The sequence below is a fragment of the Cricetulus griseus genome, assembly GCF_003668045.3.
Source record: "Cricetulus griseus strain 17A/GY chromosome 1 unlocalized genomic scaffold, alternate assembly CriGri-PICRH-1.0 chr1_0, whole genome shotgun sequence".
Classification (NCBI taxonomy): Eukaryota; Metazoa; Chordata; class Mammalia; order Rodentia; family Cricetidae; genus Cricetulus; species Cricetulus griseus.
Window position 1 is genome coordinate 262,138,709 of NW_023276806.1, and position 70,634 is coordinate 262,209,342.

The 70,634-nt window shown below is 47.7% G+C and overlaps 4 protein-coding genes across 5 annotated transcripts in view; all 4 read right to left on the minus strand.

Moving 5' to 3' along the window:
* Positions 1-5,069: 5,069 nt before the first annotated feature.
* Positions 5,070-18,002, minus strand: Ftcd (formimidoyltransferase cyclodeaminase). Its single transcript, XM_027394269.2, has 14 exons — positions 17,949-18,002; positions 16,980-17,163; positions 15,952-16,080; positions 14,225-14,313; positions 13,927-14,106; positions 12,170-12,307; positions 11,964-12,095; positions 10,276-10,337; positions 9,897-10,026; positions 9,500-9,661; positions 7,261-7,304; positions 6,904-7,042; positions 6,158-6,253; positions 5,070-5,156 (listed from the first exon to the last, which is right to left on the minus strand). The coding sequence occupies exons 1-14, from the start codon at positions 18,000-18,002 to the stop codon at positions 5,070-5,072; spliced, it is 1,626 nt and encodes a 541-aa protein (XP_027250070.1).
* A 4,184-nt stretch (positions 18,003-22,186) lies between these two features.
* Positions 22,187-33,897, minus strand: Spatc1l (spermatogenesis and centriole associated 1 like). The gene is made up of 4 exons (XM_027394271.2): positions 32,274-33,897; positions 29,443-29,790; positions 22,979-23,130; positions 22,187-22,717 (listed from the first exon to the last, which is right to left on the minus strand). Exons 1-4 carry the CDS (start codon positions 32,473-32,475, stop codon positions 22,391-22,393), a joined length of 1,029 nt encoding a protein of 342 aa, XP_027250072.1. The 5' UTR covers positions 32,476-33,897; the 3' UTR covers positions 22,187-22,390.
* A 3,421-nt stretch (positions 33,898-37,318) lies between these two features.
* Lss (lanosterol synthase) lies at positions 37,319-60,625 on the minus strand. Of its 2 annotated transcripts, XM_027394268.2 has the most exons (22): positions 60,467-60,625; positions 60,126-60,297; positions 58,457-58,595; positions 57,081-57,189; positions 56,387-56,508; positions 53,816-53,912; positions 52,779-52,914; positions 52,170-52,278; positions 51,826-51,944; positions 50,945-51,042; positions 50,268-50,295; positions 48,877-48,933; positions 48,211-48,282; positions 47,262-47,312; positions 46,578-46,727; positions 45,909-46,005; positions 45,191-45,296; positions 42,657-42,722; positions 41,941-42,021; positions 40,960-41,130; positions 39,812-39,890; positions 37,319-39,284 (listed from the first exon to the last, which is right to left on the minus strand). In XM_027394268.2, exons 1-22 carry the CDS (start codon positions 60,478-60,480, stop codon positions 39,153-39,155), a joined length of 2,205 nt encoding a protein of 734 aa, XP_027250069.1. In that variant the 5' UTR covers positions 60,481-60,625; the 3' UTR covers positions 37,319-39,152. The 2 variants fall into 2 exon arrangements, with proteins under 2 accessions (XP_027250069.1, XP_035306416.1); XM_035450525.1 differs by lacking the exons at positions 48,877-48,933; positions 50,268-50,295; positions 50,945-51,042; positions 51,826-51,944; positions 52,170-52,278.
* Positions 60,626-68,688: 8,063 nt separating this feature from the next.
* Mcm3ap (minichromosome maintenance complex component 3 associated protein) overlaps positions 68,689-70,634 on the minus strand; it is a 50,635-nt gene continuing 48,689 nt past the window's right edge. Inside the window, exon 29 of the mRNA XM_027394259.2 lies at positions 68,689-68,981. Coding sequence (XP_027250060.1) covers positions 68,823-68,981 — 159 coding nt within the window. The 3' untranslated portion in view covers positions 68,689-68,822. The remainder of the gene's footprint in view (positions 68,982-70,634) is intronic.

Below are 70,634 nucleotides of genomic sequence, written 5' to 3' on the forward strand. Positions count from 1 at the left end.
GACATCTAATGTCCTCTGATAAGTTGGCCTGCTCCAACCTAAGGGCAAGGATGTGACGTGTTTGAACTTGTTTGGCTATCGGTATCAAAAGCCACCATACCCTATGGCATTCCTGCATGAACAGTGAGCATCTCCCCCTGGGGGACAATCGGTGTTATCTCCCTTTTTCAGATTTTTGTGAGTTTGGTGGAGCCTTCCCATTTCTTTATCTTCACCAGGCACCTTATTTTTCATTTGCTGAACACTTAGGCTTTGTGGACACATAAAACGCTTACTTTTAAAAACTGTTTATAATCACATGGCTCTTACTAATGCTCTTGGCTGCATTTTAGTGTTTCCTAATAACTTACGCTTCGCAAGAAATGGATCTCACTTGTGGTACTGCCGAAACTTGGCAATGTCCTTGTCAGGCAGCTGCTTCACAGCCACTGAGGAATGGCCAATGTCTCCTGGCTGCCTGCTTTACTCCAGACTGCCCTTTTAAAAAGGATGCTAATCTTATTGGGCTGAGGCCCTCCATACTCCAGTAAAACCTCTTTGCAATGGGTGACATTTGCAAAGACCTTCTTTCCAAGTTGAGCCATACTCCAAAGTACAGAGCTTTAAGGATAAGCATCCCTGCTGTAACTGTCAGGGATCACATCATGATCTACTCTGTGACACTCCACCTCTGCCATCTGGTCACACAGCCTGTAGCAGAAAGGCCCTAACCCTAACTCTGTCTCCCTACAAAGAACCATACAAAGTGCTAGCAATAAACCCACCTGCAAATAAGTCCCCACAATCAGAGAGTTAACCCAAGACTATTACACATTTCATTAGTAAATCCACAAGTAAGGAATGGGGGAGAACATGGAGGGCCCCCTCCACTCTCCAGAGTGTAGACCACAGGACTATAACCAGAACCTCTCAGAGGAAATGGACACCCTTCACTGTGACACTAATTCCTGCAGCTTCAGACCCAGCCTGTCTCACAGAAGGGACTTGCACACATCAGTGATAGGGGAAAGGGTTCTATCTTGGGGTTTCTAATGCTGTGAAGAGACACCATGACCATAACAACTCTTATAAAGGAAAACATTTCATGGAGGTGGAAACTTACAGTTTCGGAGGGTCAGTCCATTATCATCATGGTGGAACATGGCAGCATGCAGGCAGACATGGTGCTGGACCTGAGACTCCTCCATCTTGATTGGCAGGCCAACCGAAAGTGAACTAAGATACTGGGCATAGCTCGAGCATATATAAGACCTCAAAACCCACCTCCACAGTGACACACTTCCTCCAATAAGGCCATACCCACTCTAACAAAGCAACACCTCCTAATAGTGCCACTCCCTTTGGTACCCACTCCTGTTTTCTTTCAAACCACCACAGGATCCATTCACCAGTGTCCCTTCAACGGCCATCCGACACCAGAAAATGCTACCAAAAACCCCTCACCAACATCCCCTACCCAATGTGCCCATACCACAACCCCCTTGTAAATATCCCTTTACCAGTATAACATCACGCCCTTCTCAGCATTCCCACTGCAGTATCCCCTCACCTACATCTCCTAACCAGTATTCTCCTGTTGACACTCCATGACAGGCATGCACTCATCAATATCCCATCTTTAACCTACCAAACATCAATATCCTTCTACCAACACCCAAACCCCTGTATCCTCAACAATATCTGTTTCCAACAGTTCCAAACCAAAGTCCCCTCACCATTGTGCTCTCATTAATGACCTCTCACCATTGTCCTGTCACCACCATATTCCCTCACCACAGCACACCAAACACACCTTCTGAAGTCCGGTGACACCACCACCTCTGTACAAAAGCTATCTGTTTTCCCCATAGTAGCATCCCCTGCCACGGTACCCTCCTCACATTTCCCCACAGCAACAGCATCCTTCTACCAACTTGCCTTCACTGCCTGCCCTTACACATTACCCCCCTTCAACACCATCGCCTCACGCCCTTCCCCTCTGTATCTTCCAGTCACGATTTTCCAATCACCACCTTCCCTCAGTACCATCTCCTCTCTGATATCCCCCAAGAAAACCCCTCACAAATATGACCAAATCACGATGTTTTTCTCACTGTTATGGTCCTTCCAGTGGCCCTTGCTTATGTGCCTTTAGACTTCTATGTGTCCAAAAACCTGCACATCAGTGGGCTAGGTAGTAGCCAGCCCCTAAGCCCCAACCCCCAAATGCACACAGGAGCATTTTCAGATGTTCCCAGAATCCTATACCATACTAGACTATACCATATAAGGCTTCTCTCCGCCATGGTGGGAACGGCCCATCTCCCACCCTGCTTTGGGCCCATCATAGCCATTGTTCTAGTTTCTAGTTCTTTCTCCTAAGCTGAAACATGAACAAAAAGCAATTTAGGAAGGAAAGAATACGTTTGGCTTACATTTCGATCTAACAATCCATCATTGAGGGAGGTTGGAGCAGGAGCTCTACCATACAGGAATGTTCTTTACTAGCTCACTCCCGCTGGCTCATGCCTAGCCAGCTTTCTTACACAACCAGGACCACCTGCATGGGGTGGCCCGGCCCACAGTGGTCAAGGTCTTCTTACATCAAGCAACAATCAAGGCAATTCCCCACAGATGTAGACCCAGGTTAATCAGATCTCGGCATTCCTCAGCTAAGACTTCTACAAGGTGACTCTTGTAGACAAACTAAGCAGGATACCTCTTCATGAAAATGATAACACCCAACCACTCCTCCTATGCACCCCTGTGATACACATACTGGAGGAAAGAGTTTTAATCCAACTGCTCTGCTGTCCTGTAGCCTCTCTGGGTTGCCACTACATTTCTGGGTTACAGTGCTGGGGATAAGGCTAGGGTTAGGGACCCAAGTCCAGGAGGCCTAACAGAATCTCCTCTCGGCCTGAGGAAGGGCTAAGGAAGCTGGACCCTGGGCTGGGGGACTGGATAGGACTGGGTACTAACCTTCCCTGTCCTCAGTGTCCTTGGATATCAGGGAAAGAATACAGAATCCTCACCTGTCTGCCCCCTCCCCAAGACAGTCCCAACCCTGGGTGGGACTCATGTTTGAGACTAGCATCTCAGACAGCCATGAAAGATCCCATGGGATAGAGCAACACGCCAAGGGCCTCTGTGCTCCCAGCCCACTTGCAAGCACAGCCATGGCATGCTTCTGCATTCTGACTGTGGAACGCTTTCTCCACAGAGCTCTGAGCCAATGACCCTCACCACTGAAATTCTAGGGAATCACGAGCCTCAGAAAGGAGTGATGCCCCCGCACCAGTGCTGCATCAGCTTTTTCAGCCCAGCTCTTCCAAAGCTAGGGTCATGCAGCCTCCAGCCTGCTGGTTCAACATAGGTGTGAGCTCAGGGACCCAAGACAGACCCCTGGGACCCAAGTTGCTGCTACGAAGGACAAACAGAATCGGTTTAAGCAAATGCTCTTCGGAACAGCAAGGGGCAAAGCCCCAGAGTCATCCTTGTTCTGTCTCTGGCAAAAGCACAGGCATTTGTTATACACAAGTTGGCCAGGGCCCCTCACCAGAACTGGGCAGCCCCTCACAAGCCCCTTGTCAAGTTCAGTCTAATTTGTAGGAACATCCTGCACTGCAGCCCATGTGAAATGTCCCTTCATGTTGATGTCATCCCCCCGGGCTGATGTCTCTTCCCGGAAACAAATGACTTAAATTTTCAGATAGCAAATCTGTCTTAAAAGACATTTTGATTTTCTGCCTCGCTTAAGAAGACTGTACCACAAGCTGGTTTCTTTTTATATACTGTGTTAATAAGTACAACCATATTTGGGAGATTGTTCATGGAGTGGCACATCTGAAAGTCACTGGGATAGTTTTTTGTTGTTGTTGTTTTGTGTGTATAATAGAGAAAGAGACAGGAAGCGGCCAACAGACCATCTGGGGTGGGGGATGGGGTGAGCCCCTGTGAAGGTGGCATGGAAGCTAGGAGTAGACTGCCTAGTGAAGGGAGAGAATGCCCTTACAGTGCTCAGGAGCCAGACATTCCCCGGGGGTGAGGGCTTGGATCGCCGCAGTCTCTGTCCTTGCTGCATGGCTGTACTGGCTGCTTTTGTGTCAACTTGACACAAACTAGATTCATCTGAAAGGAGGGCGTCTCAATTGAGAAAACACTTCCATAAGATCCAGCTGTAGGGCATTTTCTTAATTAGTGATTGATGGGGAAGGGCCCAGTCCATTGTGGGTGGTGCCATCCCTGGCCTGGTGGTCCTGGGTTCTATAAGAAAGCAGGCTGAAGCCAGGCGTTGGTGGAGGCCTTTAATCCCAGCACTCGGGAGGCAGAGGCAGGGGGATCTCTGTGAGTTCGAGGCCAGCCTGGTCTACAAGAGCTAGTTTCCAAAGCTACCACAGAGAAACCCTGTCTCAAGGGAAAAAAAAAGAAAAAGAAAAAGAAAGCAGGCTGAGCAGGCCAGTAAGCAGCACTCCTTCATGGTCTCTGTGTCAGCTCCTGCCTCCAGGTTCCTGTCCTTTTTGAGTTCCTGTCCTGACTTCCTTCAGTGATGAACAGTGATGTGGAAATATAAGTCAAATAAACCCTTTCCTCCCCAACTTGCTCTTTGGTCATGGTGTCTTGCACAGCAATGGCAATCCTAACTAAGACAACAGCAATGAATCCAGTGCTCAGAGCGTCCTAGAGCTCCAGGAACCCTGAGGCTGCAACTCCCTCTTCATTACTCATAAACTAAGGGGTCCCCTGGCCCTGCTTCCAGTCCCAGTCTCAGCCCTTGGCCTTGGCCCCCAAACCCAAGCACACCAGGCAGGTTTGTGTTCAGAATTTACTCGAAGCCATGGGTAACAGAGGGTGTCAGGCTGAATGCCCTCAGGAGACCACCCTCAGTCAAGCCCCACTCCCTACCCCAAACCAACCTCCTTTGCATCTTCTGATTCTACATAGACAGCTGTGTGTAGAGCCCCAACCTGACACTGCTGATGTCATGCCTGAGTCTTCCCTCCAAGCAAGGCCTGAGTCACTTAAGATAGCTAAGGAACACTGGAAGTTGGACCATCCATGATGTGTGTATGGGGGGGGGGGGTGTCTCTTCACTCCTTCCGGGCTTCTAGGCTAGCCAGCACCAGTGCCGCCTGGGTCTTGGCTTCCTGCAGAAGGCTGGAGATTCGATGGTGCATCTGACAGATATAAAGGGATATGTCACCCTCCCACCTCCATGCTTGCCGTGGCCTGCCTCTCCTGACAGAAAAAAATCCCAGGCTCCTACTGCCACCTCGCCACGGCATACCCACCTCACAGTGACTAGGGTTATCTTGAACAGACACTACTGGGTTTCTCAGTGTGGGGAGGAACTTTAGGGACAGCCATACCCGCTAACCCTCCACAGATTCCCATCCATTTCTTCTGCTTCTCCCCAGACTGCTGAAGGTATTGTTGTGTCCATTAAGACCCAGAGGGGCAGGGTTCACATGGTTCATACTGTCTGGAGCTGATCAGGGAGGGGCTAGACACCAAAGCTGCCCAATTTGCTAGCATTCTATGTAAGGACTGAGCCCCTAAAAAAAGCCCTTTCAAAATTGTCACAAATATCTAAGTGACAGATGCTTAAGAATGGCTGCCAGAGCTGGAACAGGGAACAGTGTGTCTGCTAATTGACCGAGGGTTCCTTCAAAGCAATAAAAAATGTCCTGGAACTTGATAGAGTGATGGCTATACAATATGGTAAATGTGCAAAAACTCTATGAATTCTATACTTTAATATAGCAATTTGTATGTTCTGTGAATTTTACCTCAACAATACAATAAAATTGCCATGCAGCTGTTATGAATGCTGCGGTTCAGTTCCTTTCTTAAAGCAATTGTTTTCCTACCCCCTGGGGTGGTGGTGCTTGGGGGTCCACAGCCTGGAGTGGCCAAGCCTTCAGTTCTACTGTGAGAGCAGAGGAGGTGGTGTGGGCACTGGGGTACTGTTTAGCAACTTGTCATCTTCTAGACAGGTCTGCACCCATGGGGAGGAGAATGTTAAAGATGCCCGAAGTCGCCTGATTACCCGGTACCCATTGCTCCTGGAGTGATAGCAACCGCCTATCCCTTCAGGGACTGGCAAGAATCATCCCAGCCCACAGTAGACATGGCAGACCCCTGGGTGGGGCCTGGCATCAAGTCTCCCCTTGCCCACCTTCTGTTTAAATGCATCATCAGTCATGTCCTTCAAGTTGATGAGCACATTGAAGTATGCGCCAAACACACCTGTCTCCAAGGCTTTGACTGCCACCTGAAGAGACACCAGTGAAAGGGGCTACTTCTGGACCCACAATGCCTCTGTGCCTCTTGAAAATCTCAACCCTCGAGTCAGGACTGAGCACACTGACCCATCCTATGGGTTGACAGGCAAGGGCTCCATGCAGGGACCTGCATTCTTTATACCGTTAAGCCTGACCCTACTCACAGACGTCAGGCTAACATGGTCATTTTGGTCTGAGACCTGCACTTGGAGAAGGAATCCACTACTAATTTGAAGATGTGGTTCCAAGAGGCTGTGAAGGTGGAAGGTATGCCCTACAGGCCATCAGCCCCTCTGAACCCACCCTCAGCAACTGTTTGCTTGCAAACCAGAGCCACTCCCAGTAGAGAGGATCACTTCTCTGGGGCCTCTGGACCATACACTGAAAAGCACTGCATACTTTAGGGTTCCTCGGTTAGTTGGAGGAACTATGACCAGACTCTGTTTTGTCCCATCCCCAACACAGGACACAGCTGAGTGATGTCTACTTCACAGACGCTCGGGTATTTCCCCATATGTAGGGTGGTTTATCTGTAACCGGAGGCTCTGAAGACACCTAAGTTGCTGTTAACTGAGGGACAACGTTGAACAAGAATGTGGATGTCACCCTGAGCTGTTGGGACTCCTTGGCACCCCCATACCTGCAGGTCAGACAAGCAGGCCACATTTCCACATAGGGCCAGCTCCTTCAGCACTGGCCATAGCTGGGACACAGTCTCTGCCAGTTTCAGGGGCACAGCAACTGCCTGTCTCAGCCCCTCCTGCAGAGCACATGCACGCCTAGAACCCAGGTGGTGATACGTGAGTTAGGGACGGGGGGGGGGGGGGCAAAGTGTATTCTGACCCCAACCAGCACAGTCCCTTCCCAAAGGCTGGACACACAGACACAGGAGTGACAAAAAGATCATCACTCACTGCCCATGGTGCGCCTGTGCCAACTCCCCAGACACTGAGACCCAAAGGGTCCAGCGGGGCCACCTGGCCAGTACCATGCTCACCTGTCCCTCTCCTCCGGTGTGTTCTTGGGCAGCTTTATTGCCTCCTATGGGAAAAAAATGACCAAAACACACATGGTGAGGGCCTGGCTGTGTCCCTTGGCCATGCTGGAATGGCCTCGAGGAGAACCATGTCCTGGGACCTGGCAGCATGGGTAGCACTTACCCAGAGCCTCTAGGGTGGGCCTTTCCTACTGAAATACATCATATGCTAGAGGCAAGAACACATTCTTTGGGGACAATGTTTCTGTTGGTGTCTGTGGTCTACAGACCTTGGCACCTGGGTCTGAGTATCATAGGGCCCCATGGCCACCTGGAGAAGACAGGTGAGTGTCATTCTCTGGGGACCCTGCTTCTAGAAAAAGACGTCAAGAGCCTTAAGGGCCCCTGAACTCTTCCCATTATCCCCTCCTCCCCAGTACCAGGTTCTCGTGGTGCCAACTCAGATTTAAAATAATGCAAACAACTTTACCATGTCCAGTCTAAACACACAAGAGTGACAGTGACACCGGAAGCTCTAAGGCCTTCCCTGCCATGGTGCCACTTCTCTTGTCCCTGGCCATCTGTAGACCTGGCCTTTTTTCTGAATGGCTACAGGTAAGGTTTCACGGGAAGGGGCTCTGTGTGTTTTAAATGCTGTATGTCTCGCCCCCCCCCCCGACAGTCCCCTTCAATCTTGCAGGGTGGGACAGGATGGAGGGAAGCTGGCTGGGGGTGCACCTACTGTTGTTTGGTGTATTCACCCAGATCTCTACCAGAAAGTCATTAACAGTGGCTCTTCTACCAGCCAGGAGTGACAGCAGAGGCTAAGCACACATGAGTGTCCCAGCTAGCTTGTCACTATGTCATAACAGTTACCTGTCCTCAGGCACAGGGAATGTGGCGCTCAATTTAGCTTCTTGTCGTCTCTGACTTCCCTGCTACATCCCACGTAATCAGCCCTGTTTCCTAATTTAGTGTAAGTTTTTAACCATGTTTTCATTTTTTTGTTTTTATTACTTTTGTTATAACAGTTTTATTGTTTCAGTGAGAAAAGTGCATATCTAGCATTTTGCATCTATAAATTTCCTAAGTACTTAGTGGGTCTTCCCTTGTTTGTCCATTTAGTTCCAAAAATACATCTTCTTGGCTGCACGTAAGGGGCATTAATCAACCCAACATTACACAAACTTCATTTCATATCGCTATTCTGTATCTTCTCATATGCTTTTGATGTTTATTGTCTGTTTTCTTTGCTGTCTTCAATTAATTTTCATTTATCTGGCTTTCTCATATAACTGGTTTTTAAAGCATATTTCTTACTTCTAATGTCCAATGTTAGGGTTGTCTCTGAATTTCTAATATTTATATCTAAACTAACATTTCCCTTTAAATGTCTCTGTCTCTCTTTGTCTTTATATATCTGCCTGTGGCTATGTGTCTGTCTGCCTGTCTGTGTCTCTGTCTCTGTGTCTTTCTCTGCCTGTCTGTGTTCATATGTCTCAGTCACTCTTCGTCTGTCACTCTGGTCTTATCTCTCTGTCTCTATCTCCACCTCTCTGTGTCTCTGTATCTCTCTGTCTCTGTGCGTCTAATCTCTCTTCGCCACTCTGTATGGGTATCTCTCACTTCTAATCATTTCTTTCATCTTTTCTGAGTCTGGTCCTGCATCCTTGCCGTGTCCTCTCATCAGCCCACCACCTGTAATTATGTTTCAAGATTGTTTTTCCACCTCCAAAGTCTCCCTGTGGCTCCTGTTATCTTATGGCTGAGGGGCTCTTTCTAGTCTAAGTCCCTAATCTCCACATTTGTTCTGTTAAGGTTTCTATGACCTCCCCGGAGCTCTGGCCTGTTGGAGTGGTCAGGACTGGGGCGGGCCCCTGTAGTTTGCCCCTCGGAAGGGTACAGTGCTGGCCTTCCTGGTGGGCCAGATGATTTACAGAGAATCTAGAATCTGGGGTCCAGCTCTCACAGATCTCTGGCCTGGAAGCCAAGATCCTGGCTGGCCAGTCTGAGAGAAGTGTCTGCTCTTATCTTCAAGGTCGCCTGCCACTATTCCTCCAGGACCCCCATTCTGCCCTCTTAAGCTCCCTTCCCTGGGCCAAGGTTCATGCTCTCCAGACCTGGACCCTCAAGGTTGCTGAAAGTAGGGGCTCCTAGGATAATGTCAGAGCAAGCCACCTTCTCAGTGTCCTGCCCCTGGCTCCAAATTTGCAGGCTACTTTGGCTAGCAAGCCTAGGCCTGGCAATTCCATGTGCTTACCAAATAGGCAGCAAAAGCCTGGGCATCAGCATCCACCAATGGGATCAGCTGGGCGGAGGCCGCGTGGAAGGGTGGGATCAGGCGCCGCATGGTGGAGTCCAGGTGATCAAACTGGCGCCGCCCGTAGGTCATCTGGCCCACCATGGAGGCCAGCGCCGCACCCTGGTAGGGGCAAGTTGTGGGGGCCACCAGGGCTCCTGGCCACCCCAGGCCAGAGCCCAGCGGGGAGCCCCAAGTGCAGGAAGATGAACTGTGGAATCTCATCCTGCAGGGCCCCCACTACAGAGTCCATCTCCCCCGAGTCCCACACTCCAGTATCCCCCACTATGAACCCCGCCCCCAGCCTGGGTCCTGCCATCTCTGGCTCTGCCCTCAGTGGGTCACCTCAGGTGCTCACCAGGGCTGCCACAGCCGCTGCTACAGAGCCGCCACCTGGGGCAGCAGAGCGGGCGCCCACCTCCCGTACAAAGCTGAGCAGTGACTTGTCCATCAGGCTCTGCTCGCATCCACTAGCTGGAACCAGGTACCTACCAGTGAGAACGGCTTAAAGAAAGACAGGCACACCCCCTTAACCCCAGCCCCCAGGAGAGCCTGGAGGAAGAGAAGCAGGACGGGGCGGGACCGACGCATGCAGAGAAGTTGAAGGAGCAGGCACCAGGCTTAAGCTTTGGAGACCAGAGATGTGAAGATGAAGGGGGGGGGGGTGTTAAAGCAAGGAAAGAGGGGGCAGGAAGCGGGCTGAGTGGAGCAGTGGGGTTAGGGGTGTGGGGCCTCACTCGATGACCCTCTCCTTAGGGTTGAAGGGAGCCAGGGAATCCAGGCCGAGCCGGTTCACCACCTGCAGGGGGAACATCTCACCTTAGCCCACTGCTCAGCTTAGCTTCACCTTGACAAAGTTTTGCCCACACTCCCTTGCCGGGAACCCTACCAGTTCGCTTCCTGACAGGTTGAGATCCACACAGAAACATTTCACACTCCCGTGGAAAACATGACCAAGAAAGGTTGCCCACCCTTCCTTCCCCTCACAACGGAGACTCCATGGGAGGGGCCCATTAAGCCTTTTCTTGGGATAGGATTCTAATTCAGAATCTAGCAGATTCTTACAATCAGGGGCAACCTCGATTCAACTATACATAAATGTGAGGAAAACTGAATTTCACCCAAATTCATGATACGCTGAAAACATTCGGTTTAAGATTAGCATTCTCTCAAAAAACCAAAAAAAAAAAAAAGATTAGAATTCATCTCAACCAAAAAAAACAAAACTATTCAACCAGTTATGAAGCTATGCAATGGTGACAACACATTTCACTTTCTAAAAGCAGAACCGGCCACACACACACTTGAAGGATACAAGCCAGGTGCACTCCAAAGGAGGTTCTGGAGATGGGTAAAGGATGCCACCTAAGTGTTAGGTCACATATTAATCAAGAAGTAAGGGATACTCTCCATGAAAGGATGGGAAAATAAAACATCTCCCCAGAGCAGATCCTGGGCCCAGTGAGCTGAGCAAAGGGGCCGTAGACAAGCAGAACTGCTTTGGAAGAGAGGCATGGGTAGATGGGACCAGGGGAGGTATAGCCTGGGACACATGGACCCAAATCCATAAACTACATGGGTGTAAGGAACCCGAAGGAGGGGGCTGGCAGCAGACACGACTCAGCCCAGGAGCTGAGAAGGCAGAGAACATAAAGTTTATGTGGTACAAGTCACAAAGGAAACCTTCATAATGATCTAAACGACAATGAAAACGGAAAATCTTCTAACTAGGAGTCAAGAGCTGGCGATGGAGCTCGGTCAGTAAAGTGCTTGCCATGCAAGCACAAAACCTTGAGTTAGGTCCCCAGGAACCATATCATTAATTAATTAATTAATAATCCTGTCATGGTGGCAAGCACATTACTTGCAATCCCAATACTGGGAAAGTGGAGACAGGAGACCTAGCCTACTTGGTGCATTCCAGGTCAGTGAGAGACCCTGTTTCCAAAAATAAATAAATAAATAAATAAATAAATAAATAAATAAACAAACAAACAGGTGGCAAGCACCTTAGAAATGTTACACCTAGCTGGGCGGTGGTGGCGCATGCCTTTAATCCCAGCACTCAGGAGACAGAGGCAGGTGAATCTCTGTGAGTTCGAGACCAGCCTGATCTACAGAGTGAGTTACAGGACAGCCAGGGCTATTACACAGAGTAAGCCTGTCTCAAAAAAACAAACAATAAAAGTGACACCTAAAGTTGCCTTCTGTCTTACACACACACACACACACACACACACACACACTCACACAGGTACGTGCACGCATGCATGTGTGCCAATAAAACAAAGGAGTTGAAGGAAGAGCAGGATTTTGGATTTTGGGTGGGCTCTTATGGAAATATCAGCTTGCTCCTGAAGCAGCTGAAGGCCTACAGCCTCCATGCCGCCCTTGACATCCCACTCCCAAAATGAGCACAGCCCACCAGCCGTATCCGGTGCTCCTCCTCCAGAACAAACAGATTCTCCTTGTCACAGTAGAAGGCTGCGGCATCCAGTAAGGCCTTCAGAGGCACCAGGCCCACCAGCTGCGAGCCCACCACTGGGAGATTCAGCTCCTGTGAGACAGAGGCGAGGTCAGCGTCTGGGGGTTTCCAAGTGTGAGGAGGGTGTGGCCACCTGCCCTGCCCACCTGAGCCTCTCTGCAGGCCTCCTCATAGACTGTGTGCAGAGCTGTGACCTCAAAGTCCAGGAGGTTTGTGGACACCTGAGCCAGGTTCTTCTCATCCAGGTACCAGCCGATGCCCTGAACCTTTTTCAGACGTCCTGGCTACAAAAGAGAAGCATTCCCCAGCCTGGGCTAAGAATATGAGCTCTGGATGGCCCCTGCCCAGCCTTCATAATGCCTGGCTCTGAGAGCCACTTTTGTGCTTTTGTTCCCTAGCCTGATGAGTCAGGCAAGGTGGACCTGATGGCTGGGCTGGTACTGTGGCTCTCCTTGCTCTATCTTCCTTGGTCTGGCTAGAGAGACAAGGCAAAACCTCACCTAACACATGAAAACTGAGGCCCAGTCTCTGACCATACCATGTCCTAGAGACCTACGGACACTGTTGTGGGAAGCCAGGGGAAGTCCCAACTCCCCGTATCATCCATGTCCCACACGCTTGTCACTTCCGTCACTCTGATTCTGTCTTTGACAACCTGAGTGAGGCAGGAACTCTGACCTCACCTTTGGAAGGCACATACAGGACTCAGGACTCACTGTGCTTCGTGTTGTGCTTACAGACAGTTGACTCTGCAGCAAGCTAGGCTCCTGGAGTCTTACTTACCTAGTAAGATGTGAGGGTGGGACAGATGGCAATTGACCTCCTGTCACCGTGTATGTCTATGTCACCTGTGTCTGATATGGACTCTGAAGAAGAGATGCTCAAGCTAGTGGGCAACTTCTTTGCAGACCTGGTAGAGAACTTCTCCAGAACACCTGAAGGTTTACTGAGGCATTGTGTGTGTGTGTCTCTATGTATGTGTATGTGTGTATCTATATGTGTGTCTGTGTCTGTGTCTGTATGTATCTATGTGTATGTGTGTGTGTGTATGTGTATCTGTGTGTGTGTGTATGTGTCTATGTGTGTCTGTGTGTCTGTATGTATCTATGTGTGTGTGTGTGTGTATCTGTGTGTGTGTGTATGTGTCTGTGTGTGTCTGTGTGTCTGTATGTATCTATGTGTGTGTGTGTGTGTATATCTGGGTGTGTATGTGTCTGTGTGTGTCTGTGTATGTGTCTGTGTGTCTATATGTATCTATGTGTGTGTGTGTGTGTGTGTGTGTGTGTATCTGTGTGTGTGTATGTGTCTGTGTGTGTCTGTGTATGTGTCTGTGTGTCTGTATGTATCTATGTGTGTGTGTGTGTGTGTATCTGTGTGTGTGTATGTGTCTGTGTGTGTCTGTGTATGTGTCTGTGTGTCTGTATGTATCTGTGTGTGTGTGTGTGTGTGTGTGTGTGTGTGTGTGTGTGTGTGTATGTGCGTGCATGGCTGGTGAGGGCAGGGTGGAAATATTTAGAGCATCTGTAAGGACATGGGGATGTGAAAACATCTAGGACTACTAGGCAGCTGTCTACACAGAAGCCTGACCTTGTCTGTTAAACCAAGGGCAACTGGGGTTGCTGGAGAGAGATGGCTCGGTGATTAAAAACAACTGGCTGCTTTTCCAGAGGATCTGGGTTTGATTCCCAACACCCACATGATGGCTCATAATCACTTCCGTCCCAAGGGACCCAGCACCCTCTTCTGGAACACATGCAAGCAAAGCACATAAAATTTCAAACACTGGCCTCTGACCCTGAGACCCCACATGGCTGTGACACTAACATGAACAATCCCCCCTCCCCCCCAGAGGGCTCCAAGGAAGATCCCTGGAGGATGGGACAGCAAGCCCGAAGCTACCCACCTGGTCTTTCCCTCGGCCCTGCTCACGCAGGTTGAGAGCAATGCGATGGGCCTGTTCCTTGGTGCTGAGCAGGTTGATGTTAAATGCAATGAGGAATTTCCGTGCACCTGTGACAGTGGCACCCCAACTGGGGACAAAGGAGCTAGGGCCGAAGTCAGGCACCCACTCTGCCTGCTTGAGCTGCAGGAACATTCACATGGGGTGAGGTGGAGGGGACCCAGACGTACCCTCTGCCCCCAGGGGAATAAAATGGCAGGGAGGCCACCCTCTCACACCCAGCCGCCTATCGGGGCAGCACCTTCTCAGGCAGGGCCTCATACTCCCCAGCCCGGATAGCCGGCAGGGTCTGGCGGCTGGGTGTCTGCGCAGCCTCACCGTAGAGGTACACTGCAAAGGAAGCCAACTGGTCAGCTGCTTCGCTGGGCAGAATCCAGGATCCTAGTCCCACAGGGGCCCAGGCAGGGTGGCTCTTTCCAATTTTAGCTTCCTTGGCTTATTCTCCCTGGGGATCCCCACCTTCTCCAAACTTTTGGAGTGGGTGGGTATTTCGGTGCAGATGGCATAACATATGCTTCCCACCCACCCAAAACCAGTGCCGTCGAGGAAGACATGCTTCTGGGAGTTAGGGTAGAATATGTGGGGAGCGCTAATAGAATACTCTCAGGTTTCTTTTTTTAAATGTATTTTTACTGTGTGGTGAATCTGTCCTCACAGGAGGAGAAAAACAGAACTTGCTGTACACATGGGCCTTAGCCTCGGATGTTAGCTTTTGTTTATGGCGACAACAGAGCCTGGCTGGGTTCCACCCTGTGCTGCCATATGGACTGTCTATCCTAGTGCCTCCCACAACACTACGTTGTGTATTCTATTCCTAGTTTGTCCCCTACCATTTTCTTGACCTAGTTAGTTTCCCCAAACGAAATCTTTTCCCCCATTTTTCATGTGTGCATGGTATGCATTTGTACATGCATGCTTATGCCTTTGTATGAGCTCATTGCATGTGTATTTATGTGTGTAGAGGCCCTGGGTTGGTATCAGGAATCATCCCTAGTCATTCTTCAACTTCATTCATTGAGGTGGGTCTCTCAATCCCACCCAGAACTCCTGGCATGATCAGCCTGATAACCAGCTTGTTCTGTCTCTGCCTTACACAGCTGGAATTACAGGTGAGTCACCACGCCCATCTGCATTTATGGAGGCCCCTGGAAATCTGAACACTGGTCCTCATGCTTGAGTGGCAGATGCTTCAACCAGTGAGCCATCTATCCAGCCCCAAATTCTCTCCATTTATACGGCTCAGCAAGTTAAACCGCTTTACCAGGTGGTCAAACAAAGTCCACTGCCCAACAAGCAGGATGGGACATGCAGTGGCATTCACTCTGCTGTGGTTGTCACTTCTGCTTGCATTTGTTTCATTATCTAAGAAGCTGAGGCAATCAACAAACAACCAAGGCTAAATTCCCTGTTCCTATGCAACAATCCAGCAGAATTCTGTTTCAACTCTGTGTTAGGAAATTGTGACCACTTGTTATGGCAAGATTTTTATCTAGAAGGTATAAATTGCTCTCAGCATTGTTTTACCAATAAGCATGATTAAAAACATTGACATTTAGAAACTAAAAATATGAAATAAATTTTACCTGTCCTTGAGGGGAAAAAAAAAGAAGAAGAAGCTGAAGCCGGTGGGGATTGCTCACAGTATTCTTCCTTTCTTTTCTATTATTTCTTCCTTCCTTCCTTTCTTGGTAGAGATATGTATTTGTTTTATTTTGGCTTATTTATTTATTTATGTATTGGAATAGTATCTATATAGCCCAAGCTTTCCTGAAACTCTCTATGTAGAGCAAGCTGGCCTTGAACTCATAGAGATCTGCCTGCCTCTGCCTCCTGAGCTCCGGGATTAAATGTGTGCCTCCATGCTAGGCATGATCTGAAAAGTTGTCAAGGGCATATCAAGGGAACCAGAGCATGTGCCAGAGATTGGAATCCAGAGATGCCCCAAAAGCGATCCTCCCAGACACTCACCTGGTACATTGAGCTCCTCTGCCAGCCGCTGGCCAAAGGCCTTAGCACAGAGCACACACTCAACCATGCTGACGTCCCTCACTGGGATGAAGGGACAAACATCCAGAGCACCCATGCGAGGGTGCTCTCCTGCAGAAAAGGGGGCAGGTCATCACCCTTACAGCCATCCACACTGACTGCAGCCATTCCTCTCAGGCTGGACTATTAGGGATGCCACAGAACATGGGGACTATCCTTGTTGCTATGGCTGGCAAGAGAAGTACTTAAAGCCCTGGAGAAGGGGTAGGACTTGCATGAGCTGACCCTTTATAATTTTCCCCACCCATCCCCCTACAAGGCCAAGGCCTTTGGTGACACCTTGCCAGGCTGAAATTATCTGGTCATGGTCTGGCCCTGCCACCCTTCTTGGCAGCAGAGAATCCACACCAGATCCAGATACTGTGCCTGACCCCTCCTAACCTTGACAACCCTGCTATTTACTCCCTACCATGACCTCTGGAGAACCTCTCCCCGAGAACAGACACAGGCCTTGGCCTTAGCCCAGCTCTGTGTGTCCACCAACCTTTGACCCTACCCACCCCCTCCATCGTGTTTGGTTTTTAGGCAATTGACAAGTTTGCTTCCTAGTGCAGTGTCCTCTTCTGCCTCCCCCAGGCCTCAGTCTAGTCAAGACCTTGGGATGAGCCCCTGCAGACCATCACTGAATCACTGAACTCCAAATGAGAGGTGCCCACTCTAGACAGCAAGTCGATCTCCATAGCCTGTATCCTAGGGCCATCTCCCTGCCTTTAGCCCAATCCATTACTGGGAATGGGTGCCAAGGCCACACTAGGGCACACCATGTAGCCCTGACCCTAGTCCTGGGGGAACCTTCAAGAAGAAGCCTGCCCACAGCAGGCTTACACTCCATGCCCATGCCCATGCCCATGCCCAGGGTCTGCCCCTCTCCCAGGACACGATGGCACATGCTCAGCCTGGAAGCTGAGACATGGGAGGCCTGGCCCCGTTCAAGTCCTGAGCTGCCTCACCCGTGTGCTTGCTCATGTCAATGAGCTGCCAGGCTGTGCGGGCAGCATTGAGGGCTCCCTCAACCACACACTCTGGCTGCCCCACGAAAGTGTACACAGTGCGGTTGGTGGAGGGTCCAGCATCAACGTCCAGTAGCACACAGCCTGGGGTCTGGGAGATGGCTCGAGAGATGGCATCAATCACCTGGAGACAGAGGCCCAACACCATGCCTCAGTCCCTCCTAGGAGAAGCTGTAGCCTCACACCCAAGTGTGATCTCAAGGGGGTTTTTGTGGGGGAGGGGAGTCTTCCAAAAAGCTAAACGTCAGCCCAAATACCCACGTGGCACAACAAGGAAGGCCCCCGTGGCAGTGGCCATTTCCATCCCAGGTTCAGGTTGGCCCAGAAAAATAAGTAATGGGCCTACTGCCAATACCCAGACACTCAGAGGGGGGTGGACAGAGTGACAGTCTTCCAGTGGACACAGCAGGGTAGGGGACCATCCGCTAATATGGAAAAGCAGCCTGGTGAGCACAGAACCTTCCAGGTCAGGAGCTGGGGCTCAGAGCTCAAACCCTACCCTGAGGAACCCTCTTTGCCTCAGTTTCCCCATCATGTAAGAGGGCTGATAACAGTGCTTGCATCACAAGGTTTCATGGGTGAGGAAAGAGTTAATACATGTGGGCGTGACCTTTCCTGTGACCTCAGATAGCTCTCTGTATCAGACTTCAAGGTCCTTTGTTTTCAGATAGGAACACTGAGGTCAAGGGATTCATGACCCCACCAGGAGCATTCCAAAATCCCCCAGGCCCACCGCCAGAGTCCCCCACATCCGTGGAATGTTCCAGAGCTGGCAGAGATGGCTCCTTTGAGGGTACCAGTAGGCTGTGGCTCTGCCCGTCTGGGAAGGCATCTCCTCCCACACCAAACTCACTACCTTCCTTGTGACCAGAGCACCCACATACTCTGCCAGCCCCAAAGAAGCCTCACCTCCTGGTCATTCCCCTCTGAGAAGTTGGGGACACATTCCACCAACTGGGACATGGTCAGCACCTGAGTCTAGTCGCTCCTCGCAAAAGGCAGTAGAGAGACTCGGAGTGGCAGATCTCTGGTGGCCCTGGGGCCTTTATACGTCCTCACACTAGTTTCTTATTAACCAGGGACAGTGTGAAGTGAGCTGGAGAGTGTGGGGTACTCCCCAGTTAAGTACATGCTCTCCAGGATGAGCTCTCCAAAAATCATATGCTCAGAGGGGCACATGCTGAGGATTCTTGGAGGCCTAGAGGGGCTACGTTCAGGCTAGGGCATCAAGGCCCAGCTTGGTCCAGGGCTGCCTGTTGTCCATCCAGAAGACAAAGTTTTGACCTCCTTTTGGGAGGAGGACCCATGGGACTTCTGGGTAGGTATCTTTTCATAGAGGGGCTGGTTCTCAGGGATGTGGGGAGGGAGGCCATGTGAGGCCTACAGAAGTCAGCTGAGCTCAGAGAGGCAGGAGAGTGTGTCGGGTGGGAGCAAGAATCTGTGCAACCATGGGAATCTGTGTGTGTGTGTGTGTGTGTGTGTGTGTGTGTGTGTGTGTGTGTGTGTGTTTAAGTGTGCAATCCATGGGGTATGTGTACATGTGGGTGAATTGTGAGGATATGAGTGTCTATAGGGTTACGTGTGAATATGTAGGGGTTGGTGTGACCACAGACCATTCTGATCTGGCAATCACTCAGTTGAAGGTCTCTGTTCCCAGGAGACTCTAGGTTGCATCAAATCAATAATTAAAACTAACCAGCACAATGTATATGGTGTTGTGTTAACATGTGTGCAGTGTTAGTGTGTAAGCATGCATGTGGGCACTGGGATGAGTGCTCGTGTGCAGACGTTAATGTTTGCATCTATGTGGGTGTTGTTATGTATATGAGTGAATATTGGTATGAGCATGTATAGATGGTGTGTGTGTGTGTGTGTGTGTGTGTGTGTCTGTGTGTGTAGATACTTGAGTGAGGATACATGTGCACATGTTGACATTGCATGTGCACGTGGCTGTTGTAGGTGTGAGTGCACACTGGCAATTGGTGCGAGTGTGGTGGGCGAAGCTGTTGCATGTGATTTGCTATGTGGTATTGTGTTCCCAGGGGTAGGCAGGTGAAGAGAGCCCAAGTTCTCCTTACCACTGATTCTGGATCCAAAACTTGTTAAAGTTTACAGCCGCATGAGAACGGCAAGATCCACGTTCCTTCTTTGCAATTCTTAATTCCAGGAAGAGGCTGGTGTATCCCTTCTGTGTGGGGTCCACAGATCTTATCACAGTGCTGGACACACATGCACATCCCAGAGACAGAGCCCTTCTCAGGGGCCTTCCTACCCACATACTCCACAAAGCCTTTGGTGGTCTCAGAGTGTCAAGATACAACACCGCACAGCATTGCTGGGCCTGGGTGAAGTGATGCATGTGACCGTGGAGACTCAGTCTCCCTTGTTGAAGGTACCACACGGCTGAAATAACCAGAAGTGAAATGCTGAGCACAGACACAAATGCAGAAACCCAGGAGTCCAAAAATAAATGACAGATTGCCCACATAGAAATATCCCAAATCATTCATACAGACATTGGCCCTGGGTGGGTAGAGCATGACTCCACCCCTTCAGTGTGGGCTCTGGCCACAGGAAACCAGTCCCAACCTATACCCATCTCAGGGGACTCAGCCAAATTATACCACTGTCAAAGTTTGCCTGAATCACGCACACACACACACACACAGACACACACACACACACACACACACACACACACACACACACATACACACACACACATCTTCACTACTGTCCTATCTTCTTTCATGCAGGAACATCCTCAAGCCTTCTAAACAACACACCAGATACTGCAATCTGGGAGGAGCTCTGTAGAGGTTCTGAGCCCTATTCTCTTGAAACCCTTGAAAGCCTGGGCCTACCACGTGCATGGAGGATAGTGAAGTGAACACACAACCCCCTGGGACCACTCAGAGCTGAGCTCAAGACCTTGGGGACACCATGATCCTCTGGGTTTGGGTTTGTTATGTCCCCAAAAGGCTCATTGTTGACAGCTTGGTCTTGACAATGTTACTGTTAAGAGAAGGCACTTTGGGGGTACGATTAGATCATGATCTTAGATGGATTAAGCCATTGATGAGTTCATAGCGAATGCAGTATTGGGAGCTGGTAGAAACTGTAGGAGGTGGGGGCCTGGCTGGAAGAGATAGATCCCTGGGAGTTTGCCCCTGAAGAGGGTGTAGCTTGTCCCACAACCATGTTCTGTCTTTGCTTCCTGGACACTGAAATGAACAGCTCTGTTCTATCATACACCCCCTGCCCTGATATTTGCTCCATCCTAGGCCCAGAGACAATGGAGCCAGCTACGCATGGCCTGAAACCTCGGAAATGGGAGCTAAAGAAACCTATCACTAATTTGACTTTTTCGGGTGACTTACTACAATGATGGAAAGCTGACTAACACAGACTCATAGTCAAGTCCAAGTCCAAGAGTCCAGCTTTTCCAAGCCTGAAGCCCAGAGTCCACGTCACTCAGTCCCCTGCCCTTCCACTCCCCAGGGGTCATTTTCCCACTTGTTTTCTACTTACTCTTTTACAAATCCATAACGCCTTGGTGCCTCACTATTTGGAGAAGCCAATGTTTCCACTGTGATCTAGATAACTCCTGGTGTATAAACATGTCTTTGTTATGCAAAATGACCAACTCAAAGCCCACTTCTTCATTTAACTCTCCCCAAGCCAAGTGCCCCTGGCCTCCAAACCACACAGGGCTAGGTACTTGGTCAGTAGACACCCTCCTGTATCTTTGCCTACGGAAGCTAAACTCCCTACTCCTATATAGTATGTTCATACTTACCCACCCTGCCTCACCCATTCCTCAAACCACCACAGGCCCTCGCTCCTTCGAAGCATCCTGACCGACCTCCACATCGCCCTGCACAGCAGCAGGATATGCCTCCTATTGGAATTTTGAGATCAGCATACTCCCCTCTCACTCCATGTCTGCCAGCCCACTGTACCTAATTAAACAAACCCAGGTATACTTACCCTTATCCCTTACCTCAGGTTTGCAGGAAGCATCCAGTTGCTGACTTCAAGGGGAAGTGGCTGTGGCCTATCTGGCTAAGACAACAGACATAGCTAGGGCTGTGGTCTGACAGCTCCCAGTGCAGTCATTTTAGATGAGGTCCTGCTCCCTGCCTTGCCTTGCTTTTATCACCTTAAAGGTGACTCCAAAGGAGGTTAGCTGAGCCAGAGCCTCTCAAGGGCTTAGGCAACTCCAGGCTAGCTAGACACTCCCCTGGTATCAGGTTTGGCCTCTTCCTTCACCAAGACCCAGCACTTCCTTCAACCGATAGGCATCACAGAACTGAACACATATGCCAAGCGGAGTAGGGTCCCTCGAGGGTGTCGCTGAGGGTGTCACTCGGTATTCTGGCTCCAACAGTTTAGTGAGCAAGACGGAAGCCCTACCCTCAAAAGTCAGAGGCCAGCACAGGGACCGGCTTGAGGGACCTGCACTGCCTGAGCCACCTCTGCTCTTAAACTTGCCAAGAGTCACAAGATTCTACACCTTTATCTGGATCCCTAGCCCCAAGCCCACCGATTCACCGAGGGGTCCATCTCTTTGCTGTAGGGCTGACTCTATTGCAGTGAACATGCACACCGGGAGGTGCCTGTGGGGTGGGAATTGACGTGAAGTTGCAGCAGCCTTGCCACTCAGGTCAATATCCAAGAACATTGTAGGCCTCCTGGGTCCCAAGAACTAAGCCCCATCAGCACTTAGTGGTCCCTTCCTTATATTGCTGCTCCTTGCTTAATTCTTGGGCCAGTATGTGCTCAGTCACACAGGCCACACACAGACTTGACACACTCTGTCATCATAGACCAAAGTCCCTAGCTTTGATTGCAGAGCCTTCCATTCTGATAGGCTCTGCAGGTTCCACAGCCATTTCGCCTCCAGCTCTGCATTTGGGGAAACCCAAAATAGAAGAGGACTTGCTGGTCTGTCCTTTCACGGGAGAGACTGAGGCCTTCAAGGATGCTGTACTATCTCTGAGGAAAATAGGTGGCCACAGTCCTGGAGTTAAGAGCCCCGGAATCAGCCCAGCCCCGGCTTCTGTTCATAAACACTGATCCACAGCTCTTGTAGGCCAATAGAGACTAAGACACCTCACCACGCCCTCAAAGAGCCAGAGAAGGCAAACGAATAAATAAGCTTTTAATAAGGCAACAGGTGCCCGGCAACTGTGAGCGGCCGGACCTGCTGGGTGCACAGGGCAAGCGCAGACCTGGAGGAGGCCTCTCCCCACTGTAGCTGGGCAGACAGCTTTCCATGCTGGAGGACTTGGGTGGCCCCCCGGGTTTGGAATAAACACGTTTATTGCAGGAAGGGTGAGGTGAGCGGCTCACCAGGCGAAGAGCGGCTTGCTGTCCTCCTTGGAGAGTTCACACAGGCAGTTCAGCAGTAGCAGGGAGTCACCCAGGAACTTGGGGGGCACAATGTCGATGACTAGCTTGCGCAGCGCAGCGGGGCTGCTGTGAAGTGGGTTGGCCCTCAAGTCCGGACGCTGCTTCAGGATGCCGTAGGTATTGATGAGAAACTCGCTGAACACCGGGTGTACTTCGCGGCTGTACCCCAGCTTCTCCAGCCGGGCTGTCAGAGTCAGATAGCGATGTGTCAGCTCACGAAGCTTCTTCTCATCCACTGAGCCGTCTAGGGACTTGATAGATGTCTGAGGGACACAGAAGAGTGGAGACAAGGCACCAGGTCAGAGAAGTCTCTGACCCTAGTGGAAGTAGGTGGGATAGGGCAGACTTGGGGGGCTAGAGGGGAAGTGGAGGCCCCAGGCCCTTTCAGCACTTCAGAGGGATGAGCCCGTGGGGGGGGGGTACCTGCAATTGGACTTGGACTTGGGGAGGGATCTGCCAGCATTACCAGCACCACGATGTAGCCCCAGTACCAGCCCTGATCTGGGGCAAGAAAGACAGTGTACCTGCTTGATCTTCTCAGGGATGTTGGATACTGTGAAGCCATAGAGGCGTGTCACTCCTGGGAACACATAGGCCAAGATCCGCCGGTCAAGTTGGAATGCAATCTCCCCGACAATGCGGCCGTCCTTCTCCGCACCCGCAAAACTCTGGATTTCTGGATGAGATAGGTGCCATCCTGACCATTTCAAGGCACCAAGGTACCTTTGCCCCCCATTGCCAGAGTGAATAAAAATCTTTAAAATTTTTTTAAAGCCAGAGAGGGGACTTTCTCACTCTGTTTACTCTTAGCATGTTTCCCTAGGATCTGGACACATGATTCCATTCTCTGCCTGAGATGCCACAAGGCAAGTGAACCCTGAGGAAGACAGTGGGGTCCCTGGGGAGGATAGCACCCGGGTCTATCAAGGTAGAGTGGGGCTCTCCCTGTTGTTCCCAGAGGCCACCCCACCAACTCATCCTTCTCTGAGGACTGTGGGAGCATCACAGCCTGGCTCCAGAAAGGACTAGCTTCTTCCAGTCCACAGCATCGCCCTCATAGACTAAAGTTCAGTATCAACCTGATCTTGCCTATGTCTGTGGAAAGGATAATGGGCTAATAAAAGATTCTCTTCTCAGAACACTTGGATCCTTCTTCACCCTGGCATCCCCTGTTCCCACTCCCCTACCACCCCACCCCCCGCAAAAACATAAACAAAACAACAACAGCCTCCAAATAACCCTTCTGCCTACAGCAGCCTCTGGTGTCATATAAATCATTATTAAACAACACAGTATATATCAACATCCTTTCAAAACCTTATGCTCTTTGAAAAATGAACCTCTTCTGAATTTGAGAAAGGACCTGTTGTTCTTGTGGGAAACTCTCTGGTATCTATGGGGCGCATGTTGACCTGTCACTCTGAGGGGGTAAGCTCCATGATCCCTCTCGGTCCAGTTCCTAAATTACAGAGCACAGGATGGTAGCACGGGTAACTTCAGCCAGGGAGCCCCCCACCCCCACCCCACATCCCATATGCTGCTCTTGTTAAGTAGTATCACTCCTGAGCTTCGCACGTCCACACTGGAAGCAGACATAGGACAGTATGCTCACACCTAGGCACTTTCCAGACAAGACCTGTGACACAAACCCTCGCAGGATGCCAGTTTGGTGAGGTCCTGTGGATCTGACCCAAAAGCTGCAACGGTCCATGAACAACACAGCTGACAAAGTCCAGGTCCTGTGCCCACTGCAGTAGCTCAGCATCCACACTCAAGACACTGATAACCACACCGAGAAGTGGGCCCTGGGCCCCGCTGCTGGTGCCATGTGACCTTGAACATTGTTGGTATGTCCACATCGGCCTGAGACCCAGGATGGCTTGCTGTCCTCCTTACAGCCATGAGAGAATGAAGGGGCTGACCCTAAAGCTAATTCTGCCTATACCCTTGGTCAAGCAGTTGTCCATCAGGTATCAGGCCCTAAGCCAGGGTCTGTGATACACACTGACCAGGATGACACTGTGCCGAAAAGCATGTACACCTGTGAATACCAGTTACTCTGGTAAGTGAAACAACCATGGAGAAGCCTGACTAGAAGGAAAAGTGGGAACCCCAACCTGGGCTTATAGAATAGGGAACATGGCAGATGAGGGCAGAGTACTTAGAAGTAGGATCAGCTAGTACCTCCCTTGCAAGACCAGCCTCTCCCAAAGTCAAATAGTCTATACATTTCCCATGTGTGACCTGTGAAGCACTGTCACTACCAGCCAGTGCAGAGAGGCCAAGAATCCCCATCCTGCCCTCCTGCATAGACTCCCGGGCAGTAGGAGTCAATGGCTTTGGGTTCATGGTACCTGCAGAACTATACTCTTCCCCCAGCCTGTTCTGGTTATGAAAACAACCAGAGGGCACAGGCCAATAAAGAAAGTGAACTTTGCTCTTCTCTGTGACCTTGGCTCAGCCTAGTTGAAAGAAGAGAGCTTCCTCAAAGAGAGTGACACTCATGACAGGGAATGTCCTTCCAAGCAAGGCAGACCAGCAAGCAGCCAGGCCAACAGCACACCCTGTTTTCATTTCATCCACATGAGAATCCTTTGAGGAAACCTCAGATCCAGTATAGCAGACTGAGGTCACCTGATTCCCCAGCAGATTAAAAGTCCGTTATCAGAACAAAATCCACATACTATAACTCTCGCATTTTTAAACCAGAGTCACACAGCCATCACCACTATGGCTTTAAGAAGTTCACATGACCTCCCATAGCAAAGGAACCATCCCTTTTTCCTTCTCCAGCCCCTGCAAGTAGCGCTATGTCTTATGGACTTATCTAAGACGGGAGTGTCATGTAGGTGGAATACACAGTCGGCATCCTTTCCTGTCTGACATCACCCACTTGGCATAATGTTTTCAAGGTCCATCCTTGTAGCACACCAGTGCTCCATTATCCCTATCGGCTGCTGAATAACATCCCATCATATAAATAAGCTACATTTGATCTGCCTGTTTATTAGTAGATGGATGTTTGTGCTGTTTCCCTCTTTGGGCCATTGTGAATAAGGCTGCTATGGTCAGTCCTGTGAAAGTTTCTGTGTGAACATGTTCCAGTTCTTTGGGTGAATACCGAGGAATGGGATTCTTGGGTCATAAGGTTTATAACCTTTGGAGGACCTTAGTGGCTGCACTATTTTGCATTCCCATCAGTGCTCAAAGAAAATCCCCTCCCCCATCTTACACCACTGTTGCCCTTTTGTGTCACTGCAGATGGGGACAGAACATGGGTCTCCTTGTGGCTGTCATTGGGAGAATGTTAATGGTGCATATTGACCAGTTAGCTGTCATCTTTGAAGAGTTATCCGCCTAAGTCCTTTGCACATTTTGTAAAAACAGAGTCTTGCTGTACAGTCCAAGCTGGGCTAAAACTAGAGATTCTTTTGTCTCCATCTCCTAAGTCAGTGGTTCTCAACCTTTGGGTTACAACTCCTTTGGGACTGAATTGTGACAAACGTGTAAGAAATAAATAAGAGCTGGGCAGTTGTGGCAAATGCCTTAATCCCAGTGATCAAGAGGCAGAAGCAGGTGGATTTCTGAGTTCAAGGCCAGCCTGGTCTACAGAGCAAGTTCCCGGATAACCATGGCTACACAGAGAAACCCTGTCTTGAAAAAACTAAGAGGGGAAGAAAGAAAGAAAGAAAGAAAGAAAGAAAGAAAGAAAGAAAGAAAGAAAGAAAGAAAGAGAGAGAGAGAGAGAGAAAGAAAGAGTGTGAGAGAGATAAGGAAGGAAGGAATGAAGGAAGGAAGGAAAGAAGGGAGAAAGAGAAGACAAATATGGCATAAATTCTTCCAGCTAAATAAGAAAACTGTAACACTGTCTATCTCATTCTTTGGGGCCATCAATTTATACCAAATCAGAAAATTGCATGAAAACTGAAGAATGGTATCTCACATGAATAGCACACATTCTTAACAAAATTTTAGCAAGCAGAATTCAACAAGGTGAAAAAGTAAAATACATCATCATCAAATGAAGTTTATCTCAGGAATGCAAGGTTAGTTTAACATTAAAAAATTAGTAAGTGTGATTTAATATAGGCTATGATATGAATGGGATCTCTAAAGGTACAGGTTTAGATTCAGGGTAGTAGTATTATGGGCCTGTAAAGTAGAGCCTGGTACCGGCAGGTCCTTAGCTCACTGAGAGTACGTCCTCATACAGACTGTGGGACTTAAGCCCTCTACCCCTTCTCTCTACATCTTGCCAGTGCCTCCCTCACCAGAATCACAAATCCAAGGGACAACTTGATCTTAGACTTGAGCCTCCCAAACCATGAACCAAAACAAATTTACTTTGTAGGTAGCTTGTTTCTAGTGTTTCGTCACAGTGATGAAAAGTTAAAGTATCTTATTAACATCAGGAAAAACTATTCTCAATAGATGTTGAAAAAGTATTCAACAAAATTCTAACATCTGTTTGTGATAAATCAGCAAACTAGAAACCAAAGCAAATTTCTTTAGCCTAATAAGAGGTGTCTACAAAAACTTCAACTAGTGTCAAGCTTCATAGTTAACACATGAAAGTTTCCCCTAACTAGAAATAGACAAAGATGTCACTATCATCATTCCTGCTCTACACTGGTTTACAGACCTAGCCAGTGTAACAGAATAAGAAAAAGAAATTGAGATATAGTTAGAAATAAAACAATGAGCTTGTCTTCCTTCACAAATGACATAATTGGACAGGAATATATAGTTCAGCAGTAAACAGGGTGCTTGCCTAGCATGCTGGGCCCTGGGTTCAGTCTCTACTGAAAAAAAAAAAAAAAAAAAAAACAAAAACCCAGAAACAGAAGGAATCTATCAAAACAGTTACCAGTTTGGTAAATTTTTGGAACACAAATTATATTCATCAATGTTCTCCAAAGAAACAGAACCATTGGGTGTGTGTGTGTGTGTGTGTGTGTGTGGTATGTATGTATGTGTCTGGTGTGGTGTGTGTGTGTGTGTGTGTGTGTGTGTGTGTGTGTGGTGTGTATGTTGTGTCTGTGTGTGTGTGTGTGTGTGTGTGTGTGTGTGTGTGTGTGTGTGTGTGTGTATGTATGTATGTGTGTGTGTGTGTGTGTGTGTGTGTGTGTGTGTGTGTGTGTGTGTGGTATGTATGTATGTGTCTGGTGTGGTGTGTGTGTGTGTGTGTGTGTGTGTGTTTACAGAGGGATTCATTATAAGAATTTGCATGGTTATTAAATCCCACAGATCTTGAGAACTGAGGTTGGCAAATAGAAAAGTCAAGTAAAATTATACAGAACTGTTAAAGTTAAAGCTTTCTTTTTCTTTAGGCAGAAAAGAGGAGATGATGGGGGATTCCTGTATGCTATGAATATATGTTTTTCTTATTGGTTTAATAAAATGCTGATTGTCCAGTAGCCAGGAAGGGAGTATAGGTGGGGCTACCAGGCAAGGAAAATGCTGGGAAGAAAAAGGCAGAGAGAGAGAGAGCCAATAGGGAGACACCATGTAGCTGTTGAAGGAGTAACAGGTCTGGGCATTCTCCGGTAAGACAAGACCGTATGGAAATACTTAGATTAATAGAAATGGGTCAATAATTAAGAGAAAGCTAGCTGGGGCTGGAGAGATGGCTCAGGGGATAAGAGCACTGACTGTTCTTCCAGAGGTTCTGAGTTCAATTCCCAGCAACCACATGGTGGCTCACAACCATCTGTAATGTGATCTGGTGCCCTCTTCTGGCATGCACTATATACATGATAAATAAGTAAATAAATCTTTTTAAAAAAGAGAGAAAGAAAGCTAGCTAATAAGAAGTCTAAGCTATCAGCCAAGCAGTTTATAATTACTATAGGCCTCTGTGTGTTTATTTGAGACTGAAGAACAGTGGGACCAGGTGGAACAGAAAACTTCACAGAATGAACAGGTTGTGTTCATATATTTAGGAATACACACACACACACACACACACACACACACACACACACACACACACACAAACACACATCAACAACTAAAGAAAAAGAAGCCATAATGAATTTGAGAGAATGGGTACATGGGAGGGCTGAGCAAAGAGAAAGGAAAAATCATACAATTATATTTTAATTTCAAAAACAATTAAAATAAAGAAATAAAAATTAAATATGTCATTTTCTCAAAGGTGCCATTTGTCTAAAAAAAAAGATCAATATAATTGGCCTATAGATCCAAGACCATTCCAGTCAAGATCTCATCAGACTTTCTTTTGCAAAAATGGTCATTCTGATTCTAAAGTGACTCTAAAGAGACACGAAGGAACTAGAACAGCCCGAACAACTTGATTTGTGGTTTTACACGAAGCCACAAACATCTAGTGGATCTACACAGATGGATGTATTGCACCACATAAAAGTCCAAAAATAGACTCATGCAGGAAGAGGATCAGTTTTTGACAAAATGCTGGGGTAGTTCCTGGGGAAGAGCCATCTTTCCAAGTGTTGGTGTTGGGAAGTAGCATCTGCATGCAAACCTCATACCACTGATGAAAAAAAAAAAACAAAAACCTTGTAACTAGTGAGAGACCTAAAGCTTTATAACTTCCAAAAGAATAAAGATAATCTGTAACCTTGGATTTAACATAGACTTTCTAAATTGGACACAGACAGTACAAAATACAAAAGAAAAGTATCAGGAAGGTCAACTTGACTATGTTCAATAGTTTCATCCTTCCCCCAGTGAAACAGTAAACAGTGGAAAACACACAGACTGGGAGGCAATACATAGGAAACATAAGCCCAAAAAAAAGGACTTATATCTGGAATTACATAAACAGATTTTGAAAAAAAAAATATGAGGATAAGTGACTCTGTTTTTTCCAAAAGACCAGGATAGACATAACCCTGGCCCCTGGCCCTCCCTGGCTCTCCTCTCCTCTGCACCACTGGAGAAGCTAGCCACAGCTATGTCTCCTAAACATGGTTTTCCCACCCAGGGCCACCTGTGTGCACCATACCATTGAGGTAATAGGTCCTCCTGCTCCTATCCCCAGTGGGCAGGTTACTCTCCGAGAAGCACACCTTCTTAGGCCGCACGATATCCCTGGGTTCAAGTAGGGTTTTGTCAGCCAGGGAATCCTGCAAGGGACTCAGGAGTGGGGACATCTTTCTGTCGGCAATTCTTGCATGTAGTTCTGCAGGAGTGAGGAAGGCCTTGAAAGGCACCTGAGAGGTGGATGCACAGCCTGGGGAGGCCTCGTCCTCACTGGAGAGTGGGGCATGTGAGCATAGCAGGTCCTCCAAGGAAGATATCTGTAGCTGAGAGGGTGTGTCAGGGACACTGGCAAACCGTCCAAAATCTGGAGCTGGGGTGGAGAAGAAAACAACAATAAGTCAGCCAGGAGGTACCAGGACATGATTGGAAGCACAAAGAGACGTGGATGAAACTATTGCTCCCAACCCAGAGTTCTGGGCCCTTCTTAGCCACTTCACCTGGTGATGGAGGAAGCCCTGTCCCGTGAGCTCAACAGTAAGCACATGGGCCATGATGTGCTCACAACCACACTCACTGCAGTGATGCCTATGTGCTTTTTAAATTCATCGCAAATGGTATCATCCTATAAGTTTTCCTGCAACATAAATTTTTGATATTTATCCATATCCTGCCACTTGTGAACCCCCAGCTTCCTCTGTTTCCTGGCCCATAGGCACTCCCAATGACTTTTCACCCCTTTTCATCACAAAAGCAAAGTTGTGGTTAGGGGTGGTGGCTCAGTGGTAGGGCACTTGCTTAGCTGGGCTAGGCTCTGAGTTCAAAGGTCAGTGCTTGAAAAGAACAAAGAGGGAAGCTGTGGTCAGCCTCTCTGGATGTACCTCCTCACTCTCAGTGAGCCCTTCTGTGGCCACGCCTGAGCTCAGCCGTGTGCATTTTGACTGCCCTTGTTTTCCACAGCCCTCATCAATCTGTTCTTTGACTTGGGGAGTCTTATCTCCCAGAGCTTGTTCTCTTAACAAGAAAGCAAGTGTACTTGAGAAAACATCCCATCTCAAAATGTACACATGCAGGAACCAACTGCTTTGTCCCAAAAGTATTTTCTAAGAAAAAAGAAGTTAAAAGAACAACAACAACTTGCCAACAAGATGCTAGACCTCCTGTCTGCCCTTCTAAGACCCATTGGTCCTTGAGGGCCTCCTGGCCTCTACCCAGACACTCCTCACAGCACTGAAAACACTTATGGACAGCAGTACACCACTAGAAATGTTGACAGGAGAGCTTCTCTTGCAAACGGATGTAAAATGGCTCCGTAAGAGGCAGAAAACCAAAGTAGGCCAATAAACAAAACTCTAAAAACCCTGGGAAAAGAGTCTCTTCAACACATAGTTCTGGGAAACTGTGTTTCACGTGTGAAAGTACAGAACTAGACCCCTCTCTCATAGCCTTGGGACCTGGTCAGATAGCATGAGGTTTGTCAGTCTCTGATAGTGGTTAGCAACAATGAGACACAGAGGCTGGTACCTCTATAGCTACACCACAACGCTGTGGGATGTCACACGTGACTGAGTTGCATGAGCACAGTCCCTCCCACAAATGTTCTGTTTTCTCTGCTACTTGTCAACACCATTGTCTCCATCCCCAACTCCAGCTTCCCGTGAGGATCCCAGTATATCCAAGCTATATCCAAGCTCCCTCTTCAAGGTTCCGTTTGGACTCAGTGATGGAGATTTGGTGAAGGACTCCTCTACTCCTCTAGGCCGAGCCCCCAGTAGCCTATGGGGCTACAAGATGCCTTTTCAATTCTGGCTGGGCTCAGAGGACAGAGGCAGACATCCGAAGTGAACTCTAAAAAGTCACTGCACCAAACACAGGCCCTCAAAGTCTCACTTTGGACAGGTTCATAGCTGACCTCCAAGGCGCCCCACAGGAGTGGGCTACAGCCTGGCCGACTCCACAGTTTACCATCAGGCTGTCTCCTTAAGGACTTGATGAGTTGGAACGTATCCCCAGCCTCCCACTCAGGCCAGGCGGTATGAGTGGCAATCACGTCCTTAAAGAAGCTGGACCTACTGGGTCACTGGAGTACTCCCGCATCGGCGATGGGGGGTGGGGGCTGTGTCCACTGTCCACCATTCCAACCAAAACCCCAGGTCACATCTGCCAAACACACTGCCAATCTCACTACTGTGTATGCAAAGAGAATTCTTTTTAACCAAATCTTTTACAAAAAAAAAAAAAAAAAAAAACATGTTTTGCAAAAATTGATCACCAGTCCCACACAGGCTCTCCCCCAACCCCACCCTACCTGCCACCTGTGAAAAAAAGTCATAGGTTTGAGCTGATACTATTTGGTTAACATATGGTAGCACCATGATTTTTGCTACCTACTCACACCTAAGAATAATAGCAGCGTAGCAGGGTCTCCCTCTAGGGTGGGAGCTGCACCTGCTTCCTGGAGCCAGGTCCAATCAAGTGACTCTTTCAACTCACGGCTAACGAATGGATGAGGCACAGCTGCCCCACTGCAAGACGAGAGTATGGGACCAGCTGCTACAAAGCAGAGAAAGACACACATAGGATAAAGCAGCCCAGCCAAGCCCAACAAAATGGAAAGGACTTCAGCAGGCCTGCAGCCATGTGATCACACCCTGCCTGTTTTAACCCAGGTGACAGTGCCTGGAGCTGGCATGACCACCAGCTGACACACCCACTCCACCCCTGAGGTGTGGACTGAGTCCCTAAGAGAAGGGCTTTCCCTAGGACATTCTACACAGCTGGCTACTTGGTCTGAGAGCAGACCTCTCTAAACCCAACAAGGGAAGCTGCCCTGTCCTGGCAAGGCCTGCACCTCACCTCCACTCCCAGGGGAGCAGGCCTCAGGGTAGGAAGGGGCCTTGGGAAAGAGCAGGTCCCGGCCCCCTCGGCCACAGTTCTCCTGGCAACTCTCACTAAGCAGCCGCTTCAGCATCTGGTTCTCCTTCAGGAGGCGCACCTGCTTCTTCAGGTCTGCGTTCTCACTCATGAGCCTGTTCATCAGCTCACTGCCCTCTGCCATGGTGTCCTAAAGTGTTCACAAGAGGGCCTGTGGCCCCATAGAGATGGAAATACAGAGCCCACAGACCCCACAGAAACAGCCGAAGACCACGGAGTTCCACATTGCCTGACCTTCCACAGCCTTGTGATGTCGCTACCCTTAAAGAGACAGCACCACAAGTCCAGCACCCTTCTCCCTCTGGTCCTCAGCCACCTCCCAGACAACTCTAGACCAACCTGGGCTTGGTGATACACACAGAAGCCAGATGCATAAGGAGTATATAGGCAAGCACCTCAAACCACAGAGGGATTGGGGCTTATTAAAGAGTCTATGGAAGGTGAAGGCAGGAAAATGGCCTCCCAGACAGGGAGAAAGCATGTACAAAGACCTCCAAGACCAGACCTTAACAGCACCTTCCAGAAGCAGCCAGAACACGGCATTGGAGGGTCATGCTGTCCCACATTATGTGAAGTCCATAGGCCACAGTGGAGACATGGCTGTCATCTCAGTGACTTCTTCCTATGACATGTGCCAATAAAGGTACCCTGTCATTTCTCAACTCCAAGGGACATGGGCCAGTGGGGCTCCCAGAACATACAGGGCATATGACACGCTGTTTCTGAGTCTCATCTTTGGAACCTATACTTAAGAAAGAAAAGGGCCATGACAGCAGATGGCCAGCCTTGGGCAGGACCCCACGATTGCCCCACAGTCCCAGGGGAGCCCTGGCAGGGCTGGAAGCAAAGACCACTTACTGATTACATCATCATATTTCCCTCATGAAAAGGCTTAAGGCATCCCATTGGTGTCCATCACACACACTCCATACCAAATACTGAACAAAGTAGGAATGAGGTCCTATGGACCAGTGATCACGAGACTGCCAGTGCTACAGTGGTCAGTTAACGTAGCTGTCTATAAACTCACCCAGAACCCTGCTTTTCCTACTGCATGAAGGGAATAAGCTCTATTTCTGAATCAGAAGATCTTCCTGTACGCCTGGCCACTCAGAGACACCAAAGGTTGCTGCCTGGTTCTCCTTGATGAGAAAGAATGAAACCAGAACACCCCAATCCAACATCTACTGAAGTCCTTCTCTGACAATGTATGGGGCTCCCCATCCATATCCGGGGCACTCTGTGCAGACACTGGCATGGTCCCCGGGTAAAACTGTTCAGTCCAGGCAGTCATGTTAGTATGTATTTCAAGTACAGAAAGCTCAGATTTTGTGAAGAAAAGAGATCCTAAATGCTGGATCAGTTGACCTCTCCTCTCAGACAAGGGCAATGAAGTCACCAAAGGCTTTCAGTGGCCTTCAAAGACAGAGAGCAGAGCACATAGAGACATGGGTCAGAAACCAGGCATTCCCAATTCCCAGTTTCTGGGGTCACAGTGCTGAAGTGGTTTTTCCTCCACTAGCTGATGCTGCTACTGCTTCTCCTCCTCCTCCTCCTCTTCTTCCTCCATTCCTCCTCCTCCTCTTCTTCATTTGTTTGGATGGGGGGGGTTGGTTTTTTTTTCCGTGTTGTTTATTTGGGGTTTTTGTTTCTTTCTTTCTTTTTGTTTTTGAGACAGGGTTTCACTGTGTAGCCCTGGCTGTCCTGGGCTTCAAATTCAGGTGTCGGGATTGTTTCTAGTTATTTTACCTTCTGAGCCATATCCCCAGTGCCCGTATCTCTTCTTAAAAAGAGAGTATCTTTGACAGAATTGAGACAAATTTATAAACCTGGTTAGCAGTACCTTAAGAAAAAGCAGAAACATTATGTGTGCACAAACAGAAATTAGAGTCAATTGAGTAGACACTAGTTTTCTTGGACACTGGCACTGCAGGTACATTTGATCAGGTGATCAGGTAGACCCAAATCAAATAACTGAGAGGGGAAGAGAAGAGACTTCTATTGACCACGTCACCAAAGTTCACCTCCCCAAAGTCATAATCTAGAAATGGCCCTACACAAGTCATGTCAGTCAGCTTCATCTCAGGTTGCCTAGAAGTGTGCTGCTTAACTCTCAAGCTTTTCCGTGTTTCCCAAATCCCTTTATTTCTCATTTAATTCCATTGTGGTCAAAGAGTATACCTTTCCATTTCTGAAGATTCTTCTCATTGTCTTGGTGAATGAGGCAGAAGCACTTGGATGTGTTAGTCTCCGTTGTTTCAGGTGACAGATTCACACATGCCAATGAGCTTGCATTGGCTGATATTAGAATCTGTTCTTAATGGGCTGTCCTAGTTACATTTCTGTTGATGTGATTAAAAAAACAAAACAAAACAACAACAAAAAAAACCACTTTGACCAAAAGCAACTTATGAGAGGAAAGGTGTCACTTGGCTTACAGTCAGTCCCAAGTCACCGTCCATGAGGGAAGTCAAGGCAATGGCTTGAAGGCAGGCTTGTTAGTTACTCCCACAGCATTACATCTGACTAAGGAACTCACTTTACAAGCAGAGTGTGGGGGGAAACCATGGAAGGTGCTGCTTGCTGGCTGGCAGGTTTATGTTCTCTCTCATTAGGCAAATTTGAAAAAATAAAAATGACTCGACACTTTTAAAGGTAACCTCACCAAAGACGGAAGAGCCGGCGGCCAGCAGCTTCATCGAATCTTCTCTGCTCTTTTATTTTTGCCAGGCCAGTTAATAGTTAGGAGAATGTGCCTTTTTTGTACCTTTGCATTAGGTGTTATCATTTTAAAGATATATGGACACACAGAGACAAAAAAAAAAAAAAAAAAAGGAAGACTTGAATTCAAGCAGTGCCACACTTTGTCATCACTACAGGTATTCAAGTGTAAAGAAAACCAACTTTAAAACTGTGAAATTCCTGACTCATAAACACAGTTATTTCTACTTTAGTACAGGAGAGAACTCACTGTTATCAGTGCTCTCTTACTCAGCACTTGTGTAAGTTTTGAAGGAATGATAAGTTGTCTTCCAAGACTGCACTTGTCTGGTCACTACCTCAGGGCTATTTTTCTTCTGTGCTGGGACAGGTGGCTGGCCCTCCCTGTTTCCACCAACCAAATCCTCCTAGATTGGAAGCTAGGGCGAAGCAGTTATTTCTTTCAGCTATTTTTTAGTACTTAAATTTTACTGCTTGTTTTGATGATAGATGTCAGTGATATTTCATAGTTTCAAACATCCTTGCCGCTACAAAAAGTGTAGATTCTGGTGAAAATGTGTATCATAAGATAAATGTGATTTTGTTCTTTTTCCATTTTTTTTTTTAAAAAGCTGTGGTATTACACATCCTAAAACATTCTGCTCTGTGGAAGTCCAGACTGAAACGAAGCATCATCTGTGTACCTAGCATGTTCATCAGCCTGGATCTCTCACTACTTGATACTTTTTGTATTAGTTAAGACAGGAAGTTAGTAGTTCAGTGAAAAGGGAGAAAATCTGTTGTTGGGTATGTCTGAACTGAGTGCCATACTCATCTGGGTCAGATTTAGGAAATATAGCCTCTGTGATAAAATTAAAAAGTCAGTTAAATATCACATAGTAGATAGCCATTAAATTATAAAAAATAATTTAAAAAGGCCTTTTTTACAGATTAAAAAATATTTTCATGGTGATCCATATGATCAAGAGCTAATGATTTCCTTCTCTAGTGCCACGGACTTGGCAGTAACTTGTTTACTAGGTCAGGATGACTGTGGTTTCCTTCCTAGGACTTGTTAGAGGCCAGAAGCCTGTCTTGAAACTGTACATCTGATGCAGTTGTTAGCTTTTACTTTTATTTCTTTTGAGAACCTTCAAATGAAAACATCTGACACTTTAAAAAACAGTAAATAAAATCATCTGAAATTTGGGCTGGAGAGATGGCTCAGAGGTTAAGAGCACCGGCTGCTCTTCCAGAGGTCCTGAGTTCAATTCCTAGCAACCACATGGTGGCTCACAACCATCCGTTATGAGATCTGGTGCCCACTTCTGGTGTGCAGATACACATGGAAGCAGAATGTTGTATACATAATAAATAAAATATTTAAAAAAAAAACATCTGAAATTTAAAAAATAGTAATTTATATTACAGATACATAGGAGCAGTATCTGTATAAAATATAGAGACAAAATAAAGTTGAGATAAAAATAAATCAAGTTGAAAGCTGGATGTAGTGGCACAAGCTTTTAATCCCAGCACTTGGGAGGCAGAAGCAGGTGGATTTCTGTGAGTTTGAAGTTATCCTGGTCTACAGAGTGAGTTCCATGATAGCCAGAGCTACATAGTGACACCTTGTCACAAAATAAATAAATAAAATTTAAAAATAAAATAATAAATCAAGTTGACTATGTATTATCATATAGTTGTTGTATTTGCTAAAACAAATCAGAGAATAAGAAAACAGCAAACAGCAAAAATTCACTTGAAAAAGGAAAGAAAAAAAAAATACTCTGTTCGAGAGACCTTTCCATCAAGTCCTTCAGCACAAGCCTATAATCCCAGTACTCAGGAGGCGGACTCGGGGACACTGGCTCTCAAGCTTGAGGCCATTCTAGACTACATGGTGAATATCACATCACTGGGAGTACCACATAGTAAAACTGTTTCATAAGGGGAAAAATGTCAACATTTGCTACTAAAGGATCCCTCAAACAAGAATGTGGAGTTTCACATCACAGGGAACACTGAGAATTGACTATGACTCCACAGGAGAAGCTTTCAGCACCTTCAGGGTTTGTTCCTTACTTTCATTTCAAGATTCTTTCAGGACTTCTTCTGGTGAGTGTCCCCCACCAACTCCCCACTGAGCCTGGGGAACCCTGTAAACTGGGGTGGGCAATCCTGTACCCACACGCCTCACTGACAGCTCTACAACAGGACTGGTCTGCAGGATAAGACAGAGTAAGCGTGACAACTACAGCCTACAGCACGTTTTATCAGATGTGTTTATTAGGGGAAAGAGTCCTGTAAGCATCCGTGTATTTGGTACAGTGAGCTGGTCATGACTAGGAATTCCAAGGGACGGCTGGTGCTGCTGGGGGCAAGTCTAGTAATTCACCATCTATCTGCCCTGCTGCTGGCAGAGGTTGGGAAGGCTGTGCAGTGAACAGCACAGGTTATGATCTAAGGGAGGAGAGCCCTAGGAGTCACAGCAGCACAAGGTGACAGTGGTGGGAGCTGAGCAGGAAGCAGATGGCACCAAGCCTCAGGGAATCTGCACCAGGCAGAAGGCAGGCCTAGAGAGTCCCGGCCAGGGAAAAGGCATCAGACACAGCTCTCTGCTTGTCTGAGGGAAGACCATGGGCCAGGGAGAGGTTGGAGTTACCACCAGTCCAGAATGTAAAAGAGGTGGGGAGCGTTAGACTGAGAAGGCACCAGGCTGGACCCTGCTCCCCATGGGCAGGGAGAAAAGCAGTAACTTCAAGAAGTTAGGACTCTGTCCACCCTGAATTCTGCCTGTGTGTTGGTCAGACACACAGTTAGGAAGCAGGAATTCAGAGCTCACCCCCAAGAAGCATCACTTCAGAAATCTGGCCCTCACTAGAACAAAAAGCACAGTAGGCATAAGGGTTCATAATGGCCTTTGGGTGTCACAGGCATTTTCCTGGGTCCCAGGAGTGCCACAGCTGCCTGGCTGGCTCAGTGAGTCTAAGTGGTGAGCTGGATGTGACCAGCTGTCCTTGCTACAGGGCTGTCCCACAGTACAAACCACCATAAACACTATCTACACTACTGCTGTTATTCTAGATGTGGCTTCCCAAGTGTGCCTCTCTATCTCAACAAAAGGAGCGGAGATCAGGATGCTGATGTCCTTGAAATACATGCAATGTACATGGGCTTACAATCTAGGGGCAGAATCAAATGCTGTATCTGACTCCCTGCACATAGCCTCAGGACACCTAGCAGAAAATGCCTGGGAGTTTTATTGTTGTTTTTATTTTTGAGATTTTTTTTTATGTGGATGGGTGTTATAACTACATGTATGTCTATGTATCACGTGTGCAGTTCCCACAGAGGTCAGAAGAAGGCTTTAGGTCCCCTGAGAACTGGAGTTTTAGAAGGTTGTTAGCCACCAAGTGGGTGCTGGAAATAAACCCAGGTCCTCTGAAAGAGCAGTCAATGTTCTTTATTGCTGGGCCATTGTTCCAGGCCCAAAATGTGTTTATTAAGGGAGTCAGTGATCATTTAAACCACTTTGAGTGACACTTTTAGTATAAAGCGAGTTTGTCTTTCCTTTCTGGAAAACTGGTATTTCATACAGTGATCTGGTCATGACTGGGAGTTCCTAGGGACAATAGCCACTGCTCAGTACACTGTGAACAAGGGTCTTGCCTCACTCCCCATTGAGCCTTTCTCTGAGCATACCAGCACCATAGGGTTGCCATAACTCCCCCAGCCCAGCAAACAGGAGTCCAGACAGAGGCCCATTACACAGTAGACAAAGGAGGCGGTGAAGAAGCCAGCTGCTCCCCTCCAGAGGAAGTCACTGGTCATGAAAACTCTACAGCCTCACTCCCTCAAGAAGGATGCACCCAGGAGCTGCAGAGTGCACTGTGCCTCCTTGAATTTCAAGGTTTATTTGATCCCTTGCTGAAGCTAGTCTCGGAACTAAACCTACACTGCCAAGTGCCTAAAGACACCAACCCTGACCCTATCCCCAGCCTCATGTTTACAGAAATAGAGAACAAGGCCTAGGGCAGGGCTAGCCAAGAACCCCCAGCCTTGCCTGGATCTGTATGATCCAGGCTGACGCATGTGCATTCAAAGGTGGCCAGCGAGGGAATTGTCAGGGTACAGGTTGGAGAAGCGACCCAGGGCCCAGATGGGGAAGATGTTCCTGTAACTTGTGTAGCTGATGGCGCAGGACTTGTTGAAGACCCCAGAGATGTTCTCCTGGAAGAACACAGAAAAATGAGCAGTAAGGAGCTGGTCCCCGGATGGTGGTTGTGACTACTGAATTTCCCAGCCCAGAGCAAGTCTGACTGTGGAGAGCTGATGAACCACAGACAGGGAAGCACAGGTCCCAGCTCAGAGACTAGAGCTACAAGAAAACATTCATCCCTGGACCCATAGTCTCTAATGATCCCTGTAACCACAGAGACAGATGGAAACCCATCAGCACTTCTTGTCAGTGAAGGGCCACACAGAACACGTACAATAGTAAAGTCAAGGTTCTGCAGGAAACATCAACTATCCAGACCTATCCCCTGCCAGGTCCTTTACAAATAGCAATGTGCTCAACACTTCAAGACCCACAACACATCTCAGATCTACAGCCAGGACAAGCCTCTGGCTGACAGTGTCCATATCCCAGATCTCCAAGGCACCAAAGCAGAACATGGGCACAGGAAAGTGTGTGGAAACTAGTGGACAAGTTGGAAATCAGTGCTGGAACTACTATATCATGGCCCCTCACAAACCTGAGGCCAGTCTCCATTGGAGAGCTGCTTCTCCAACAGACATCTGATTCCTCTCTCCTGAGCAGTGATGTCGGGATGCCTGAGGGGGGCAAGAAGACAGGCTTGAACAAACCTAGCATGTGGCATCAACATGCATTCCCAGGAGGACAAAAAACTCCCCAAATACTATGGTGATGACAGGTAAACCTTAACAACCAGAATAGCATCTTCCCAGGAGCCCTGAGCAGCAGAGCATGTGCAAGCATGGGGATGGTAGAGCATATACTTCCTATATACTGGACTCTATCCCTAGAAGACATGGTTGACATGGTGACATGGTGGCATGGCTGGCACAAGGTGCTGATAAGATTTCCAAGGAGAAATCTTGGTGCTCTCCTCACTGGAAACCACAGCAGCTATGTGCTCTGATGTACTTGCTGGCAAGAGAGAGACACCAAAAGGACTGAGGGTTTGGCAGAAGCAAGGTCAGCAGAAGGGGACTGACTAGCAACAGACTGATGACTATCCTGCTCTTGGGGTCCCTGTATACACTGACTAAGGGGATTTTAGGAAGATCTCCAAATGGCTCCAAGTGTACTGTGGCAACACAGGCTAAGACAGCACATACAACTGTGTGTATGTGTGTTGTATGAATGTACATGTATACTTATACCTGTGTGAACACATACATGCATATACCTAAACACATATATGTAACTACAAGTGCATATACATAAATGTGTGTACCTATGTACACTAGTGCAATATATGTGGTTCAATATGAGCTGTGGGCACAAGAAGACCGAAAGCAGCTATAGTCTTGTGCTCTTAATGCTGAGGCAGTATTCTCCACACTGGTAAGCAACTTCCCCTCCACAGCCCAGCTTCTCTTGGCTATGCCAACAAGTACTGACAACCAATGGATAGACAGACCATTTCTAAGAGTTAAGTCTCTCTATAAGGTACCACTCAGCCAGGTTGGCTGCCACTTAGCCTAGGAACAGGGTGTGTGGTTTCTGAAGCTGCCTCTATCCACAGTTTCTGAGGAATAGTGGCTCAGTCCTGTGGCTCCTTTCACCTCTTCCCACATCTGTACACATCCTAGGCCACCCCCTCCAAGTTGAGCATCCCTAGTATTCGTGCCCAGGGATGGGTCCTGTCTCCCTTACCTGACAGCCATCAAGCCCATCAGGGCCCAGCACGTATTATGGACCTGGGACTTGGCACTCTGCACATAACGCCGCTGCTCACAAGACTCAAAGTCCTCCCCCCAGCCTCCATCTGCCATCTGCTGGGACAGGAGGAAGTTGCAGGCCTGGGACACTTCTGCACGAGCAGACCTGTAGAGAGAAAGAGACCTGAGACACCACGTCTTGGGAGGATCTAAACCCTCTATATCCTATTCCAACATGCTGCCGTAGGGTCATGGGAGGGGCCTGCAGAGGTGAGTGGATACGGATGCACATGTCTCGCAGAGGGCTCAGAAAAAAACACTCTGCAGCTACAGACATCTGCAGGCTGACTATCTGGGCACATGGAAACAGACCCAGGCTCCCTGGGCTGTACCTGGCTTAGCACAACTCCCAAACCCACTAGATCTAGAAGCACTGGCTAGGCAGCCAGAGACAGCGCTTGAACCAAGGCCTCTTCCTGAGGTCCTAGACACTCTTCCTTTCTCACTCAGGATGAGAGACTGAGATTTATAAGACTCTGAGGTAATGCCTAGCCAAGGCTTGTGAGTCAAGAAAATATGTCCTTTTTTCTGAAAACAGTGATCTTACCTCCCTGTTTTAAAATATTAAACAAATAAAATCAAATATCAAAGGAAAAACCACCATGCAGAACATTACTGACCTGGTTTTACTGTCAACTTAACACACAGACACCTGGGAAGACATGTCATCAGCTAAAGAATGTGGGAAGGGCCTCCCACTGTGTAAGAAAGCTAGCTGAGTGGGGTTTTCCTCATGGTTTCTGCTTCAGTTCCTGCCCTAACATCCCTCAATGCTAGATTATGACCCAGAAGTATACGCCTAAAGTGAACCCTTTCTTCCCCAATGTGTTTCATCACAGCAGCAGAAAAACAGGCCAGAACAATTACCATGGCGATGCCCTCGTCTGAGTGACATCAGCCTGAAAGCTACACTTACCCATCTTGGTAGGTATGTCCCATGCAAGCAAAAGCTTCCAGGCCAAACCAGGTGCCATAGGTGAAACAAACCCCCCAGGAGCTAGCGGAAGACAAAAGAGAAGGTCAGATGTGGTCTTTGCTCCAAGTGAGAACATAGGTACTCTACCCAGGTATCGGGACAACCTCAAGTAGAGGGGGCAGAACTGGGATGGAGCATGGTGGAGCATCCCTCCATTTCCAGCATGGGCTACGACAGGGGGATTGCTAATTTAAAGACAGCCTGAGATGCACATCAAGATCCTGTCTCACAAAACCTAAGAGAAAGTAAGAGACAGTGAGGAGGACAGAGGGTTGAGCAGGGACAGCAAAGGGGGGGAGGGACTCGGGCAATTGCAAAAACAGCATCCACACACATCCTAGACAGTTCAAGTGTGAATGCTGCTTAAAGTGGCCCTGTTCACCCAGCTCAGTCACTGCTTCTTCTACTCAGGACACAAAAGAACTGCTGATGCACACAAGAGGGGGGAATCACACTGAGTATGTAACCCAACTGCTCCCTCAAACACAAGCTCTTAGCATAAGGGAAGGGCAGGCATCAGCCAGGGAATATGACCAACCAGGAAGTCCTTCTTCCTGAGCCCCCTAGGAAGAAGGCCAAGGGCAGACTCCCAACCCCACATACATGTCTTCACCTCCCACCAAGCCCTCTGCAGGTGAGCCCAGGTGCCTACTCACCCCTCCCAGGAGCCATCAGCTCTTTGCTGCTTTCGGCAGAACTCCAGGCCTTGCTTGAGGGTCTCCCTGCAATACAGGCAGTTAGCCCAATGAACACTGCAGGCAAAACCAAGGCCTTCCCCAACCCTGCCCACACAATGGTCTCAGAAAGTGAGGATGGCTTCCCCTTCATATAGCTCAAATGTTCAAAGAGGGGGAAAAAATGTAGCTATAGGTCACAGAAGGGGCAAACAGACTGTCAAAGTTCAGAGAAACACAAAGGAAAACAGACTTTGCAGATGAGGACCACATTGGAAGTAGCTATGAAAACTATCAAAGCCACTGACAATAACACTAGTGTCATGGGCCTGAATAAATCATATAAAATGAACTAGATTAAAACCAACAACAACGAAGAGTTTTGGGCTGCCTTCTTGAGATGGAGACTGGTCCCCCTGAATCATTTATAGCAGCTTTTATTTGTTAGAAATTTCTTTAGGCCTTTTGTTTTCATGAGTTGGAAGCTTAGCTGGTGGGGGTCTTACCCTGAGGGTATTCCTCCATTTACTCCATTTCAGGCCAGGCCTCTCCTTAAATTCCTATCTTTTCAGCACAGGCCTTGGCTACCACTTTATATTTCCTAGTGCTCTTTTTCCTCTTCAAGCAGTACATTTCTATTTCTGCCACATTTACTCTTTTCCGTTGTACACCTACATAAGAGCAACTACTAACTACACACATTTAGCCTCAGGCAACATCTTAGGAAAGGGCAGAAATTAGCTACTATTTGCCAAAATATCACAAGAACGGTTTCTAGTTCAGTTGATAATAGTGCCCCCATCTGGAACCACTTGGGCTGGGCCTCTGCTGTCTGCATGGTTCACAGCACTGTCTTCCAGGCTCCTGCTAGGACGGTCCATTGAGCTCTGCTTACAGAGCCACTTTTCAACCACTTTTCTAGACCAAAGTTAGAAATTGCTCCACATTCCTCCAAATCCACATGGTTAAGTCTGTCACAACAACCTATGTTGGTGCCAGCTTCTATACTAGTTACTTTCTTTGCTGTAATGAAACACCACGACCAAGGCAACTTATAAAATAAAGGGTTTAATTGGACTTACAGTCACAGAGGGTGAGATGGAGGCACTGGACTGATGTTTCACGGGGACAAATGACATCAGTCTGAATGCTATTACCTGAGCCATCTCCCCCAGCTTAATCTTTATGTGTACTGTTTTATCATTTATGGTTTTTGTGAACTTTCTCGATGCTAGGAGTGGGCTGCCTCCCTGGGAGCTGTTATCCAGGCCCCTCAACCTTACGGCTATTGCCACTGCTGTTGGCTGCTCAACAAAGCTAGACAGTCCTTAGTGCTAAAGACACCATATGCTTTGGCAAAATTAGGCTAAGACAAAAGTAGAAAATCCTTCCCTGCTAGCTGGCTTTCATAATACTGGAAGACAGCATGCAGGCTGTTGGGACAGAACCATCACCAAGACTCCAGCTAGACCCTGCTTGTTACAGTGTAACATCAGGTAAGACACATCCACTAATACAATAGTAACCTGATACAACTTTACTGCTTTCTGCTGTGATGTAGCTCACATGAGATATTGTAAGCCAAGGCAAAGCTCATGGCTAGGAAAATCATAGGCCCCAATGAGGAGTTCATTGCTATTGTTTTATTAAACGGGTATCATATGCTTATCAAATTGCCTTCTAAATTTATGTTTACACCCACACATTACTGTTGCCCTCAGTCTTCATCAGTCATGAAAGGAGACATTAATAATGAGAGGTATACCTCACAGACTCATAATTAGTCACGCTCCTGAAACAAACTAACTGTTGCTATATCACAATGACCCAATATTTAACCATAGATGGAGAGAAATGGACAGCTATGCCAACCTCTCCAAGACTCAGGAACATCACCAACAAGGTGGACCAAACAAATGCAAGAACCAGAGGAAGGGATGGACTGACTGCTGTGTAGTTACTGACACCAAAGAGAAACACTCCCTGCACTGCCGTGTAACAACGAGAGACCATCGACTGTCCTCAGTGTGGGACTCCATCAAGGCAGGTTCAAAGTGAGCAATAGTAACCCATGGCTGAGGAAGGGCAGTCCCTTCACAGGGGAATGATAGAGGGGTGTAAATGGGTGATGGCAGGGTCTCCACATGACAATCTGGAGAGCTTCTGACCATTCACTGGCTCTCATCACGAAAGAGTGCTTAGCAGCTATTTACCTGGACACTGCTGGCAGAGTTAGGTATGTATGCTTAATTTAAAAGCTGTTCAAGATAGGAAAAATATCTTGTTACATTCTTGTGTTACAGTTCTACTGTCTTCCCCAGACCAATACACACACACATATACACTCACACACACACATACACACACATACACACACACACACACATACACACACACACATACACTCACACACACACACACAGACTTACATACACTTGATGGATTTGTAAGCCTACTGTCCGAGATTGCTGTGGCTGGGCTATGACCCTGCTCAGTCCTGTCCTCGCCTTCCTTACCTGATCTCTGCTGCCCTATGGTCTGGGTAGTGTTCATGGAAATGCTTCAGAGCCTGCATCACCGCTGAGGTACACTCCACATATGTGTAGTCAATCATGATGTCTCCTAGAAAGGGAAAGGAGGCGGCACCTGAGCTCCACTATGGCACGGGGCCCACCGTTCAGGCCAGAATGTGGTGAGCAAGGGTGCTGAAGCATGCAGGACTTACTCTTAGATGCTATCCCAGGGTCAACCTGGGCAACAGGTTACAGTGAGTACAGTGGGCAGAGTGAGGCCTGCACACCTGTGCTACAACACACACACAAAACAGCGGGCTATCACTACTGCCACCGCCACCCAAAACAACATGTGTGACAGGTCAAAGAATAAATAGGATAATTAGAAGCCATGAAGGAAGGGGGTAGCAGGTGTCAGAGTCAGCGAGCAAAGAACCTGACCTGACAGACTAGAACCTCAGTGACAATGCACAGCTGTGGCCCAGCAGCCCTTGACATAGATCCTTACAAGTGCTGGGAGTGACTGAGCATGCGGCACATGGCAGCCTCCACACACAAGGCTCTGTGGCTAAGCAGGAGAGTGTAAACCTAGCACAAGGTCTCCACAGCCATTCATCAAGAATACAGGAACTCCACACCCTGATGCTCAGAGAGGGCACTGCATGGACCTGCCAGCATTCCAGACCTGGCCTACACACCACACTGCTAGTCAACCACTCACCGAAGACCTCTGAGGGGTTCAGCAACTCCAGCAAATGCCCCCCACGCTTGGTCTCATAGGTAGCAAACCCTCCATCAGAATTCCTCATGCTCAACAGCTGTAACGAGAGGGAGGGCGGACTGAGAACCAAGCACGCAACTTACAGTCTGACTTTCCCAAAGCACCACAGGACTGGCAAATGATAGGGCAGGAATGAGGGATAAGAAGCCAGTTTTCATGCTGAGCCCTTAGGTGCCAATGCAACTGCATTGGCACAGTATCTGGAGACATAGTCCAGTGTCAGGCCAATGCAGATCTCCATAGTAAAACATACACAAGAAGCAGATGTGCTAAAGGACTTTACACAAAAATGAACAGACACTTCCAACTTGCCTTTGGATACCTTCCAAATGAGACCTGCAGAAACCTCAGCACAGATGTGGAAAGCTCCTTGAGCTCTAGAGCCAAGAAGAGAAGCCTGAGGGACCATACAGCCTCCTTGTGACCTCTGGGGTGGGCTGGCCACTGTCTCTTATAGCACAGGGCCCTATACACACACCCAACCAAAGTGTCTAACCCCGGGTCTGTCCCAGGGCCCACAGACTCAGATTCTGATGCTCCCACACCCTCGCCTTGGTCTGCTGAGATGGAGCCAGAGAAGAGGAAGTAAACCCGAAGTAGGATACTCACTACGTCCACAGCATCACACAGTCGCTCTCGGGGGACATGCTCCCTGATTGAGGGACATTGCTTCTGCAGGAGTAGCACAGACTTCAAACCCTCAGCTGTGCAATCCGCAACGATCCAGCCACAGTCCAGTGTGCTGAAGGGGAAACCACCCTACAGAGACAGAGTATAAGAGTGTTTCTCCCCTGTAGAGCCGTAACAGTCAGGGCAGGGGCCTCTCCACCACACAGCAGTACCTAAATTGGACATAGTTGAATAGACTTGAGCATCAGCAAAGGGACTATCTAGGACTTCATGCCCATCCTGACTGCCTTAGATGTTAACAATACAAAGTGGTCTGGGATCTAACTAAGCAGCAGCTCAGGTGCCCTATGGACCCCACTATGGAAGCAGAAGCTGCGTTAATGTCTCAATCCACAACCTGCAGTTAAAACCAGGCCCTTACAGCGAAGGAGGTTAGTGCTGGCTCTGAGTCCTTTATACCCTCTGCCTTGATTCCAACACTCCAGCTCAGCATCCCTGTGTGCTAAATACCCGAACTACCCTGGAGCATGGCCACAGAGGCATAGGCTGTCTCAGGGGATGACGAAGCCCCCAACGGTGGGCATCTACAGAGCAAAATGCCAGAAAGCCCTCCTCAAGGGGAAGACAGTTGAGCTTTGGCGTGGGTGGGCTGCCCATACATACCTTGTGCATCTGGCGGTAATACTTCTGATAGTCAGGAAAGTTGTCTGGGACCTGGGGAGCAGCAAGGAGCACATGTGGAAAGCAGAAACATGTTGGCACCAGGGACCCTGTGCTTCCTGCCATCTGGGAGCCGGATCTACTGCTAGCCTTGGTCAGTGCAGCACAGCACCCACGAGACCCATCGCCTTCTCACTATTAGGAAATAAGGTCATCTGCCCAGCTTCGTGTGCTCGCTACCCCTGATCTGCATGACTCAGTCCAATGAGAAAGTAAATAGGTCTGCATGTGTAGTTGGGTCCATTCAGATGGGCTAAGGGCCCATCATGCAGTGTGGGGCCCGGATCAGGCCCTGCCGACTCACTCCCTCAACAGCCCTAAACAGACATGGACATCAGCTACATGGAGGATCCTGAGGAAGCTGCATCCCAGTGGGTTCAGAGAACAGTGGGTTAGGGGCACAAGGACTCTAAGCAGGAGAATGCCAGTGGGATCAAGGCTAGAGGCATCCGCTGTGCTTAAAGCAGGGCATGCAAGGCCAGCCTAGAAAAGCAGTACAAGACTGGGGCTGCAGGTGGATACGGATGGCAGGAATGAGAGACAGTGACCCGGCAGGACAGATGACTGTACATGGTCTCAGGGAAGGCAGCCACAGGCTAGGGTGCCTACTGGCCCAGGCACCTTAAAGATGGCTAGGATGTGAACAGGCTGTGGTGCTCAGAGCCACCACTCCTGATGGTGACACAGGCTGGCTTTGGCCCTCCGCACAGTTGTTTCAGCATAAAGAATGGAAATCACTGGCTGGTGATGGGCTGCCGCAGGCCACAGCCAGAGCTACCTTAGGATGACTAGGTGTACCAACATGGAGCAGGGCAGGGCAGGAAAAGGCAGAAACAACCCACGGAAGCCAGCCCGGGGAAGCAGGACAGATGAGGAGGGGCATGGGCCTCACCTGTGAAAGACGCAGGAATTCGTGAGCCTTCTGCAGGCAGGGTAAAAACTCAGGTCTGTGGTGTGCACCTGCCTAGAAGACAGTAGAGCAGCACAGTTAAGCCAGCCCTCCAATGTCCTGGCAGCATCATGCCATCCCACCCTCGCCCTGGAAAATGACACATCTTAAGAGTTGTAGGGTTTCCCTGAGGTTCTCAACTTTAAAGACAGAAAAGACAGTGAGACACTAGAGACTGGAATGGACAGAAGAGACCACTCTGAGTAGTTACCCAAGTCCTACCTGGTCTGTCAGGCCTCATCTTAGGCAGCCCAACTTGGCCTAGGCCCTGGGTTGTCCAAAGACACCCTCAGGATTTCACTGCTCTTGTTCCCACCTACAGAGAAACACTTTCTCTCTAGCTCAAGCATCAGCTAATATTCTAAGAGCCTCAAGCCCACCCCACCCAGGTACCACCCTGCTCACTCATTCCCTAGGCTTATTTCCCAAAGACCTAACACAGTCTAGTGTCCAGGTTCCAGAGGGTTATCAGGAGGGGTTGGGAGTCAGGTAGATGGGAAGCTCAAGGGACAGAAGGCATGGAAAGCAGCATCATTTTTCTCAGGGTGAATGTGTGGCTCGAACACATGAATGATCAGGTGGGGACTGCACAGAGAGAGAGCCACATACCTCCAACAGTGCTTGGATAGCAAATGCAGTATCCCAGACCTGTGATCCATTGGTGCCCTGTTCACAAAGAATGAGCTGTTATAGCAACCCCATCCACTGACTCCTAGAATCCAAGGGTATCAGAGATATACCCAGTTAATACCCTGTACCCTGTAGCAGCTGGCAGAGGTCAGAAACAATCCTAAATCTTGCAGGCAGACAGTGGGTAACAGAGCCCTGCCTGTCTATAAAGGCCCCAGCAGAACAGCACTTTCTCAGGATATATCCAGGGCCATATGATCCCTTGAATGCTCCTCAACACCCCATGACAGCAGGGAACGCCAGTCATAGGAAAATCAGAAACAAAGACCCTCCATTTCCAAGTGTGCCTGAAGTGGCAGGGACCCAGCTGACACATTACTGTGGGCCCCAATAGATTGAGGAAGGAAAGGTCCACCTCAAATTCCACCCAGGAACTCTGATTTTCTGTACAACACTCTTGGGTCTCAGTGTAGGAAATGGATGATCAAATCCATAGTGGGTTTTGTTCAGGAATCTCTAACTATTTGACAAAACTCCCAGCTCAATACTACAGGGTAATCATAGACCCTAAGCTCTCTCATAACTCCTTGGGGGCCAAAGATCCCAGCCAAACACCTGACCAGAAAGAAACATTTCCACTGCCCTTTGGCCAGAGTCCTAGAAGGATCTAGGGAAAAGTTGACCCTGTATCATGTGCTATCCAGGTAAACCACTTCCTCTTTGTTCTGTGCAACCACAGATACATCCTCCTTTACCACTAGGTACCAAAGGAAGGAACAATTTTCAGGGCACATCCCTCTGACCTAGAGGCTCCTCCTGTACTGGTGGCTATAGAGGACAATCTCTAGTATTATTCTATGAGCTGAGAACACACAGCTCTCAGTGTCCTGCCAGAGGGGCCTCCAGATGGTCTCACAGAGAGGCCCATTACCACACAGAGCCACTTTTCCATCGCAATAACGTGATGATGATTTCTAGAGGGTCTGAGACAAGCCTGGATCTCTCAGATGATGAAAGACTACAGATGGACATGTGAGAACATACAGCAACCACAGAGACCAGGAGGTATTCAAAGCCCCACAGATATGAGGACTAAAGGGTGATTCCATCTCTCCTCTTTTACTATAAGAACTGTATTGAGAACGGTTTTTCAACCCTGCCCCACTTTTTTCTTTTCTTTTTTTTAAATTCAGAAACAGGGTCTTGCTGTATAGCACTGTCTGACCCCAGACTCAATCCTTATGCTTTAACCAACTGAGTGATGGTACTACAAACCAGTGCTACCATGCCTGACTATCACTTTTGAATCATAATAAATAAGCAGAGATGGTTACAAAGAGAGCTGGCAGCCTGTGTTCTACAGCCCTTACCTGCATTTTCATGCCATCAAGACCCAGCCTACGGGGATAAGAAAAGATTATGTCAGGGACAATTTGAAAGCTGGAATTCTAGCTGCCCATCAGGAGCCACACACAAGCAAAAGAGCACACAGATCTCCTCTGGGAGCATCCAAAGCCACCTCCTCCTTATGCTGACTTCAGTGTGGCCCAGCTGGGCTCACAAGCACAAGACCTACACCCAGCAGGAAAAAGACAGTGGCTCACCCAGGGAGCACTGGCCTGTGCCAAGGTAAGTAGAAACTTCTACAGCCAGGTCTACCTTGCTATCCTCACCTCACACCACACTGCCAGAGAGAACATGGCCTTTATGAGCTCAAGGCTTCCTGCTATGGACCCTGTGACAGTCCCAACCTTGGGCCCAGTCCAGGGTTGACAAGCCTCTTGTCCACTAGCCTTTCTCACAACATCTAAGATCATATCCAGGCTTCCTGGCTTTTACTCTGGGAATCACCCATAGTTACTGCTAGGTAAAAAAAAAATCTTCCCAAAGATAATCTAACTGGCAGTGCTCCTAATCCCATAAAATACTATTAGAAGTTTGACACCCTGGCACCCCTAACTAGATGAAGCATAGGGGCCAGCATTATAGTTGCTGGGTTCAGTCAGCACTTGGCACCATGTCCCAGCCACCACTTAGCCACACTCACCAAATGTAATCTGGGATCCTAGAGACGTGCTCCTGGAAGGCAGAGGAAGATGGCCCATCCACTGACCAACGAACAAGCATGTTGATGGTTTTTGAGATCTGCAGGATATGTGGCCATCAGGACCCAGGCAACTTCACCCTGGGGCAGGGCCCCATCTGTTCTAATAAGAGCTTCCTAAGTGTTCTCTATACATTCATGTCCCTAGACTCAAACTGAAGGTAATGGCACTCAAGATGGGCCAGCTTAAGGTGTGACAAAGAAGGACCAAAGGTCCACAGAGATGGAGCAGGAAGCTCAGTTTATCCAGAGAACTTATGGGCAACCAACCACAATAGTATACCAACCTATACTATTGGTATAGGCACCAATAGTATAAGCCACATCCTGACAGCTTCTTTGCTGGGCCTCTACTAGCTCTAGCCAGTATGCGCTGACCACCCAGCCTCAGGCATGTATGTATTCCTTAGGTCCCAAAGCATGTGCACAGCTGGCCAGACTAGAGGCATCCCCCATCCAGATGAGAGACCAGAGTTGGACAGGAGGATCCTGCTGTTTTCACTGCACCCCTATGCACCTATAAGCCTTATACAAGGGGTATAAAGTGGATTATCTAGGGTGGGATCTGTGAGGGAGTTAAGAGGAAAAACCAGTAGTCTTCCAGGAGGTACCTGGAGTCTTAGAAAAGAGTGAGGCAGGAGAACAGGAGCCCAGAAAATGAATATAGGTGGTGCTTCTCATACATTGACCCAAACAGAGATGTGCCAAGATGCAGTAAATAAGCCTGCCCCATTCCTAACTCCACAGAGCCTAGCTCCTAGGGCATCTAACAGGACCTCACTGCCACCAAAGCTGCACCAGACACCAGGGGTGAGGGCACTGACCGGGCCAATGCTGATGCTCTTAGTGAACCGGTCATCGGCGACAATATGTTCATACAGCATTTTGATAGCCCGCTGCCTCAGGCTGGTACTATGGAAACGTTCATACAGGTTGAGGAGTCCTACAGGATAGAAGGCATTAGTGGACACTCAGCAACAGGAGAGACACCTAGCATTCCTGGGCAGGCTGTGCTCTAGTCCTTCAGACAGGAACAGTCTAGGACCCAGCACTGAGGCCATTTATTGCATCGACAGAGTGAGCCAGAATTAATGAATTTTGTGGAGGGCTGAGCAACATCTTAACTGTGTGCTTACCCAGGCTCCCCCAACCCTCAGGAGACACCCACCATACACCACATGCAGCAGCCAGCTGTGTGGAGTGTATAGCTCATCAGGGGACACGTTGTTCTTCTGTGCTGGCCAATTGATGCTGGCATAGTCCTCCACATAGAGCTCCTAGAGGGCAGGGATAGATACCTGAGTGCCTAGCAGATGCAGCAGGCCTGCCTCCCAGACACAGAAGACGGACTGGTGCTACCCAGGAGTGGTCTCTAGCTGTACATTCTGAGGGTTCTGGTATCCTTTTTCAGGGGTGGAAACCAAAGAATCACCACTATAGGGTGTGAGGCCCAGTTATTTCAGTTACATCAGGGCTAACCTGAGGAGCTGTCCTGGCCCTAAGAGCCTAAGTCCCACTCTTCTGCAAATCCTGCTCCAAAGTTCATCTCATGGCTCTTTCCCAAGAACAGTAACTGCAGGCATCGGTTAGGACTGCAGCTTGTGAACTTTCCTAGTCCCACTGGGACACTTAATGGCAGACGCCTTTCAAGTTCCCGTGAGCAGTTTATCGTTTGTTTACAGGAAGGAAGGAAGGCAGAGACTCCTCAGGACCCCAGAGCACCGAGATGCCTCTGAGCTCCAGAGACTGTATGCCATTTCTTTACCATAAGATTTACCTGGCGGAGGCTCTGAACCAGTGGGTCCTCTGGGGCACTTAGTCGGGTGGCGTAGCAGTAGCTCATGGGCAGATAGACCTGCCGGCAGTGACACCAGAGGGTGGAGGGGTGGGCAGGGAACCATTCAGGGAACAACCTGGAAGACAGCATGTGTCAGCAGGACAGAAGAACGGAAGCCTACACTAGTAACAGCCCCAGGCCTCAGGCCCTTCCAAGCATGGACACTCGTGTGACTTTGAGTGCATCCATCATTGTTTGTGCCCCACATATGTGGAGTCGTATGTGGAGCTGTACAGTGTAGGGACGCAGCCTCTCTAGCCCCAGGGTTTAGCTCCCTACTCTACCCTGACAAAGCCTTCCCCTCCTATCTTTCTGGACATAAAAGTTACCGACTACATGAACCCTCGACTCTGTCCTTGGGAGGGTTGCAGGCAATGCCTGAACTCTGTACAGTTCTGGAGAGCTTACCTACCAGTATGTGTGATCTGGGGGAAAGTTTATACATGCATTATAGATGGGGCCATTGGTTTATAAAATAGTCACAAAAAAAAAAAAAAAGATAAAGACACTGACCACAGGCGTCAGTTACTAAGGAACAGGCATTGACTCTGCCGGGTAAATATTGAAAAACAACAAACAAAAACCAAATTTAAAGATGTACATGGTTTGTCCAGTGGTAAAATGATATCTAGGACTTCCCAAACATTTCCCACAAATCAGCTAAGAAAATGAGACCTAAGGATGGGGAAGGCTCTTTGCTTTACTCCTAAATATTTTCCACGTTTTTGTAATTACAAGGTATGATCTGTTGTCTATCCCCACAAAGCCCAAGCCATACAATGGGTTCTGTACTACCCTCCAGGGCCTCACAGACTGCTACAGAGATGGGTGGTTTGACAGCTTGCTGTTACCCAAAATAGAATCTCTTTCTACATATGTGTAGAACACATGAAGGGCCTCTGGTGAGAAGCTAATCCACCCCATTAGGTCCCATCAGCCTACTAGAAGGCAGTGCAATAGGCAGAGGGTGGGCATACCACATCTCAGGGAATAGGGTATTGAGTCCTTCCCAGCTATAAACATTCAGGACGGCCAGCCAGAACTTTCCCCAGGAGGGGATGGCCACCGCACCACCTAGGAAGAGAAAAGGAAAAATCAGCTACCATTACATATGAATCTGGCTTACAGTTCTCTCACATACCCCTTCTTGCAGGAACTGAGGGTCAGCCTGCCATGTGTCCTGTACCTCCCAGCCAGGAACAAGTATGACCAACCTCAGAAGAGCTGTTTACAGCTCCTATCCCTAAGAAGGAATACACAAAGGCAGCTACCTGTGAAGGCAGCTCAGGGAAGGAAGGAAGAGGCCAGTGCTTGGCTGCTCTTTCTCCACCGAGACCAAACCACCAATCTGTGCATTTCCGTCAGCAGACAGCCTGGCACAAGGGACTGCAGGCGGTCTGACATGCAGCCCCTGCCCCTACCATGCAACAGTCAGTCTTTTGTGCAGCACATGACAACACTGATTTATGTACATGTTATAAGTTCTGTCCTACATCTAAATGTGTCCAAATTAGGAAGACTGAGAAAGCTAGAGCTGAAACATGGCACAGGCACATTCCTCCTCTTGGTGGGACACAGGACAAGAGAGCAACAGAAAACAGAGTAGCTTTGAGAGTACATGATCAATAACATCAGAGTTTGACAATGACTTACTTATCACAACAGGGACAAAGACTTGAAAGAAGATTGCAGAATTTCATAAGGCATACAGAACACTTCATCTAGCCTGGGAAGTCAGAAAGAAACCCTGAAGGAGTGAAATTTAAGATATATTGTAAGCATGAGGAGAGGTTTCCAAGACAGCATGGTGAAGGTGGAAAGTAGACTGGGAGGATATCATGAATGGGAGCCCTGAGGCAGGAAACCACTTTGACAAAATGAAAGGAGGCCCCTGATCATGGAGCAAAGAGCAAGACAGGAGTGCCAGTCTTTGAGAAGCAGGATACAGGACCACGTGAGGAGTTGCAGAATAGCAATGCAAGGTAAGCTCTGTTCTAAGAGCAGTGGGAACCACAGAGCCTGCTGAGGGCTAAAATGGTCTTCAAAGCCCACAGGTGAGAACAAAAGTAACTGTGCCCAGGCCCAGAGATGGCGAGTGTGGAGGGGATGAGCAGAGCCCTCACTGGGGATGCTCACCTGTGGCTCAGCTGCCTCCAGAAGACAGACAGCATGGACTGCCCCACAAACACTATATTAGCATGTTGTCTTTAAACCTTTACCAATTCATGAGGAAAGCAGAATATAAAATAGCAAATTGTTTTGCGCTAAGGATATAACTTATTTGGTAGAGTGCTTCTTTACCAGGCACAAGGCCCTGAGTTCAAACCCCAGCACTACATAAACCAAGCTTGGTAGTGCATGCCTGTAATCCCAGCACTCAAGAGGAGGAAGCAGGAAGACTGGGAGTTCAAGGACAACCTTGGCTACATAGTGAATTCAAGGCTAGCCTGGGCAACATGAAACCCTGCCTCCTCCCCAAAACAAAACCACCACCACAACAACACTCAAGTTGCTACTGTGTTAAGTGGGGAAAGAACTGGCCACACAAGCCTGGTAACCTGGATTTGTTCCATGGAACTCAGATAAAGATGAAAGGAGAGAATCAACTCCACTAAGTTGTCCTCTGACCTCTACATATGCACTGTGACATAAACACACACACACACACACACACACACACACACACACACAAACAACCATTCCACAAAACAACAAACACACGCAGAAATTAATTGAAAATAATAAAATTAGGGCTGGAGAGTTGGTCCAGAAGTTAAAGGCACATACTGCAGAGGCCCTCAGTTCAGTTCCAGAACCCACATGGCGGCTAGGAATGGTCTATATCTGTAACTACAGTTCCAGAGGATCTGACACCCTCTTCTAGCCTTCACTGGCACAGCACACACATGGTGCACAGACATACGTACAAGCAAAACACCCACATGCATAAAAATAAATACGTCTCCAGCTGGGCGGTGGTGGTGCACACCTTTAATCCCAGCATTCGGGAGGCAGAGGCAGGCAGATCTCTGTGAATTCGAGGCCAGCCTGGTCTCCAGAGCAAGTGCCAGGACAGTCAAGGCTACACAGAGAAACCCTGTCTCAAAACAAAACAAAACAAAACACAACACAACAAAAAAAAAAACAAAACCAAAACAAGTCTTTAAAAATAATGAATATGGCCGGGCATTGGTGGCGCACGCCTTTAATCTCAGCACTTGGGAGGCAGAGGCAGGCAGAGCTCTGTGAGTTAAAAGCTAGCCTGGTCTACAGAGCGAGCTCCAGGACAGCCTCCAAAGTAATACAGAGAAACCCTGTCTTGAAAAACCAAAATAATAATAATATTATTATTATTATTAATGATGATGATGATAATAATAATAATAATAAAGAGTAATCATTATTAATATTAATAATTACTAAACAGCTCAACAGTTTCCACCTACTGGTGTTTTTCCCAGTGTTTCAACTAGAGGTGTAATTCCCATTTAAAGAACTCATTATGTCAGTATGTCACACACAAACCCCACATGCCATACAGGATGTACCTTTTTTGTGAAGAATGTTCCGAGCACGAACAAGGTCAGGATCATCAGGCCCAATACCCAGGATTCTGAGAGCCACATAGTTCAGCGCTGTCCCAAACACAGTGGACTTGTCCTCAACATGCCTAATGGAAATATGAGATTGGTGGGAAAAGGGCATCTGTCATCTCTCTCTATTTCTGAGACATAAAAGCACACTGGCAGTGAAGTCTGCCCAAAAAAGATTGCTGGAATACCGTCCACTGACATGACAACACAGGGAGCGCACTTAGGGACGCCCAGGGAATGTTTAGTCCACCCAACAGGAGACACCCAATTGTTCCAAAACCAGCTGGGCAGGGCCTGCCTACCCCTCTGCTCCCAGAGTGTGTACATGAAGAAAACAGGTTGAGATGGGTCTGTGGGGGCATCTCAGTTGCCTCCACAATTTTAAAACACAATGGCTTTAACTTGACATGTTAAAGGATGCTCAAGAGGCTCCCAACCATGGGACACATTCACATTAGAGATAAAACTGTATCCAGGCTTCGCATAGGTACCAGCCTGCTCTCCTCCTGCCAGGCTTTCCCCCACACCACCCTAGGTCCATGGTAGCAGTTATCCCACTTCTCAACAGCTGCTTGAAAACCCAAGCAAGAGCTACATAAAAGCACATGTAAGCACACACATGTACATATGTGCAGTTGGGCATACTCACAGGCCCCATCCACCATCAGGGAGCTGCACTGACCGCAGGTACCGCACCATCTCCTCTCTGTATCCAGCTGGCAGAGGGATATGTGACACATGACACGTAATCAGGAGACCTGTGTGTCGAGAAGGATGTCCCACATTAGGAATGGGTGTTCAGCACTGCTAAACCCGAGCTCTTCTTGAGGACCTTAATCCTGACACACAGCTGCGCCGTGGCTTTCCTTCCCATGCAATCAAGCTCATAAAAACCACTCTTCCTAGGCCCAATGACTTTGGAAGCACCAGGAAGAATATAATTCATACTCCCTGGCCAGGGCCTGCAGAGCCCAACTGGTTATTCCTAGCACCCATACCATATTCTAGGTCAGAGAAACACTGCAGAGCCTGGAACAGGCCTCCCACAAGTGTGCTGAAGGCCTAAGAAGAGCCAGTGCAAGATCAAGAGGACCACAAAGGGCAACCATGTCTTGCTTTAACACCTGCTTGGGATTGAAATACTAAAATGGTAACCCTGACAGGATAATAGTTATTGCTTATATCTTACTGCTTCTGTTTTATAAACTTTTTACATGCATGTGCCACTTTGTATATATGGGGAGAGACAATACCATACAAGAAACCTTCATTCCAAGCCTGGTCTTTGGGTTCACAGCTCCTATCTCCATCATCCATAGAGCAGTTCCAAATCACACACCCACAGCAAGGCATAGGAAGGGTCTTGTAGGGCAGCTACTACAGAAGCAACCCCACATTCTCAAGAGGAATTTCCAGGCTACTGAGATAGACCTAAAACTCAATGAGGAAAAGGGTCTTGAAGCATGAATATGGGTTTCTTTAGAGAAACATTGCCAGATTGCAAAAAGTCTTTCACAGCCAAACTAGATCAGAGACCAGTGTATTCAAATGCAATCCTATTACCACTCACCAACCTGGAACTGTGGTTTCCCTGCCTGAACTCCCTCAGCCACCCTTTGGCACCAAGTTCACAAGGGATATTGTAGTGTTCAAACTGCACACACATGAATTCCAGCTCCTCAACTATACCCTTGCCTATCTACAGTACCCTGGCACCAGATGGGCCTTCTACCTAGAGTGCCATCTTGCACTGGGATTCAAGAGCACCTATCCCCCTCTCCTAGAGAAGCCTTTGCTTCTGTTATCAGAGTACCCAACAGTCTATCCTGAGCTAACTATGCTTCACCATCATTTCCTAATCCTGGCAGCAGGATGACTGGGATACAAGGCCACCTTCCCCCAGAGCTTTTCCAATATGCTGCTGGTATTTTAGCCTGCTTAACCAAGGTAGGTCAAGCCCCTCTCACTCCCCACCCCCACAATTCAGAACAGCTTTCCCCTTGAGTTAGGACAGCATGTGCCTACCTGGCAAGAGGAAGAGTGGACCACCATAATCACCAGCCCAGTGTCCATCCTCAGCCTGCAGCTTGGCATAAAATGTTACTCCATTCAGGGCTGCCTCATGGACGGTTTTAGCTTTAGGTAAGTCTTTGAAATAATTCTTCTACAAAGAGAAAGAAAAAACTGAGAGCTGAGATTACCTGGTGCCCTGAGGAACCCTCCTCATTCACAATCCAAGTCAAAATAGCAAATCTAATTCACTTTAGAATTTTTAACTGTTTAAATCTGGAGCAAGTCTTTGATGACACTACCACCCAGAAAAATAACAAAGCAAGTCCACGTTGTCACAATTTACCTTGCAGCCACCAACCTGCAAATTTCTTCAAAACTTCAAAACACCTTAAATAAACACAGCACAGAACAAAGGGGAGGGCACTGATGCCAAACTGATACTGGGGGTACTTCTCCCTTTCTCAGACAGGGCGCACACAATAGCATAGCGGATCCCAGAGAAGATTTTCCCAGCTGATGGCCTGGGATCACAGGAAGCCTGTTACCTAACTGTTGTATGACTATCTGACTTTCATACACACATACATGGATACCCACAAGAACACAGGCCGAACTTCACCTTGTGAATACAAACAAAATCACATCCATCTTTGTAATTCTCTTATAAATCAAAGATTTTATCATAGTAGAGTGCTCAAAATAAAACCAAATTAGGGCCACTTCTTCCACAGGTCTCTGGGATGAAGGGACTGAAGCAACAGTGCTGCTTCAATTCATGTCTCTGGGAGGAGACACTGCCCCCAAGACACCACTTTTCATCGTTGTTGTTTTCAGTTTGAAACTGAACTTAGGTAATTCAACCACTGAGCTGCATCACCACCTCTTTTTCTTTGCTTGGTTGTTTTCTTTTTTTTTGTTTTGTTTTTGTTTGTTTGTTTTGTTTTTGAGATAGGGTCTCAACCTGCTGTGTAGACCAGGATGGCCTCCAACTCACAGAGATCTGCCTGCCTTTGCCTCCTGAGCACTTTGATTAAAGGCCTGCAGCACCACACCCAGCTTTTTTTTTTTTTTTTTTTTTTTTTTTTTTTTTGGAGACAATGTCTAAGTAAGTTGCCAAGGCAGATCTCAAACTTAGATCCTGCCTCCCGAGTGGCTGGGATTACAGAGATGACCCATGCCCAGATTCCCACTTCCGTACTTATTTCTTTAAAAAAAAATTGTAAGCTTTATTTTTAAACAAAACTTGCAAATAAACAAAAACATCACACACCGAAATAAACCAGACACAAAGTCTATTCTAATGAACTTGGCATTTGAAAAAGAAGCCATGAAGCTCAACCTTCAATTTTATACTTTCAGTACCGTTGCACTTTATGTACTACTAATCCACCACGCAGAAGGCAAACTCCGCGACAGAATTAGAACTAGAAAAGCAGCTGGCTTTATGCCTCTTCCCTCCTAACTCGTGTTCATCATCCGCACAGAGCCCTCCCTCATTCCCTGATATCTAGCTTTTCTTCGTGCTGCACATGTATTATTTGTTTACTGGCTAAATACAGCTTTTTTTGAACAAGTCTCGATGCTGTTTCAGGGCTCTGGGCCAGCAAAGACAGGCAGAGGCTCGTCCGTGGTCACGTCCAGGCTTGGGGTGAAACGGTGCTTGAGTAATCCCATCACTTACTGTGTCCAGCCCCAAAGAGTGGGCCTCTAGCCCGGTCTGTTCCCGACCAGGGTCGTCCTCCGCTTGGAAATACGTCCATCTCTGCCGACCCAGCTCGTTGCGGAGCCGCCAGCGGGTGAGGTCAGTGGCCGGCTCGGTTTTATAGGGTCCCCCTCGCCGCCGCCGCAGGCACCTGAGCGGACCAGCGACAGCAAGCAGCGCTCGTCACTCAGGCCGTCCGCCCAGGCGGGGCTGCCCGCAACCAGCCCAGGCCTGCAGAGCCACCCGCCGTGTCACCCTGACGTCCAGAGGCACCTTCCCTGCCACCGCCACCCGCGGGAGACCCAGGGTCCGGGACTCACGTGCCCTCGGTCATGACAGCAGCTCACTCCGGGCAGCCGGCTTGCCAGCGCCCTTACCTGACAGCTTAGCGCACCGCGCAGGCGCGAGCCTCGGCAGACCTGAGCGGCTGGGTGGGCCGATGCTGGGGCGGCCAATCACAGCATCACGAGGTGAGCACGGCAGACGCACCGCACCCGCAGTGGTTGGGCGCCCGCACGCCGCCCCACGCCGCTCCACGCCCCCGGGAGGCGGAGTGTTGGGCGGGGCCTAGAGGAGGGGCGTGGTCCTGAGCTGCTGGCTCTGGGTATTGAGGTCGGGGATGGATGTCTGCAGGGTTGGTGAAGAACGGTCCCCTCCTACATCTGCAGGATAGAGGCCGCGCGGGAAAGCCACGGGTGCTTCAGGAGAAGCACCGAGGAGGCCAGAATGGCCTGAGGTGAGAGAGGAGACTAGCGTTGATCGGTGGTCCGCGGGGGCCACGCAGGAAGCCAAGGCGCCACGACAGAGGATGGGACCACCATGGGGCAGGGGAGGAGGAAACTGATTGGGAAGAGGACCAGGGCGGGTGTTCTTGGAAACGAGGCGCCGGCTTCTGATAGGGACTAGCTGAAGGGCGTGGTCAAGGCAGCCTTAACTTCCTGACTGCCAATACCTGGGGGAGCTCCACCTTCTTAGTCACCCTAGTCTCGGGATACCAGGGCTTTGATTCCCACCAGATAAAGGGGGGAAGGTCTTGGTTATGTTAGAAAGTAGGGCGGGAAGCAGGAAAGCCTGTGGTGTACAGGCAGAAACTAATAGTGAGGAACAATGGAGAAATGGAGAAGGCTTGAGAAGCATTGCTGGCGTGCAGAGACAACCAGTGTACTGAAGACAGGGTTCCAAGAACACACAGCAGGGCTGGAGAGATGGCTCAGCAGTTAAGAGCACTGACTGTTCTTCCAGAGGTCCTGAGTTCAATTCCCAGCAACCACATGGTGGCTCACAACCACCTTGAATGAGATCTGGTGCCTCCTGCTGGCATGCAGGCAGAAGACCGTAAACATAATATGTAAATAAATAAATAAATAAATAAATAAACGCACAGCAGCTGCTTATGGCTTCATCTGCCCTACAGAGTGCAGACCTTGTTACAACTACCCGAACCAGATAGACAGCGTCCAGCACCCTGCCCTCCAAATGCTGCCCTTGTGAAACTTGAAGGGGCCATGAACACAAGTCAGAGGACGATGTTGGGAGAGAGAACACCCCCGCACCTTCCCCAGGGGAATCTCGGAGTTTTGGATGGCTAGTCGAGAACACTAAGCTCTTCCGATACAAGATGAGTATGCAGGCATACTTGCCGCAGGCAGTTGGTTTGGAGAGGTGGTCCCGTGGTTACCAGTGTTTGCTGCTCTCTAAGAGGAACTGGAATTGGTTTCTAGCACCCACATGGTGGCTCACAACCATCTACAACTCCAGTTCCAAGCAATCTGATGCTGTCTTCTGACTTCCTCAGGCACCAGGCATATAGGTGATGCACATATGTATATGCCAACAAAACATTCTTACACATAAAATAAATCCTTAAAAAATCAAAATAGAGGGGGCTGGAGAGATGGCTCAGTGGTTAAGAGCACTGGCTGCTCATCCAGAGGTCCTGAGTTCAATCCAGCAACCACATGGTGGCTCACAACCATCTGTAATGAGACCTGGTGCCCTCCTCTGGCAGGCAGAACATTGCATACATAATAAATAAATAAATAAAATTTAAAAAAAAAACTCAAAATAGAAAAGTCAGTCTGGAGGGCAAGGCTTGAAGGCAAGCAAGAGAGCCAGCTAACCCCTTCATGATGGCTGCCTTTCCTATACATGTCTCAGGTGGCCCAGGTGAACAAATAGAGCTTTTGGGAGTGGACCCACAAAGCACCCACAGTGTGCCAATGAGAAGATCCCAAAAGGGTTGCCCAGGGAAGCCTAGCATCCTGAAGCCTGTTTGTTCTCCCAAGTTCACTAAGTAAGTCCTTCTGTTTCCCTGGAACAGAAAGGAGTTGGAACTTTTTCCAGTAGGAAGGAAGAATTCTTGTTGATTCAGAAGCCACATGGAAGGAAAAAACTGCAAGTTTCCCCTGAGTACTTGGTCCCCTGTTGACAGAATTCTTTGGGAAAGATTAGAAGGCATTGTTGGAGGAGGTTATCACTGGAGGTGAGCTTTAAGGTTTCAAAGACCAGGCCATTCCTCGTTAGCTCCCTGATTTCTGCTTGTGGAACAAGATGTAAGCTCTCAGCTACTGCTCTAGTGCCTTCCTGCCTGCCTGCTATGATGTCATGGACTCCAACCCTCTAAAAACCTTATAAAAGACTTCTTTTATAAGTTGCCTGTGTCATGGTGTCTTATTCCAGCAATAGAAAAGTAATACACAATAAATGTTTAAAAAATAACAGCAATTTTTTATTGATAAACAGTGACTCACTAAGGATGGGATGGGGCTTGGTAATCGAAGTTCAATTCCCAGATGGTTCAGCAGGTAAAAGCACTTGCTACACAAGCTAACAACCTGAGTATGAGCCCTCAAACCCACATGAGGCAGAAAGCAGTGGTGTGCATCTGTAATCCTGGCACTCCTGTCATGAGACTGAAGATGGGAGGAATTTCCTGGAAGGGACAGGTGAGGTTAAGAGCACTAGCCACTCTTCCAGAAGACCTGGGTTTGAGTCCCAACACCCAGGTGGTGGCTTACAACCATATATATAACTCCAGTTCCAGGGGGTCCCATACCCTCTTCTGGTCTCTTTGGGTACTAAGCATACACTCGGTGCACAAGCATACATGCAGGCAAAATGATCATAGACATAAATGAAATAAATATGAAAATTTAAAAAAAGAATTGACTGGAAGCTAACCTGGGATATGCTGTATAGCCTCACAGATGAGGGCCCCTGCCTCAACAAGGATGGAAGGTGAGAACTGGCTCCTGAAAGTTGTTCTGAGCCCTTCATGGCCACAAGTGCACACATTCATGCACACACGCACAGATATATCTGTGCTAGCAAGGTGACTCAGTGGGGAAAGGTGCTTGCCATCAAGCCTGATAATCGGAATTCAATTCCCAGATCCCATATAATGGAAGCAGAGAACTGACCCTGAAAACCTGTCCTATGTAGGGAACAGAGGGACAACTTGACTTTCACATGTGCACTGTAAGCACACACTTGCCTATATATGTACAGACAAAATGTAAAGTTGTCATTAAAATACATATGATATACAAGTTTTAAAGCCTAAAGATGGCCCTTTTCTCTTGCTCTTCCTCCTTTCTGTGGAGTCACCATGTAACCGCCAGGAAGACAGGAAGCAAGGCCTTCGTCCTCCGTAAGATCAGTCTTATGATTATGGTTGGTAATTAAGACTGAGCTAGCAATATCACATCTTCTTGAACAATACCTGTGATGGATGATCTTAGTTGTCAACTGGACTCCATCTAGAATCAACTAAAATTCAAGCATCTGGGCACACCTGTAAAAGATTGTCTTGGCTGGATCATTTGAGGTGCGAAGTCTCACCTTGAATCTGAGCCACACTTTCTGGTGTCAGTTCATACAAAAGGACATGGAAGAAGGAAGCTTTTGATTTTTCGACTACTGTCACTGGCAAGTTCATTATCAGAAACACACACGCACACGCATGCACACGCATGCGCGCGCGCGCGCGCGCACACACACACACACACACAAGATATTTGATAAACTAAGCCTCACTTCCGTCAGACAAACTTTGCATAAAAATACTGGGGTTTTTTTCTAGTTAGTCACAACACTTTCTAACTTGTTATATGACCCTTTCTTTTTTTAATTTTTATTTTATTTTATTAGTTCAAATTAGGAACAAGCTTGCTTCAGATGTCAATCCCTTCTCCCTCTCTCTCCCCTCCCCCCCAACATCCCACCTGGCCCTAGCCATCCCCTCTCCACTCCCCAGGCAGGGTAAGGCCCTCAAAAGGGGCTCCCCAAAGGCCAGGCCTAGGCCCTTCCTCATGTGTCCAGGTCAAGAGAGCATCCCTTCATATGGGATGATGACCCTTTGATTTTATGTGTGTTTTAGTTACTTTAGTTGCTTTTTATGCTACTCCTTTGCCTTGGAATGAGAAGAAAATGACCTCTGATATGCTCCATACTCTTCCAGTGAAAATAGACTGATTCAAATTTGGAAGATGGTTCTTTCTCTACAGTTCTCTGCCTGAAGTCTAGTTTGCAGGCCTCCTTTATTGGACATGGCCCTCCATGACTGAGAAGATTCCTGACAAAGGCTCAGAAATGCTTTCTTCCCAAGACCCTGTCCACAGAGTACGAGAGACTATGGAATGGTAATTCTACCTTATAACCCACTGTATCACCCTGTCACAGTGTTGGGCTTATTTCCCCGGGGTGAGAATGTCCATCGCATGGCCCAACTGTATCTGCGGTGTGATCCTAGAAAGAGCCATGGTCAAGGATGGAAGATAAGACAGAAAATGTTAGGCAGCCTCCCTTTTCTCTTTATATGTTGTGAAGGCCCATGTTTCCAAGCCTGGGGGAGGCAGGTTAAAAATAGATAAACTCCACAGTTCTGTCCTAAAGCCCTTTGCTTCAGAGATGGTTTGTGGTTGGAAGAAGGTGCTTATGACTCATCCTTCCTTGTGATTTATTTTCTTACAAAACCTTTCTGTTTGCATCAGTATTTCTGTAGTGATGGGGAATGTACTGTGTATGTATACATCGTAACACAGTAGAAAGACAGGGATGGGGGCAACAAACAGAATGGGAATGTAAGAATTTGTAAAAGTCAAGATTTTCTTTTTTTTTGTCTTTTGGAATTTAAATTTATTGATTTCCTCCCCCCCCCCAGACTGGGGTTACTCTATTTTCCCCAACAGAAAAGTTTATAAACATTTGGAAAGTACATAAAGTTACAATAACATAAAAGACAATGCTAAAAAATCTATCCACTGAAGAAAACTATAGTAAACACTTTCATTTATCTTTTTTTTCTTTTTTATTTGAATTGGAAGCAGCCTTGTTTTGCATGTCGGTTCCAGTTCCTTCTCCCTCCCATCCTCCCCTGCCCCCCACTCTCCCATCCCCCTTTCTGCTCCCCAGGGAGGGTGAGGCTTTCCATGGGGGATCTTCAGAGTCTGTCGTATCATTGGGAGCAGGGCCTAGGCCCTCCCCCGTGTGTCTGGGCTGAGGGAGTATCTCTCTATGTGGAGTAGGCTCCCAAAGTCCATTTGTACACTAGGTGTAAATTCCATTTATCTTTTTAAATGTTTTAAATATCAATTTGTTCTTAGTGCTAAGCACATTATGTAAAAAATTTTTTATATGCTGAAGCCACAGCTTTGTGCATGCTTTAGTGGGAAAGTACCATTTATGCTACAGGTTTCTCGTGAATGAATGGAAACAGTTTCATGGATTAGCTATGCTCACTTGTGCATTCCAGAGGCCATCATGATACCTACAATTTGTGAATGAATAATTTGCCGATTACTAAAAAAAAGATTATTTTTCCTTACCATTCACAATTTTCCCATTTGTGGTACTGTGAGTGAGAATGACCCTCATAGGTGCATATATTTGAATATATTGTTCTCAGTTGGTGAAACTGTTTGGGAAAGATTAGGAGGTGTGGCCTTGTTAAGATGAGGTGTGTCACCCGGGGAGGGCTTTTGAGATGTCAAAAGCAGCTAGCTTTCTCTCTGCCTCACACTTGTGGATCAGGTGTGTCTCTCAGCTACTGCTGCAGCACCAAGCATGCGTGCCTGCTGCCATGCTCCCTGGTATATATATAGTCATGCCCTCAAACCATCTGGAACACCATTAAATGTTTTCCTCTATGAGTTGCCTTGGTCATGGTGTTTTGTCAAGGCAGTAAGAGTACTTGTCCATTTGACTTTGTTCCTTGACATAGATCCCCATAAACATTTATATTTATAGGATGTGTTAATGCTTTTGGTAAGTGGATAAAATATTTAAAACCATTAGGCACCCTTAAAGCTTTCTTTTCCTTCAGCTTTATCTGTATTCTAATTCTTTCTGATATTTTTGTAAATATCATGGATGATATTATTAGATACTTCTAATTATTGCGAATCCTAAAAATAAATGATACAGCTACTTAAAAAAAAAAAAGCCTAAAGATGTCATGTTGAGGTAGTGGTAGTTTTGGTGGTGAGATAAAGCTTTCTTCTTAGTGCTTTTGTTCTCAGTGAACTAAACAAGTACCAGGTGAGATAAAGCTTTCTTCTTAGTGCTTTTGTTCTCAGTGAACTAAACAAGTATCAGGTGTGGTTCATCATGTGTGTCAGAGGTTTGAAGAGGACCAGAGATATTAAGTACTCTTCTCAAATATAATACTGGGGGCTATTGGATGATAATCTGGAAATGCTTAGTACACAATCTAAGGAAGGGGAACATCACCGAGTTTATTAGTACTTCCTTCCCTCCCTTTCTTGCAAAATACCATTTTATGTATTTATGGGAATGGGTGTTTTCATGTAGTGCCCCACATGCATGGTGCCTGCAGAGGTCAACAGAGGGTGTCAGATCTCCTGGAACTGGAGTTCTGGATGGTTGTAAGCCACCATGTGGGTACTGGAAACCAAAATCAGGTCTTCTGCAAAAACAGCAATTCTTTAAAAAAAAAAAAAAAAAAAAAAAAAAAAAAATTTCTCACAAGTGTTCTTTAATGGCCAACCCATCTCTTCAACATGCTTTTTGTTTGTTTACTTGTTTTTTGTTTTGTTTTGTTTTTGAGACAGGGTTTCTCTGTGTAACGGCTCTGGCTGTTCTGGGAACTTGCTCTGTAGTAGACAAAGCTGGCCTCAAACTTAGAGATCCAACTGCCTCTGTCTCCTGAGTACTAAGATTAAAGGTGTGCACCATCACCGCTTGGCTTCCACATGCTATTTTTAAGAGTAAGGAGGAGCAGGTCACTTCTGCCTAATATTCTTCCACAACTGATTCCCATAGCCCTCCGAATATGTTCTGAGCTCGATGGCCTGTTCCTTTCATTTGGCCACACAACCAACTAGTGCCTCCAGGCTTTCATCATAGCCTCATGTATACTACACTCTCAAAACTATCTGCCTACATTGAATTACGTGTACCCATACACATCTTCCAAGATGTATGGATTTATGTGTCTTAGTTAGGGTTTCTATTGCTGAGAAGAGACACCATGACCATGGCAGCTCTTATAAAGGAAAATGGGGCTGGCTTACATTTTCAGAGGTTTAGTCCATTGTCATCATGGAAGGACACGGCAGTACAGAAGCAGACATGAAGCTGGAGAAGGAGCTGGGAATTCTACATCTTGATTCTCCAGTCACAGGAAGTGGTCTGAGACACTGGGCATGGCTTGAACATATATGAGACCTCAAAGCCTACCCCTACAGTGACACACTCCCTCCAACAAGGCCACACCCACTCCAACAAAGCCACACCTCCTAATAGTGCCACTCCCTTTGGGGGGCATTTTCTTTCAAACCACCACAGTATGTATGTCTGTATGTCTGTCTATATGTATGTATGTATGCATGTATAGGTCTGTTGGCTCTCCTGATGAGCAGAGTTTATCTTGTCCCTGCATTTCTGATGTCTAGCACATCAGGAACAGTGACTTCATTAAGAGAATTAATTATCTATTACAAATAGTACAAGCAGTCAATCAAGGGAGGGAGAATCAGTTTTCTCCAAGACTAGAACTGAAATAGGTTCTCCAAGTCCAAATGGTCAGTCCTAAACATATGTGCATATCAGCAATATTAAATGAACTCAGTAGACTGTATGTATATGTATATATTTATGTAATACTAATTATAGTAGAATAGGTCATGAATTACAGTGTGTGCAGGGGGAAGGAGGAGTTGAAATGATGTAAATACTTATACTTACACATGAAATTCTCAAAATGTGTATGTATAGAAAACCAGACAGTTATAAAAACTTCCTCAGAGTATTTTCTGGGGAGTGAGAGTCTAAAATCACAAAACAAATACTATTAAAGACATGACACAACCTTTCATTCAAAAACTAAAATAAAGCGGGGGGGGGGGGGGGGTGTTGGTGGCACACGCCTTTAATCCCAGCACTTGGGAGGCAGAGGCAGGCAGATCTCTGTGAGTTCGAGGCCAGCCTGGTCTCCAGAGCGAGTGCCAGGATAGGCTCCAAAGCTACACAGAGAAACCCTGTCTTGAAAAACCAAAAAAAAAAAAAAAAACTAAGATACATCTTGGATGATTCAAATAGTTTATTTGCATAATTGGTAATCTCATTTCTCACAGGACACCAAGCATCTGAGCATAACATAATTTGAATAAAAAACAAACCATTAAAAAGAAAACAACTCTCCTCATGTCAGACTGTTCAAATGTCCACCATGTCCAGCAGTGCAGAAAGATGGAGCTCGGAGACAACTTCTTCTTCCCTTGAACTTCGGATCAGCCTTTCCAGGTGCTTCAGTCTTTCAGTTAGAGACGTGTCCAATATCTCCGAGAACTGCAACTGCTCTCCTGCCTCTGCACTCTAGATGAGTAAGAAAGAAGCCAGAAGTAATCATCTGTGAAGACGTGACATCTGACTCATGTTTACATCATTTGGAACTTCTTGGACTCAATAGAACCTCCCTTGGCATCCATCCTATGTCTTTCCAGCTTCCTCTATTACACATATAGAGCCAGTATTCTATTGAAACTGCTTAACCAGGCTCCCACCTTGGGACATTTGTTGATTATACATATAATCAATACCACAATGAAAAACTTTTGTAGATTAAATTTTGTAATGATCTGGCGATTTCTTCCTAGAGAGAATTAGAGCATAAATAGGCTGTGGGGTTGGATTGAGAAAGGCTTGAATGTAGTTCAGAATAGCCTCAAACTTGCTTTGTAGTAGAGGCTGGCCTTGAACTCATGATCTTCCTGCTTCCATCTCCAAAATCCTGAAGTAACAAATGTATACCTCCATGTCCAACTATTCTAGGGTGAAATTGACTTCTGTTAGCTTACCGTCTTCATTTATTAGGAAAAGTTAGGACCAGCATTGAGTCTGGTCAATGACAAAGTTCAAACAGTTATGTGGTCCCACAGACAGGCCCTTGTTCCTGTCTATGCTGGTTAGTTTTAAGCTACTGTTGTTATGGAAGAGGAGACCTCAACTGGGAAAATGTCCTTTCAAGACTGACCTACAGGCAAAGGACATTTTCTTATTTAGTGACTGGTGTGGGAGGGTTCAGGGCATTGTGAATAGGGCCACCTCTGGACTGGTGGTCCTAGGTTCTATAAGAAAGCAGGCTGAGCAAGCCATGGAAGCAAGCCAGTAAGCAGCTTGCTTCTTCCATGGCCGCTATACCAGCTACTCCCTTGAGTTCCTGCACTGATTTCCTTGGATGATGGACTACAAACTGAAGAGAACTACACCCTTTCCTCCCCAAGTTGCTTTGGTCATCGTGGTTTATGACAACAATAGAATTCCTAATTAAGAAATTAGTTACCAGGCCTTGGAGTGTTGCTGGGACAGACCTGACCTTATATTTTTGGAGGATTGTGGAAATATTCTGGAACTTTGGACCAGAAAAGCCTTTGAGTGTTCAGAGTTTAGGGAACTTGGACAATGTGGAGAGTAGTGCAGATGATGATGTTTGAGAGGGAAGTGTGTGAGCCCCTCAAAGACAATTTTAAGGTTCTTTGTATGATAAAATGAAACCTTTGCCAGGACAATGAATGGATGCTGTCAGCTGGGGCTGAGAATCAGCTGTGAGTAAGAAGAGACCAGCATCATTTAGGTGAAAATCTGGGAAGCGTTTCCTCAGGATCAGCACACAGAAGCTGTGGTTCAGAGGGAGCTGAGGCTGCATCTTATGTTAGTTAAACCGGTTAGTGTAAGACTCTCCCAGGTTTTGCTGGTTTTGAAGGTACGGAGGGGTCATGAGGAGCAGCTGAGGCTTGGCACAGTGAGAGGCCAGGCCAGGCCATTGGTGCTCTCAACCGAGGTAGAGGGCCCAGTATTGAAGGCTTGGCACCATGTGACAGGGTTAAAGTCCCTGAAGAGAGCCCAAGAGAAAGAAGTTATTGGCGAAGCAGCAGCCCAGCTGCAGTAGAGACCCAAGCATTGTGGAGATGACCACTAGGGACAGCAGCAGCTGTGGAGTGGAGCCAGCCTGAGTGTACAAGACAAGCT

Coding starts and splice junctions, on each gene's coding strand:
- Lss (XM_027394268.2), bottom strand. Junction 57,190..58,456: donor TCCACTCTTCCTCTTGCCAG/GTAGGCACATGC, acceptor CTCGACACACAG/GTCTCCTGATTACGTGTCAT. Junction 56,509..57,080: donor CCTGATGGTGGATGGGGCCT/GTGAGTATGCCC, acceptor TATTTCCATTAG/GCATGTTGAGGACAAGTCCA.
- Spatc1l (XM_027394271.2), bottom strand. CDS start 32,475: ATGGCAGAGGGCAGTGAGCTGATGAACAGGCTCATGAGTGAGAACGCA. Junction 29,791..32,273: donor CTGCTCCCCTGGGAGTGGAG/GTGAGGTGCAGG, acceptor TCTCCACCCCAG/CTCCAGATTTTGGACGGTTT. Junction 23,131..29,442: donor GAGGACCTATTACCTCAATG/GTATGGTGCACA, acceptor TATCTCATCCAG/AAATCCAGAGTTTTGCGGGT.
- Ftcd (XM_027394269.2), bottom strand. CDS start 18,002: ATGTCCCAGTTGGTGGAATGTGTCCCCAACTTCTCAGAGGGGAATGAC. Junction 7,305..9,499: donor AGGCTTTTGCTGCCTATTTG/GTAAGCACATGG, acceptor TTTTTCCCATAG/GAGGCAATAAAGCTGCCCAA. Junction 7,043..7,260: donor ACACCGGAGGAGAGGGACAG/GTGAGCATGGTA, acceptor CCTGGGTTCTAG/GCGTGCATGTGCTCTGCAGG.